Source organism: Silene latifolia, chromosome 10, assembly GCF_048544455.1.
Source record: "Silene latifolia isolate original U9 population chromosome 10, ASM4854445v1, whole genome shotgun sequence".
NCBI classification, from domain to species: Eukaryota; Viridiplantae; Streptophyta; class Magnoliopsida; order Caryophyllales; family Caryophyllaceae; genus Silene; species Silene latifolia.
Window position 1 is genome coordinate 9,101,457 of NC_133535.1, and position 70,798 is coordinate 9,172,254.

Consider the following 70,798-nt stretch of genomic DNA (forward strand, 5'->3'; position numbering starts at 1 on the left):
GAATTAGGTATGCAATGTTTTGCTCAAGTGAGAAGTTGAGAATATGGGACATATCGTGGTTGACTTTTAAGTTAAGTGACTGACCGCAAAACTTTTATTTAATTCCATGAAATTGAAGCTGTATGTGCTCTTACGTCACCAGATCAAGTCAAATTTTCTGTCTCAGTGGATTGACATCACCAGAGACTTACACATCATCTAGAAATATAGGGTAACTAGTACAGAGTAATATAAAAAAAATCACTTGTACACCGTCTACATTTATTGCATCGTTTATTATTATAATAACTGTGTGCCTGTATGTTTGTTAATGTTCCAAATTATGCTGGCTAATGCTGATGAACGATCAATTACATCTAATTAACTTAAGTGCTGCCCAGCTGACAATCTTCAATCTGTTTTCTCTATTGGGATTTATGGAAGTCTAACTCCATTCTAATGTCAAAACTGTGTAGGAATTCGGCTGGCTACGATTTAGCAAAAAAGTTCAGTTCCAAGTTTACACATCTGTCTCCTGTGTGGTACGATCTGAAAAGGTACACCAGCCTGGTTAATAGTTTTATCAACTTTTGAGTTTTGTTCTTTTATTATTTGACACACTTAACGTCTGTAAATCATCTCTCCAAGTCTTCACTGAAAGATTAAGGAATACAGTTAACCGCCCACTTGCTTGAATAGGGGCGTTTCTGTTCTAAACTAGAATGCCATAAAGATCTCCAATAGATATTAGATAATACCTCTTTGTTTTTAGGTAGGTTGGTAGAGGGAAGGATAATTTTTCAGTGATCTCACTATCTCAGTGCGGTTTTTTGTGAACATTATATTATATTTGTGTCAGCCAGGGAACAAAATTGAGGCTTGAGGGAAGGCATAACGCTGACGCAGGATGGCTATCCGAGATTAGACGAAGTGGAAATACTAAGGTAGGTAGACGCCGTAGACACACGCTTAGCAAGTTAGCATTTTGTATAATATGGGAAATGATCAGCTCTAATTTGTTTTTCTTCAGTAATTGTGGGGTTTGGTGTACAGGTCTTACCGCGAGTTGTCCTTGAAGTGCTACCAAAAGACCTGTTTGGAAAAAAGAAACAGAGAGACAAAGCTATTGACGTGATTGTAACAGAGTGCAAGTAAGCATGCAGTTTTAATTTATACTCGCTTGTCACATATTGTCTCCATTTGAGATGATTGTTCGTGATGTAAAAAAATGTAGAATGTGAAGAATGTATTTGACGCGGTATTGTGTATGACAGTTAGCTGTACAGCAGAAAGTAAACTGAATAAATATATTATATAGATGGCTAGTTCTGATTGCTTATTCATCATATTTTAAGTGCTGAAAATATTTTCTACTGTGTTTGGAACCTGCATTTTCGATTTTTCATAGCTGGTGTAAATTTTGAAACACTTATTATTTCTCCATTGACTGTTGTGGTGTCCTATGTTGTGTGATTTCCTTTCTATATTCGTTAAAATTAAGGACTTTAGACAGCGCTCCATTCTTCAGCTGTTGAGTTTCAGCCGTCTTTTTTTCGGTGTGATTGCCCGTAAATAATTCTGTTGGCGTCGTTTAAATTTTCAACACATCGCACCTTATATCATGAATTGCTGCGAGTCTTGAACTAATGTCTAGGTTTAGTATGCTATTAGCTTGATGTGGACATGAGGATTCTGGATTTCTGTCCCATCTTTTCTTCTTCATGATTGTTGGCTTTGTCTCAAAGTTTACTGTTTCACAGGGATATGGACTATGATGGTGTGGTCCTGGAGTCATGGTCGAGATGGGCTGCTTATGGTATTCTCCATGATGCTTCCATACGTAAAATGGTATATTTGAAAATGTCAATTAATATACAAGTGACTTTATTTTGCCTTGATTAGTTTATATTGTTTTACTTCATACTTAAAACTTTCAAATACAGAGTAATTGATAAGAGAATCTCTATTTAAGAGTATCTTCGGTTATTTGTAAATGATTTGTTGCTTTTCTGGTTCTGAAAGAAAATAAGTAATGACCAGAATCCGGAGTGCGATGTGCTACGTGGATCTGAAAGTCTTCTAGATCTTGGGCTTTTGATTTTAACTTTTGGATCCACAAAAGGGCATGATGTTTTCTAAATTAGGAATCAGGATTACTTGTCTCTTGGCTGTGATCTGGAGGATTTGACATATGGTAGCCATCTGCTGAATTAAAAGGGCAAAGAAAATTAAGAGGGTTGGGAATTTCCACACTTCTTATACATATGCCTCGTCCCCTCTTGAATAGTCTTATAAATTTTAGCTGCTATTGGTTTGTCCATTTCCTTGATATCTTATATTTTCCAAGTTCAAACCAATGTATTTAATTTTTTAAGAAAAAAGGAGAAAACAATTTACTCCCAGTTATTTGTAGTACTTGAATTAAAATCAAGTGTGGTTTATATGCTGAAGACCTGTTGTGATTTTCTTGTTTGATTTGCCCTCCACTGTCAGGCACTAGAATTTGTAAACCAACTTGGAGATGCTCTGCATAAAGTGAGATCACAGAGAAATGGTCAGCAGTTGCAGCTAGTTTTTGTTATAGGTCCTCGACAGTCAGAGAATCTTCAAGCTCACGATTTTGGGCCGGAAGATCTCCGTGCTCTTAGTGATTCTGTAGATGGGTTTTCACTCATGACCTATGACTTCTCAAGTTCTTATCGTCCAGGTCCTAATGCACCTCTTCTTTGGGTGCGCTCAACTATAGAATTCCTGCTTAGTTCAAGCAGTAATAATCTTGCCAGTAAGGTGCTCGTTGGGATCAACTTTTATGGGAACGATTTTGATTTAACAGAAGGTATGCTAATTTCTTCTTCTTCTTCTCTTATATTGATTACTCAGTGAGCAAAGTCTACTGTATGTTATACATTTGATTGATCCAAGGATAATACGATTGCAGGAAAATAGACTTGTCACTAATTTTTAAATGTGGCTCTGTACGTTGCCATTTATCGAGTATCAAGCATCGAACATTGAGCATCTGTCGTATTCACTAGTCTTTAAGTTTGCTTTTGTTTTCTAATTAGCCGCATTTTACCTAGACTTCTTTAGGCCCTTTTAAGTGTCAGTTTTCTCCACCTTGAGCATTATGTAAACTGCACCTTAGTTGAGACCTTGAGTTATGAATAAGAGATTAAGCAATTATGTGAAATTTGTCCTTCTAAACTATTTTTGGGCACTCAATTTTTTTGCTTTAACGTTGGAACCCTTGTTCACCTACCCTAGGCACGTAGAGATAAACCTATGGTATACGTACAAACCATTCCCACCCAGTTAATCACCCTTTTTACCATGGTAATAAACTCCAACTCAGAAAGAGGTCCATTGTTCCAGCAAGGGTTTGAACTCGTGATCCATGAGTAATTTATATGAGAAGAACTAGGCAAACTGACCTCGTTAATTTGGATTAAGGGGTGCTCTCTTTTAATCATGTTTTAACCACCTGAGCTTTCGAGCAATCATGTATATAGCCAACTCAATCTCAGATTCTCATGCCAATGTCTCGTTTTTAGTCTCTTGCTGAGCATAACAAGCATTTGACACAAGTCTGGTCTCAATCTGCAGGTGGTGGTGGTGCTCAAGCAATAACTGGCAGGGATTATCTCTCCTTATTGGATCGATACAAGCCTAAGATAGAATGGCAGGATGAAATTGCAGAACATTTCTTCTTGTACTCTGATGATCAAAATCGCCAACATGCAGTCTTCTACCCGACCCCAATGTCAATATCTAAGAGACTCGAGGAAGCTCATTCATGGGGCACTGGTATATCGATCTGGGAAATTGGCCAAGGACTAGATTTCTTCTTTGATCTTCTCTAGACAAACATATGTTAAGAGTTAAGACTCTTAGAGCTATGAAACACTCGAATTTGTGCCATATTTCTGTATACGTCCAAGGACTGGATAGTAGATATTTGAATCTCTTGATCTGGGTTAAAGTACACAATTTTTGTTTTCGTAAATATTTCAATATAAAACCACACTTTACCTCAATACTCTATTGTTTCCATTTCCAATGGGGCCAAAGACTCCCTATCCTTTGGCTCTGGATTATGATGGAATAAATTAAAATTACTCCATAAATTAGGTGCGCTATCTACTCTAGAGTAGTAGTTATTTGGTATAATTGAACAAAATCTTCATTTAGTTGGTCAGCATGTTGTTCATGTAGGGATAAGCTTACATAGTCCGACGTAAATGTGACACCCTTTATTATTGGCGGGATCTTTTGAGGCATTGTGATAATGTTGTTGTACTCTACTTGGTATCACTGAGACTTGAGACCTACAACACTTGGCGTAGTTGGCGATAGTCGTAAGGTAAGAGGCCGATACGTTGTACTAAAGTTTGGAGTACAATGGCAATGGCTTTTAGTGACCTGTACTTGCATAGTTGCATACCGATTAGTACTCGTATTAGTAGCGGTGCTGTAGTACTATAGTACTATGGTACTAGAAGGAATTCTAAAACCGTCTTCATGTATCAGCCACACAATTTTGCTGTCATCTGGAACCTGCATTTTTAAAGATTTTTAAGACAATAAGCAGCATCTAATCCTCTATGCCACGTGTCAAACACCTGATGGAGAGACAATCATCTTGCTTTTCCATGTCAGCATGTTATGTTCCTTTGCATTTTGTGAAGCTCAATTCTTTCAGTTTCATTTGCATCTTCTGAACAAAACTTAAATTTTCTACTTTATTCATTTATTTACATCTCTTTCATAATGAACTGAATTATCTTCAGAGTTTTGTGAAAGTTGAGAGCCTCAAAAATCATTGAAAAGTATGCTATGGAGGCCCTCAATGCTATAGGATTGAAACCCATTTGTGTTCTTCCTAATCAAACAGCAAAACCCAAGAATCCTTCTCAAACCTTCCCTTTCTTCAAATTCCCGAACCCGAAAACCAGCATCATAAACCCAGAAAACCTTAAGGAGAATCTAGCAAATAAGTTCCATGGTAGTTTAGTTCTGTTAGCTTCAGGGTTAGGATTAAGTGCAAAAGTTGCAAGTGCTTTGACATATGAAGAAGCATTAGAGCAAACTGTGGGCATCAGTTCTGGGGCTGATTTCGATGCTGGGAGCGTTGTCGAAACGATTGTGAACAATCCAATACTTGTAGCTGGTGGAGTTTCTCTTATAGCATTCCCCTTGCTTTTGTCTCAGATATTAGGAGGAAAGCCTAAGGCTTTTGGGGCAGAATCTGCTAAAAGTGCATATGCTAAGTTGGGTGATGACCCAAATGCTCAATTGCTTGATATCAGACCGGGTAAGGATGTCAGGGAGGCGGGTAGTCCGGATATTAAAGGGTTGAAGAAGAAGCCGGTTTCGGTTGTGTACAATGGTGAGGATAAGCCTGGGTTCTTGCAGAAGTTGTCTTTGAAGTTTAAAGAGCCAGAAAACACTACTTTGTACATCTTAGACAAGTAAGTTTCCTTAGAATGTAAATGTAACTGAATTATTTGTTATTACTCTGCTTGAATTGTTTCATATTTTTGCTGCCTGGATTGTAAGCAAAACAAGGATTTTATAGAACAGATTAGACAACCGTCTTCGGGAAATAGGGAAAGTTTGTGAGGATATAGAGAAACTTTCTAACCTAATAGAGATTTTGCCAACAGACAAGATTTTCTCTATTTGTTCATGAACTTTCTCTTTCTGCTCCAGTGGTATATTCTTATTACCAGGTTTTTAAGGGTTGAATTGTACGAATTTGACGCTTTTCATTCTTCCCCATTCTTCACTCTCCATAAATGAGCACACAAAATGAGTGTTAGTTCTCTTTGAAATGCTACTTTTCTAACAATCACGGGGTTAGGTTTGATGGCAACGCTGAGTTAGTGGCGGAGTTGGTGACTTCCAATGGTTTCAAATCAGCTTATGCTATCAAAGATGGAGCAGAGGGACCTCGTGGATGGCTGGTCTGTGGTGCTTCTATATAGCCATTTATATTTCGAGTTCTTTTTATCTTTTTATTTCACAATTTTTGATTTTTACAGTCACTCTTTTCGAGTTTGAGATTATCTGCTGTTTGCAGAATAGCGGTCTGCCTTGGATTCAACCTTCAAAAGGGTTCAAGCTTGATTTTGGTGGTCTGACTGATGGATTTGGTGTACGTTTCTTGACTCTTATTTTATTGGATGAATAGTTTACAAATTGGACCTTGTCTTTGGTTTGACTCGAATCCTCATATGATACGGTTTCATTATATTATCACAAGTCTGGCCCATATTAAAGCTTAAGAAAGCTGTTGTCTTTGAATCACAATTATAAACTATGATCAAAGACTATGTTACTTCAACACTTCACTTTGGTTGCATATCACATGTCGGCACAACACGCCACTTGAACACTTCAGTTTATTCCAAAACACGACTTTTCACAAAGTAGTTGTGTCCGAACCTAGCCTGAATAGCATAGCCCATAGAGAGTTTGCTGTGGTCATCAGATATAGAATCAAATGTCCATCAGTTTGTAGTCGAGTTATTCTTCTGACATTAATTCTAACATGCAGGACATCACTGAATCATTACCAGTGACAGTAGGGCTTGCTGCTGTTGCTGCTGGAGTCGGGATCTTAACTTTTACTGAGGTTAAACCTTACTAACTACTATCAACTTTATTGACCGAGGTTAAAATCTCATCATGGCTGTTGTGATCTTCGGTTTTGTTGTTTTCTTCCAGATTGAAACTGTTCTTCAACTTTTGGGTTCTGCAGCAATTATCCAAGTAGTCAGCAAGAAACTTTTATTTGCAGAGGTAAAACTGAGTTTCAAGTGGCACTGAGATTCAGATAGCTTACACATTTTGTCAATATTATCAAATTAAGCCAAATTACATCGTAATGGCATCCGTATTATATTTGATGTGCAGTCTTTTCTTGATCAATTGGTTAATCTTAACTTAGTTGAAAAGAACGGTTTACATCAGTAACTTCCAAATTTCAATCCTCTAATTTAAATGATTCTACCTATTCACAGGACAGGAAACAGACATTGCAACAGTTTGACGAGTTCCTGACCACAAAAATTGCTCCAAATGAGCTTGTTTCAGACATAAAGGTTAGTTAAGGATAAAGACACTTCTTTTGTGTGAAAAACGATGCAATACTGCAAAATGGGTTCAATAAGTTATTCACGCTCTCTATATTATTTCTGTTTGGTATAATCCGAAACCAAGTCAAGAGAACCATCTCTCAACGAATTGACCAGCTCATCTGCTATACGATGAAGCTCCCACTATAGCCGTTTTGGAACCAATCTCATTATTGTTCATTGAGATAGATATTTCTGTGTTTCCAATACAAGCGTAAAGTTGCCAACTTCCGGCCCACAACCCCCTTGCCACACCATTGGCGAAAGCCTGTGAACCAGTTGGATAACACTTTCATTATATAGGATTATAGGCCCAGTAGACACTTTTGCTCTTTATTATTGGATAGTTTTCAATCTCAATTTTCAAATTGGGTGCTTATTGCAGCAAATAGGAACTGCTCTACTACCAATAAGTACGAGTCGTGCTCTTCCAGCTCCTACTGAGGCTACTGCCATCCCTGAGACACCAGCAGAACCTACACCCGAACCAGTACCTGCTTCACCTACTGAGGCTACTGCCATCCCTGAGCCACCAGCACAACCTACACCCGAACCAGTACCTGCTGCTGGAAATGATGTTGTATTTAAATTCGAAGCTTCCACTGAGTCACCAGCACAACCTGAACCTGAGCCGGAAGCATCTGCACAACCTGCATCAGAAATCAATTCAGTACCTCAGAATGAAACTAAACCTGTTTCACATCCAAGACCACTTTCGCCATACGCTGCTGTAAATCCTCTTTCCTTCCTCTATTTTTGTTTTATTTTGCCTTATTTCACAGTTTTTGATTCATTTTGTTTAATAATTTCTGTTAATTATTTGCAGTACCCGGATTTCAAGCCTCCTTCTTCTCCTTGTCCGTCACAGCCTTAGAGACTTGGTTGCGCTAGATTGGGTTATTTTTATCATGTTCATTTGTAACATGTACATGCAGTTCATGTTGGAATCTTTTTCCAAATTTTTGATTAAGAAGTTCAAAACTTAATTCATTCCTTAATGCAGTTTTATTGCAATAATAATCATGATCTTGATGATGCTCCCGTTTTTTTACGCGGTTATTTGTTAGCCAGGAATACATACTTATTGTAGTCTTATTAGTAAGAGAGCTCTTACCATTTGAGCTAACTCGTGTTCTCATATTGATTCGGTATGTGAAAGGAAATAAATATTTAATCTAGTAATCATTTTACAAACATTTATTATTCTATACATATATCACTCCCTCCTTTGGAATTACAACATTTTTTTCTTATTTGGCATATTCAAGAAAATGCTACAAAGACCGGAGTATAATTCTACTTTGGTTATATTTCTGTGGATAAATTCACACATCTTTGTTGAGTGACATCTACTTCTCTCTCGACACTTTAATACTTGTCTCAAGAGCAATCCATCTTCTAGACTTATATTAATTCACCAAGTACATTAGCTTACATGGTATCTCGCATTTGAGGATTGATGAATGATAACATGACAATCAAAGAGAGTACGTTATTAATTAATCTTAAAAATGAAACAAAAATTCAACCTGTAACAAAAATTCCTTTTCCTATTGGATTGTTGGTGGACCTGTGTGCGAAAATGTTTGCACTGTCAAGTGTGATTCTGCTTGGAGGGCTGATAGAAGTTCTGGCATGGGGTGGTGCTTGTTGGATGGTAACGGGACCTTAAGGAATACTGCTCATGCACGATCGTTTGCCTCTTCTGCTCTGCATGCCGAAGGACATGCTGCTATCATGGCGCTAAAATGGGCCTTGGACAAAGGGTATATTCATGTTAGACTGGTTACGGATTGTCTTATCTTGGTTATGCAGGTTGCTGGAGCGGAGAAGGCGATAGCGTCTATCAAATGCATTATCCAGGATATTAAGTCTATTGCATCTTGTTTTCACTGTTGCTCTCTTAGTTTCTGTCCTAGGGGAGTGAATAGGATAACTCATAATCTTGCTCAGGAAGCTCTTATGTAAGCTATGCTATTTGTTGCTGTCAAAAAAAAAAAAAAAAAAAAAAAAAAAACTGTACAGAGTAACTCACATTTTAAGCATTGCTTATCGGACATAAAGTACATTATTAATTAATCCTAAAAAAAAATTTTAAAAAAATCTAGAAAAACTAAATATTTTTTGTCTCATCAAAACTTTTTAATTTTCCTCTCGATGTTACTATTGATACTTGTACTATCACTCGATGTTATTATTGATGTATGATACTTTTACTATTCCCGCTAATACTATTGTCACTTTTACTATTACTGTTGTGGGTTATAGTTATTTACCTTATTACTCTCATTGTTAATGTTATACTTCTATTTACTAGTACCGTTATTACTACAATTATTTTCATTACTAACACAAAATTTGTTTTGTAAATAATGTTAATGACACTATACATATTCAATATTTAATTTTAGCTAACCTAATTTATAGATTAATTGATTATCCAATTATATTGGACTTATATTATACGAGTATATGTATAAATAAAATAAATTAATTTCCTTTAGTTTAGTTGCCTTGTGGAACGGTATTTTGTATGGAAGGTAGTATTTTGTATGGAATAATATTTTTCTAGTAAGGTAGAATTTTGTGAGAGGTATGATGTAATTTTTCTGTGGTTTTTTTTTTTTTGTAAATAGCCTAACTTAATTGCTCCAGCCACGTAAATAATTGTTAATTTCGTCAAATCAATCAATCAATACATATATATCACAAATTCTTATTTCAGACCGTCATATCCGTCTGAAATTATCAGACAGATACCATTTTCTCTCACGGAAAATCCATTTAGGGTGTGAGTGGGAAAGCACATGGAGGTGTCCCACCACCCATGTGCTTCTCACTTGTAAGAGGTCTTATTGCGGTCTGAAATAAGGCGGTCTTAAGCAAGACGGACTGCATATATATAAAGCAGAAAATTTTCGTGTGATATTAGAGAGTCCAACTTTTTTAGAAATCTCAACAAGAGTAGATTTCGAAACAAATTTACTAAAATTATCCTAATAAAAGTAAATTTGTTAATATTTAAAACAAAATTTAATAAAATTATCCTAATATAAGTAGATGAAACATATTTTAATAAAAATATTCTAATATAAGATTATGACAATTATCAAACTGATAACAGACATTTATAAAAGGTCAAATTATCATTTTCATTTTTCTCACACCTATGGTCTCATACATTTGTAGTTTTTATTCCCGCATTAAAATTCAAGAAGCTGACGGATAAATAATGAATTTATTTGATTAAAGTGTTATGTTAAGATGATGTAGTACGTAGTTAAACGAATTATAAACTACAATAATTCCATCAAAATATAATCACAAAATAATCATTGGAGTGTGTATATAAATCATACATGGCTCGATACACATTCAAGTGATCAATTCATATAAAATAATTCACCGATCTATATATGTTACTCCCTTCGTCCTGGTCAATAGTTTACAATTACTTTATACATAATTATTAAGGTAATGAGAGAGGAATGAGTTTATAATTATTAAAAAAAATCAAAAGCAACTCGAAATGAGGAGGAAATAAAACGGTCCCCACCTACATGAGTTTCTTTATTTATTAGAAAAGAAAAGTGTAAACTATTGATTGATTCACCTTAAATAAGAAAGTGTAAACTATTGATCGGGTTGGAGGGAGTACTATTTTGTTTCATTAATTTACTCTATATAAGAATGTGTATATCATTAGATCGTAGAGGAACGAAACCGAGAATAACTGAAGTAAAATTTGGTGGTTTGAACAACTTAAAGCTTGCAGGAACTCATAGTATTATTCATATATGATGAACTGATGATCAATTCTAACCATTACATAATATTGATTTCTTCTCAGAATCATTTTCCAAAGATAAAATTATACTAAATGCACAATTCTTCTTAACTTAAACACGGAGAACAAAAAAACTAATTACAATGCAGAACATCAAAACTTTTTTAAACCAATTAGAGTTTAAGTGTAGGACTCATGAAAAATTGGAAAGATGAATAGAATAATAGTAGGTGGTACTATAAATACATAATGTAACTAATTATATGGTATATAATTAATAACATACAAAGTACGTATTCATATACTATATCCCAGATTTCATTATTTATACTAAAATTGAAAAGTTAACGGAAACCTAAAAAAAGTAGCGTAAAAGGTAACTGAAAATTAAGAGTTGATAAGTTAACTGATTAAATAAAAAAATATTTGAAAAATTAATCGAAAGGTAGCTGTTTTTTAGTAAAATGACATAAAATGACATAAAAGGACATAATAAGTATTCCATATTTAATATTTTAAATTGAAGGATTAAAAATAAGAAACAAGTAATTTATTTTGGTAAATAATTTATTTACCAAATACTTGTAAGAAATTAAGATAAATGAAATTTTTGGTCAAATAAGCTTAAACTTATTTCTTAGAAACAGAGCTTAAATATGAGATTTTTCATAATCTCCCAAAATATCAAATTAATTTCTTATTTATGTCTGTCCATGTTTACTTGTTTTTGAGCCTATTGTTAGGAGTTGATCCCAAGTAGCTCCTTTTAATTTTATAAACTTAATTGATAGAATTAATAACTATTGGTTTTGAATAAATATTACTCCTACCATTTATCTATTTTCATCCCATTTCTTTTTGCACAACAATTAAGAAAATGAATTAAAGAACGAAAAAGCAAATAAAAAGTAACAAAAGTAATGAAACAGTAATGAAATTAAAAGGGAATAAAGAATGAAAAAGCAATGACAAATATTGTAAATATACAAGTGGGGCAAGAATCTTTTTGTCATTTGGATGTCTAAGTAAGGAAAGAAGAGAAATAGGAAGAAAATAAAAAAATTGCCAAAAAGCGGAAATGGGAAGAAAAAAGGTAAATGGAGGGAGTAACAATTTGTCATTATAACACAAATTACAAATATACGCTATTATAATCATGAGGAACAAAATAATAAGCAATTGGTTCCAAATAAATAAATGTTAACTTCTTACATAAGAATAAAAATTGTTAGCTCTACAATAAGAAGAATTTTCACCAAAAAAAAAAAAAAAAAAAAAAAAAGCAATAAGAAGAAGCAAATTTGATAAAAAAAAAAGGGAAAATCTATCCCAGGTGTCCAGTTATGTCGCATTTGTCTTGGATGCATCGAATATATATAAAGTTTTAGGTTCAAACTGAATTTTAAATCATGCCAACCATGAGGGTTAGACATGGGTAAAAATATTATGAGAATTATTTGAGAAAGTTAGAATAAACGAGTATAAAACCATTTTAAGATCTTCACAAGTTGAGTCAGTTATAGTTTTGAAACTTTTTACCCGCGACAGGAAATACGACAACTAGGGAGCATGTAATTTTTCTATTAAATATGAGTATGAGAATACCTACAACCGTCACATCCCCTCCCCCGTATGACATCCTTGCTTTTAGCAGTCGTTTTTTCGTTTTCATTAAGCGAGACTTGACAGAGTACTTTAGTAGGGTTAGACTTAATGAGCAAAATTCATTATCTTTTAGGAATTTCACACATTAAATGTATTTTATCCTCTTCGCAATGATCTTTTGTATTGCTTTTACATAGTCGTCAAAATGGTCAAAATTATAAAAGTTTGCCCTTTTAAGAAGCAAGGTGGAAGATGTTTAAGAAGGGAATGGAGTATACATAATACATTTTTTAGTATAACTCATAATGATAAGCTGTACTGCAGTACCAAGCGTGGCATGGCAGTTATGTTGTTGAGGAACATTAACTCTGTAAGAACATTAACTCTGTAAGAGGATTATGCCAGTTATGTCAGACCATGGTAACGCAAAGTGTAGACAGTTCTCAGCGATATGATACTAATAGGTGTCCCTTGCATTTTATGTTATAGAATCACATATATTTTTGATTGATTGTTGTTTGGACTACAAATTATATTGGAATTTAGTTTGATTTGATTTTGCGAGAAGTTTATAAGGATCAAATACCTTTAGTTGTATGTGGATAGTCAAGGTAAAATTATGTTGTTAAAGATCTAGCATTTTCTCTGAATACACTAAATGTATATAATTATGATACCTATTGTTTTACGTAACATCATTCAGTATTACGTAGTTATTGTTGATGAAAATAATTTGTAAAACTCACAAAGGCATGTCTTCGTTATTAAGGGTTCATTATGGTGTGCTGCAGCATGTGTTGTAGACATAATGTTTTGTATTTAACTAAAAACCGGAGTTTTAACAAATTTTTGGCAATATACGATAATATTGCAAGTCAGAGCTTTATAGAGAAACTTAATAATCTTAAGATTTTAATTCCAAAAGCCGATTTCATTAAGATTGTATTTATTTGGTGGAATCCATGGTTCCATAGAAATGAAATTATTTTTAATGATGTTCATTTTAATATCAGCAAACATATCCTTTTATGTAATAATAGCATCAAGATTTGGAATGAAATTAGACATAAGGATCTTAACAATCCTGATAAAGACGTGTCAGTTAAAAATACTATTAGTAAAGAAGAAATTTGGTGGGAGAAACCTAAAAATGGGTTTCTAAAACTAAATTTTGACGGATCAAAAATTGATGGTAATAAAGCTGTTCTAGGATATGCTATAAGAGACCATAATAGTAAAGTCGTTTTGCTAGGAGCAAAAAAGTGTGGATCTAATAGTATTCTTGTCGCTGAAGCTCTCGCTTTAAAAGAAGACATTTTAACAGATAAATACTTAGGAATCTCGAAATTAATTGTAGAAGGTGATAATTTATGTGTTATCAACTCAATCCGTAGTAATTGGCAAATTCTTTGTGAAATTTCTAGTATTATCAAGGATGTAAAATTAGATCTTCAATTCTTTGATGAAGTGATAATTAAGCATTGCTTTCGTGAAGCCAACAAAGTTGTCGACTTTATGGTTTCTATTGGACATTCAAGTCCAAATCTTTCGAGGTGGTTTGAAAGCCGGTGACTTCAACTTACCCCTATCATTCGAAAGGATGAGATAGGTTGGTCCTACCTTAGAGAATCAATCTTGTTTTATTATCTTATCAAAAAAAATGGATGTGCCTGTGAGAATGGAAAAGTTAACTACGTACTATAGTATATCTTGATGTTATACTACTAAAGGGCAAAACGTTTATGCTAAAAGTACTAATAATTTATCGGTGATCAACTAGACAACTACATACACCAACTACAATTGTTTTTTTCATTAATGATTCAACATTGTTGGACTTTTTTTTATCAAGCTTAAGAATATATTTTTACAGATAATTCTAATGGGAGCCATGTGCATTGCACGGGCTTTCTAACTAGTAAGGATATAATTGGAAAATTTATGTCATAATTCTTTTATTATTTTACAGGTGATCTCTTCCCTTCCCTTGGAAATTTATGTCATAATTTCTCTCTTATAATTAAGTGACCAACAACTCAGTGGGTATTTTAGATTGCCCCCGATGAATGAAGAATTCTTCATTCGCGCACTAGCACAACAACGTGTTCTTGCCTCTATCTATGTAGGGGAAAAATTCAGGAATTATAAAGGGGTAAGATTTTCTACTAATTGTTCATTTTTAAATTGGTTTATGGCCAGTTTGAATAGTGGATACTCACATAAAACTTGGACTGTAATTAAAATGATGATGCTAATATCCAAACACTACCTTATATGTAATTAGGGTGTGTTCAAGGGTGAAACTCAAAACGTATTTGATGTCACCAAGTCTATGAAACTCGATGAAAAGAGGTCAATGCTGAACCATGTTGTTACTGCGGTTCCCTATACTAAAGATACATCACATTAAGGAACTCATGAGATGATATCACTGTTGAAAGAGGGCATCCAAAAGGTGTCAATGAGCTGTTTTCAAACTATTACATCCCTTTCATGTCCAATGATATGACTGATTTTAACCGCCAGTTGGTAAGTAACAATACATAGTCTAAGTAATTTAATTTAATTTGTACACGAATTCTCTACTCCAACTTATTGCTATGATATTTTATTTGATCACGTGAACATGAAACTTTATTTCTCTTATGCTCAGATGTCCAATTATCATCTGCGTGACATGAAAACGATGTTGTACGACCCTACTTATCCAGTTGAATTGAAAGGGTAAAATTCTTCTCTTTTTTTTCTTTCTGTTTTCCTTTTCTTACAAAAATGTCTCACAAATCCTAAATAACTTTTGAAATTTTACTGTTAGAATAAATTTTAGAACCAAAATCATCATTTATTTTTTCAGCGTTGATAGTTTGCACCATATTCTTTCAAAAACAAGGCTACATGTTCAATATACCTTGAATTATAGATCGCAAATAAAAATATAGAAATTTCTATTTTAAAAAACCTTTTTTTGGTTGAATAAATTTCTATTTTAATATACAAATGACCGGGATGGAGGGAGTATAAGAAACAAGAGGAAAAAAATGAAAGACGACAACAACAACAATAATAACAAATAATCGTGGCAAAACATTAATAAACATAACAATATGTCAATATTCATGCCAAATACTAATATTTTGTGGTAAAAGTTTAGTAAATTGTCGTCATATACATAACATAACTAGATTATACTTTGACGATATATTATGACAATACACATATTGATTAATAATTTTTTTTTCTTACAAGACCATTTTTTCTTTAAGGCCCAGTGCAATCGCAAACTCGGGCTTACATAACACCACCAACGTCAAAATATAGCTAACCCCATGAATTTCACAGGTAATATAACTAGTACATATATATAAAGCAGGAAATTTTCGTGCAATATTAGAGAGTCCAACTTTTTTAGAAATTCTAACAAGAGTAGATTTTGAAAAAAAATTAAATAAATAAAATTATCTTAATAAAAGTAGATTTATTAATATTTAAAACAAATTTTAATGAAATTATCCTAATATAAGTAGATCATCAAATATATTTTAATAAAATTATCATAATATAAGTAGATTAAAATTATCAAATAGATAATAGAAATTCATAATAGTTCAAGTTATCGTATTTATTTTCCCCGTCTCATACATTTTTAATTTGTATTTTCGCATCAAAATTCAAGAAGCTGACGGATAAAATATGATTTTATTTATTAAGGTATTATGTTAAGATGATGTAGTGTAATCTTACGTAATTACACGAAGTATAAATTATGATTTCATCAGAATATAATCACTAAATAATCATTGGAGTGTGTATAGAAATCATAAACATAAATGCCTCCATATACATTCAAGTTATCAATACATAAAATATTTCACTAATCTAATACTCCCTCCATTCAACTCCACTTTACATGTATTACTTTTTCGTCCATTCAACTCCACTTTACATGTTTCCTTTTTAGGCCAAGAAAATGATCATTTTATCCTTATTCACACTCCATATTTACAAAAAATGTCATCCATACCCAACACTAATCCACCATAAAACCCCACCTTTATATTTTTTTTGGGTAATTTGATAACTTATACCTTGAATAACTCGCTTTTTCAAATCTTATACCTAAGATGATTTTCTTTAAACTCTTATACCTAAAATAACATTTTCTTATAAACTTGATACCAAATCTTATAAAAATCCCTAAATTAACGATTTTGCCCTTACTAATTTGATGATTTTTAGTGGTAGTAATCGTGGATGTGTGTGTTAATAAGTGAGGCAAATGATGACAATGTTTAATTAGTAAGGGTAAAATTGTCAATTCAAGGCTTTTTTTCAAATTTGGTATCAAATTTGGAAGAAAATGTTATTTTAGGTATAAAATTTTAAAGAAACTTATCTTAGGTATAAAATTTGAAAAAGTGATTTATTCAAGGTATAAGTTATCAAATTACCCTATTTTTTTTTAACATTTTTAACCCCATCATTCTCTTTTCCTATGTACTTTTTATAGTTTTTTTAATCCGCTCCTTAATACCCGTGCAAAAAGCAAACATCTGAAGTGGAGTTGAACGGATGGAGTATATGTTACTATTTTTGTTTAACTAATTTACTTTCTATAAGAATGTGAAGATCATTAGATGGAGGAATGAAACCGAGAAAAGTGATGTAGAATTTGGGGTTTAAACAACTCAAAGCTTTTGTGTAACAAATGGAACAACTCAAAGTGTTATTCATATGATGAATTGATGATCGGTTGTAGACTCGCGCATTAGTAGTATCACCTAATTTCATCTACTACAAAATTTCATATATACAATCAGCATATATCCAACTAATCTAACCATTACGAAATAGTAGGTGCTACATACTCAAAATACACTATGTAACTAATTATATATATAATCAACATACACTATGTAACTAATTAATGTCATACACATTATTCATATATTATATTTCAGATTTCATTATAAAAATTAACTGAAACCTAAAAATCGAGCTTAAAAATAACTGAAAATTCGGAACCGATCAGTTAACCGATTAAATAAAACTGCTTTTTAAACTAACCGAAAGATAGCTTTTTTTATTATTATTATTATATGGCATAAAAGGACATAGTAAGTACTCCATATTTAATATTATAAATTAAAAAAAAAAAACAGGTAGCTTATTTCTCACATGCTTCGCTTATTTTGGTAAATAATTTATCCACCAAATACTTACAACAAAAAAGATATATGAAATTTTGGTCAGATAAATTTAAGCTTATTTTTTTTCGTAACAGGCCTAAATATGAGATTTTTAATTTCATGATCTCTTGAACTTCATAATATCAAACTAATTTCATTTTGATGTTTTTTTGGCTCATGTTTACTTACTTTTGAACCTATTGTTAGGAGTTAATCTCATGTTCCATTTTTAATTTTATAAACTTGATTAATAAAATAAATAGCAATTGGTTCAGAATAAATATTAGCAATGAGACATTGTAACACAAAGTACGTATATATCATAATCATGAGAAATCGAATAAATAAGCAATTGGTTTAAAATAACACAAAATCTCATTTGTGACCAACAATACCCGTCACTTTGGAGTGACGAATACCATTTTACCTCACAAAGTACCCACTTTTTCTCTCTCTGTAACACTGTTCATGTGGTCCCCTTTCTCCACTAACTCATTTTGTTACCATTTTATCTCACAAAATATCCGTCACAAATGGTAACCCGTCACAAGGGAGACCAATTGTTAAAATAAATAGCGTTCCATATAAGAAAATTGTTAACTCTACAATAAGAAAAAACAAATTTGATCAAAAGAAAAATCTATCACAATTGTCCAATTATATCTCTTTTTTCTTGGATGCAGCGAATATAAATAAAGTTTCAGACTCAAACTGAATTTTAAATCATGTCAACTATGGGTGTTAGCTAGACATGAGTGGATAAAATATCAGAAATATTTGAAAGCTATAGAATAAGCGAGAATATAACGTTTATAAACTATTTTATGATCTACACAAGTTGATCTATGGCTTAGAAAATTTTTACTTGTGACAACTAAGGGCATGTAATTTTTCTAATTAATATGGGTATAAGAAAGCCTACATTCGTCCTGTCCCCACGCCCGTATTACATCCTTACTTTTAAGAGTCGTTTTTTTTCCTATTATTCGAGACTTGGTAGAGTATTTTAGTCCCGTTAGACTTTGGGAACAAAATTCATTATCTTTTAGGGTAAGATCATTGATAGTCTTGAGACAAGACTTTGGTAAGTCTTAAGATAAGACTCACTCAATACTACCAATAATCTACCCTAGTCTTCACAAAGTCTTAAGTTAAGTCTTGGAAATTCAAGACTCAATTTAAGACTTTGAGTGAGTCTTGACCTCACCTAAAGGGAAACTAACCAATGAGTGAATCACATGTGTCATATTTTTTTTTCGTGAAAAAAGGTGAGTCTGACAGATAATGTATAAAGTTTGAGGTGAGTCTGAACAATAAGGAAATAATAAAAGTTAGTGGAAAGCTAATGTGACAGAGTCATAAGACTTGGGAGAGTCTTACTGATAATCTCACCCTTAAGAATTTCACACTAAATGAACGTCATCCTCTTCCCAATGATCATATGTATTGCTTTTGCAGAGTCGTCGATACATTAGTTTGACCATGATTTTTGACATATTAATGGTCAAAGTTATAAACGACGTTTTGACCCTTGAGAAGCACTGAGAAAGATGTTTATTAAGAACGGAAGGGAGTATACATGATGGATTTTTTAACATAACTCATAATGGTATGTTCTACCAAGTGTGGTATGTCCGTTATGTTGTTGAGGAACATCAATTCCGTAAGAGGACTATCCAAAGATACATTGTCTTATTATTAACCGCCTTGGGAAATTCAAAATAGAAAGGAAGATAATTACGGGTTCCAAAGTTGGCAAAAGGTACTGAACCGAGCATAAGAATGACTTCCTCGGATACAAAGATTCCTTTCGTTTTTAAGCGGAGACAATATACATTGATGCTATGCTACGCTAGACAATAAACAAGAGTTAGGGACAATCACTTGATCATGTTGGAATTTATGTGCTGAAACGAGTTTTTAGTAATGACCACCTTTACGTAGAAGCGTTAAGAACAACGTCATCCAAGGGATTAAGGTTCTCATCGTGATAAAGACCAAATCTATCAAGGCCAAACGAAGGACATTATTTACAAAAATGTTTTCGCAAATTTATTAAATTATGTGTCGCATTATATATTTTGCATGAAGCTTATAAGGACAAGTAGTCTTAATTGTAAATAGTCAAAGACTATTTCTGTTAAAAACCGATGACGCGTGAGATTATAAGAATAATAACTCTACAATCCAATTATATCTGTGAATGTTATACAACTGATAGAGTCAATACCAAATGCCAACATTTTTGTCGTTTTTGTGAGGGGAACTGATGATTAATCACTCATCATCTAAATCAACTCCCGAAATTTTGCTTTGCTCTCATTTTCAGCGTGGTTTGACTTTTTGTTAAATTTAGTAGTTTTTTATTACCAAACCATGGTAACGTAAACCAACGTTTTAGCTTTGCCATAAAATGCTAACTTGGTAACTCAACGATTTTAAATGAAGTCATAAAACTAATAAATGATGTTGCTCCGTGCATTCTATGCAATAGAATCATATATATTTTTTTTATTGTTGTTTAGAGACTAATAATTCTATTGGAATTCAGTTTGGATTTGATGTTGCGAGAAGTTTATAAGAAGTAAATACTCTTAATTGTAAATATATATAATCAAGGTAAAATTTATGTTTAAGAGATCTAACATTTTCTCTGAACATACTATATATAATTATGATAATTGTTGTTTACGTAACATCTTTCAGTTTACGTATTTATTGTAGGTTAAAATAATTTACAAGACTCTTCGTTATTAATGATTCATTTTGGTGAGGTGCACCATGTTTACAAAGAGTGTTTTTTATTGTATTAAAAACCAATCGTGCTTGTGACAATGAAAAAACAAAGTAAATATTATAACTAAATCACTTGATGTTATAAGTACTATTTAATGTCAAATTTTTACAGTAAAAACAATAATAATTCATCAATCAACTATACCAACTATAATTTTTTTTCATCAATGATTAAACATAGTTGAACTTTTTTGTTAACTTAAGAATATATTTTTTACAGATAATCCTAATAGAAGTCTCGTGCATCGCACAAGCTTTTCAACTAGTATACAATATTATAAATAAATAATAGACGCTGTTAGTTTGATGACGCTCTGGGTGCCTAGCATCTTCCCTGACCATACTTTTAGCATCTGTGTATTTTTTATGAGTTTATTACCTCAAACTTTATTTGTTTTTTTTTAACATATTTGTATTTTTCTAAGCTTATTAAACTTTATAACTTAGATTTTAATTTTTTTTTCATTAAAACACAAATTTAACTATAGTTATCTATAATATTTTTAAGTTTTATTATAATTTTTTGACCTTAAATTTAAGTAAATAAACTTAAAATTTTTATAGTAAAACTCATAATTTTTAAAAATTCAAAATTTTTATTATAAAGCTCAGAAATTATACTGAATTTATTCGAATACATTTAAGATAATTCTATTTAATTTTGATTTATTGCGGTTTAAAAAAATAAATATAAAATCAACTTTTGTTTTCCTTTCTCTCTCTTGTCCTGTAGAATTTCTGGGGGTTTTCTTTTCATCGATCTTCTTCCCGAACTCCATCTTCGCCATTACAAGGTCAGCTCTTCATCTAATCTAATCTAATTTTATCCTCGCTTATTTTCGCCAATTTCGTTGATGTTCTTGATATAATCTTCGAATTTTATGAAAATGATCTATGTTAATACATAGGTTTTGGTTCAATATGTTTCTTAATCATGTTGAGTTTAAGCTTCGGAAATCGTGTAATATAGCTTTTATTGATGTTAAGATTCGAAGAAATTTACGGTTTTTGGAGCTGGTGATTGTGCGGATGAACTACCGAAGTAGTGGCAAATTGTGTTTATGATTGAATTTTGTGATCTAGCTGAGGAATGATGTAGTAACTGTGTGTTTTGAGGATGTCTAGGTTTGGTTATGATCAATATATGTTAGAAATTTACGATTTCGAGGATGTCAATTGTGTATGTATATGCGAAGTAGTGGCAAATTGTGTTTATGATTGATTGTTTGATCGTTTTTTGCGATCTAGCTGATGATTAGTTTAGCAACTTTGTCGTTTGGCGATGTCTAGGTTTAGTTATGATCAATATGTGTAGAAGCTTACGGTTTCGAGGCTGTTAATTGTGTGCTGACTAATAATGTAGCAACTTCGTCAGCTTGGGGATGTCTAGGTTTTTTTTATGATCAATATATGTAGAAATTTTTGGTTTCTAGGGTGTTAATTTTGTATTTGTGTACTTGTGAAGTAGTGTCAAATTGTGTTTGCGATCAAGCTGAAGAATAATGCGACAACTTTGTTGTTTGGGAATGTCTAGGTTTTGTTATGATCAATATATGTGGAAATTTATGGTTATGAGGGTGTTAATTGTGTGTGAGTACTTGCGAAGAAGTGCCAAATTGTGTTTGTAATCTAGCTCAAAAATGATGCAGCAGCTTTGTCGTTTTGGGAATGTCTAGGTTTTGTTATGATCAATATATGTAGAAATTTATGGTTTCATGGGTGTTAATTGTCTGCGAGTACTTGAGAAGTAGTGGGAAATTGTGTTTTGCTATCTAGCTTAAGAATGATGCAGCAACTTTGTCGTTTGGGAATGTCTAGGTTTGTATGATCAAAATAAGCTTTTATTGATGTTACTATGTGTAGACATTTGGGGTTTTGAAGCTGTTAATTCGCGTGTTAACTTGCGAAGTAGTGGTAAATTGTGTTTATGATTGATTGTTTTTTTGTGATCTAGCTGAGGAAGGATGTAGTAACTCTGTGTTTTGGGGATGTCTAGGTTTTGTTATGATCAATTTATGTAGAAGTTTACTGTTTTGAGGCTGTTAATTGTGTGCTGACGAATAATGTAGCAGCTTCGTCGTTTGGGGACAGAGGACGTCTAGGTTTTGTTATGATGAATATATGTTATTATGAGGATGGCTGTTAATTGTGTGTGATTACTTGAGAAGTAGTGGCAAATTGTGTTTATCATTGATTTTTTTTTTTTTTTCGTGATATAGCTGAGGAATGATGTAGCAACTTTGTGTTTTGGAGATGTCCAGGTTTTGTTATGATGAATATATGTTGAAATTTATGGTTTCGAGGATGTTAATTGCTTGTGAGTACTTGAGAAGTAGTGCCAAATTCTGTTTGTGATCTAGCTGAAGAATAAAGCAGCAGCTTTGTCGTTTGGGAATGCCTAGGTTTTGTTATGATCAATATATGTAGAAATTTATGGTTTCGAAGCTGTTAATACTTAATTGTGTGTGAGTACTTGAGAAGTAGTGGCAAATTGTTCTTATCATTGATTGTTATTTGCAATCTAGCTGACAATTAATTTAGCAACTTCGCCAGCTGGGGATGGCTAGGTTTTTGTTATGATCAATATATCTAGTATTTTGCGGTTTAGGTTTAGGCTTTGTTATGATTATGATTAATATGTGTAGAAGTTGACGGTTTCGAGGGTGTTAATTGTGTGTGTACTTGAGAAGTAGTGGCAAGCTATATTGATGATTGGTTGTTTTTGGAGATCTAGCTGACAAATATTGTAGGAACTTCATATATTCGAGGTGTCTAGGTTTCGTTATGATCAATATATCTAAAATTTCATGGTTTTGAAGTAGTTAATTGCGTGTTAGTGCTTGCGAAGTAGTGACAAATTGTGTTTATGCTTGATTGTTTTTGCTATCTTGCTGACAAATTATATAGCTACTTCCGTCTTTTGGGGGTGTATAGGTTTTGTTATGATCATTATATGTTATGCAAATGTTTATTTGTAGAGTTTGGGATGTTCTATTGTCCATTTGTCATTTTTTTTTATTGTGGTGTCAGTTAAATGTAAGGCTAACCTAGGTGTCTATCTTGATGTGGAACATCCGAGTAAACAAGACTATGTTTGATATAGGGGTTCCAAGCATCCCACCATATACGGTATAGCATTGCTGAAATATAGGGGTGTTTATGGCGAATTTATCAGTTTTTAATTTGGTCGAACTTAGATGTAAGGTTTGTTTTGTGGTTTAACAGTTGTTGGGTTTATTAGAATAGAAAATGAATGATCGCAAGATCATAGAGCTTGAGCAAGGATGGGAGTTCATGGAGAAGGGGATCACAAAGTTGAAGAGGATCCTAGAAGGATTACCCGAGCCACCATTCAACTCCGAGGACTACATGATGCTTTACACGTACGTACCTTGTGCTATTTTAACTGCCATGTTCTGCTGATTTTGTTGCTTCTATCTCACGTTATCGAGTCTCATGTACCCCTCCAGGACGATCTATAACATGTGTACTCAAAAACCTCCGCATGATTATTCTCAGCAGCTGTATGACAATTACAAACAGGCATTTGTGGATTACTTGAAAGATGCGGTGAGTATGTTTTGCCTTTTTGGCGCTCTTCTAATTTTATATTATGATCTTGCTTTGGTAGTTTGATATATGTGGCATTATGTTTTCTCTGTGTGGTATTATTTTAGAAGCCGCATTTGATTATCTTGATGACTGGACTGAGCACTCCATTAACCAGAATCTAGTCGCAACTCCCACTCATTCCAAATAAGAACACACATCGATTGATATGTTGGTTCTAGTTGGTAGGATTTTTGTCCGAGATATTTTATGAGTCGATGCAGAATTTTTGCTATCCTCTTTACTCATATTTTAATCCGTACATTTATGGGAAATGTGGGTTTTTTCTTATGTATGCTCTCTGTACCTGAAGCTTGAACTTCTTTCTGTCGTGGCCTCTTAGGTATTGCCTTCATTGAGGGAGAAGCATGATGAGTTTATGTTGAGGGAACTTGTGAACAGATGGTCAAATCATAAAGTGATGGTTAGATGGTTGTCTCGCTTCTTTCATTATCTTGACCGCTATTTTATTGCTCGAAGATCTTTTCCTTCATTGAGTGAAGTTGGTTACACTTGCTTCCGTGAACTGGTATGTGGAAAAATATTTTGTTCAACTATATATAACTTCTCAATTTCTATCAACTATATCAACTGTTTCTCCGCCTGGTTTGTTTTTTATCTTCACGTTTCCAAGTTAAAGGTGGTTATATTTTTTTGAATTAATCAGGTTTATCAAGAAATATCTGGCAAAGCTAAGGATGCTGTTATAGCGTTGGTACGCTTGTGGCTTGAATATTTGTATTGCTTTGTTGCTTTTCAGTGATATAGATTTTCTTTGATGCCTTGACTTTGATTCCTTGTATAGATTGATGTAGAAAGAGAGGGCGGGCAAATTGACAGAGCATTGTTGAAGAATGTACTGGATATATTTGTTGATATTGGGATGGGACCAATGGATTACTATGAAAACGATTTTGAAACACCTATGCTTGAAGATACTGCTGCGTACTATTCAAGAAAGGCCTCAAGCTGGATTCTGGAGGACTCCTGTCCAGAATACATGCTGAAGGCAAGTTCTGGAACAGTTTCTAAGCTTCTTTCGTATTTTTGTATGGTTTAAAATTTGCTTTATATCCTACTTTTGTTCATGTAGTCCGAAGAACGCCTGAAGAAAGAAAAGGATAGGGTGGACCATTATTTACATTCTAACAGTGAGCAGAAGCTTTTGGAGGTGAGTTTTACTTGATCAGTTGCTCGTTAATGTATGGTGCTTAGATTCCATTCAGAAACTTTTATGGTCTCTATAGTATCATTTCTGATGTGATTCTATGTCTCTGATACTTATGAGATCTATGTGGTTTTGCTGCTTCACTGACTCCGTTTTCTTGGTTTGCAGAAAGTTCAAAACGAGCTGTTACTGGTTTATGAGAACCAGTTGTTGGAGAAGGAGAATTCGGGATGTCGTGCTTTGCTCAAAGATGACAAGGTAATTTGACTTAGTTTATTAAGTAGTAGTGGTATTTTTTCCACACACTCATAAAATTGTTGGCGATAGAAATTGATCTGTGGCTTCCTGCATGTGGTCAGATAGAGGACCTTTCCAGGATGTACAGACTATACAGTAAAGTTCCCAAGGGACTGGAGCCTATTGGTAGTATCTTTAAGCAGGTACATTGATTTTTTATTTATTCGAATTAGCATGTGTTGATTGTCTTCACATGGCTTTCTGATAAGTGTTTACTTGCAGCATATTACCGATGAGGGAACAGCCTTGGTACAACAGGCTGAAGATGCTGCATTGAGCAAGGTGGGATGCCACAATTATAACATAACTACTCATTGAAGAATATACATATAGCAATTTGAACTTATTCTGGTACAACTGTTTTTGCAGGCTGAAAATGCTGGAAGTTCACATGAGCAGGCATGTCTAGTCTACGATGTCACGTATGAGTTTGTATGAATTTTATATTGACATTTTTGCTATCAGCAGGTTTTCATCAGAAAAGTGATTGAGTTGCATGACAAGTTCATGGCGTACGTGACTGATTCTTTTCAAAGCCATACTATCTTTCACAAGGTCTATTTTCTTAAACAAATTTGTGTGGAAGGTTTTGCTACTAGGCTTGTAGGAATGTTTTAGGATGACATTTGTTGCTCTGTGATAAATTTGCAGGCTCTGAAGGAAGCTTTTGAGGTGTTTTTGAACAAGGGTGTGTCTGGTAGTTCTAGTGCTGAGCTACTGGCCACATTTTGCGATAATATTCTCAAGAAAGGGGGTAGCGAGAGACTAAGTGATGAAGCCATTGAGGATTCTCTTGAAAAGGTAGCACTGCTGTTCTGTTTTAACCTGTTGATGTCTAAATAGTTAGATCACTAAAAACGATCTAATCTGATCTCTGCAGGTTGTTAAGCTCTTGGCTTACGTTAGTGATAAAGATCTATTTGCCGAGTTTTACAGGTTTGCTGTTGTGGTTTATTTTGTTGCCGTATATCTATGTTGTTTTTGTACTGAAAGGTTTGATATTCTTTTATGATTGTTATTTATAATAGAAAGAAGCTCTCTCGCCGGCTACTCTTTGACAAGAGTGCTAATGATGATCATGAGAGAAGTATTCTGACTAAGTTGAAGCAACAATGTGGTGGGCAGTTTACGTCAAAGATGGAGGGAATGGTGAGTTTGCCCAGTTTCCTCCGTCATGATTGACTTGTAGGCAAACATAGTCTGGAGTTTAATGTCATTTTTTTTGGGTCTTTTGTCCAGGTTACAGATTTGACGTTGGCCAGGGAGAATCAAACTAGTTTTGAGGAATATTTAGGGCAAAATTCAGATGCCAGTCCTGGTCTTGATTTAACTGTGACAGTTCTTACTACCGGGTTCTGGCCAAGTTACAAGTCCTCTGATCTTAACCTTCCTGATGAGATGGTAGTTTCTAATTCTTAGCTATTTAGAATTCTGATTTTACAGTGAAATTTGATAGCTATAAGCCTATAAGGCAATATGACTTAAGTAGTTAACTTATAGGTTATCTGTGTTTTATGTTTCAGGTGAAGTGTGTTGAAGTTTTCAAGCAATTTTATCAAACGAAAACCAAACACAGGAAGCTTACTTGGGTTTACTCATTGGGTAGCTGTAACATTAGTGGAAAGTTTGGTCAGAAAACGATTGAGCTAGTTGTTGGAACTTATCAGGTAAATCTTTTTGAGGGACTAATTTTTATCCGGATTTTCTGAATTTTCTCAATTGATGAAGCATCATATTGTTGCACTTTCTCTCAGGCTGCTGCTTTGATGCTTTTCAACTTGGCGGATCGACTGAGTTACTCCGAAATTGCAGCTCAACTGAACCTGGCAGATGAAGACTTAGTTAGAGTGCTCCAATCCTTATCTTGTGCTAAGTACAAGATTCTTATTAAGGAACCAAGCTCAAGAACTGTATCCACGACTGACTACTTTTCCTTCAACTCTAGTTTTACCGACAGAATGAGGAGGATAAGGGTACGAGTATTGACTTATCTGTTGTTTTGTTGGCCTGCAATTAGGTTATCTGTAATAAGGTTTATTTATTTGTAATAAACGTTTTCATACAGATTCCTCTTCCACCGGTGGATGAGAGGAAAAAGGTGGTTGAGGATGTTGATAAAGATCGACGATATGCTATTGATGCGTCAATTGTGCGCATAATGAAAAGTCGGAAGGTGCTGGGATATCAGCAGTTGATCACCGAGTGTGTCGAGCAGCTAAGTCGCATGTTCAAGGTTTGACGCCATCTTGCCTCTTTTTCTCTATTAAGTGTTGTAGTTTTGTATAACAACTTAGAAGTTGGATGCATGTCGATCTATGTCCCATTAAAAGGTGGGCTTTATTACAAGAATTGAGGAGTTGTGTCCCGGAGAACTAAGATGAGAGAGAATGGTGTTGGTTTGGCCTAGTGAGATGAAGAGTGAGGAAATCACAAGTTTCTGTAGGGGGCACAAGGAGACTTAAAAAAATGGATGGTGGTAATTGAAAGCTACTGTATTTAAGTGTAGTTATGACTTATGATTGAAGAAAATATGGCGTTACAGAGAGGTAAATAGAGTTAATTCAAGAGGATAATAAGTTTGAGTTTATATTGTTTGAGTTGATACTTCTTTTTTGGTTTATTCTTCAAAGAATTTTCTTTTCATTGCGTCTCTGTTTTGATATCTTTCGTAAGTCTTCACATTAGTCTTTCCTGTTGATTGTTCTTTTCACTTATTTCCCCCATTTAAATAAAAGATTTTTGTCATTTTATACTTTTTTCTTCTTTTCGTCATATTATATTTTTCCGCATATCTTGCTTGGTTTTTCTACTGGGGTTTCCCTTCAATCTACATTTTCATTGTTCAGCACAACAATTCATGTTAGTCGACCTCATATTTTTTTGAAAGTAAGGCTTTGTTGTTGTCTTGTACTACTATAACTATAATTAGGGTTTGGAGAAGTTGTTTGTGTGATCATGGGGGAGAATGAAGATAGAGGTTTTATAATATATGTTACGACGTTTAAGCTGTTTTTCCGGAAATAAACCAGAAAAAAGGGGTTCTGTGATAACTGTTAGAGGTTTACGCTGGTTTTTGGAAATAAACCAAAAATCTCAGAAAATTATATGGAAAAGCTGAAGCCCAATAGGATGATTGTGGCCCTTAGCAGTTCTGATCTCTAACTCTATTGATTCCCTTAGTGTTCAGATTTTGATTTGTTTCTCATCTTATCTGGGACTTGCTCAGATTTGATTATGTTCTACCTGATAGATCTTATGACATTTCTGAAAACTGTTCTGCCATGAGTTATACTTTATTTTATTTTTATTTTTTTTATTGGTCATGCAATGATACTTTCTAGGAAAGAAGTGACAGGAGTTATCAATGTTAATGTTGATGGTGGTGAGGCAACAATTAATGACGAGTTCTAAGAGTGGTATTGTGGCTTGGGTTACGGTAACCAACATTATGGTCTATTAATATTCATGTAAGGCTTCTGAGATGGGTTGCTGGTGGAAAAGGACTTTTGGAGATGACACTATATGATTGGGCACTTAGGTCTTAATTACTTGTTTATCGGTCAATAGTTAAATGTAGATTGTGTTGGGTTAGGGTCTTTTCTTTTTGTCCTCGTAAGTTGTCTGTTGAAACATTTGTTGTCCACAAAAGTTTACTTTCGCTTTCTGTTTGATAAGAGGTGGAAAATTAAGAGAATGCTATTGGCCTGTGTGTTTGATTGATTTAGAAGTAGGATGTGAGTCATGTGATCCAGTATGAATTGATAGAGAACTTGACAATTTGACACAAGTTCTCGTCACCTTTTTTTTTTCAAATACAGTTCCAATTATATCACATGCCCACCCATACGGCCATACCACCTACTAATATGATAAAAAAAGGGCAGCCCGGTGCACGATGGCATCCCCGCAGGGCGATGGTCCGGGGAAGGGTCCCACCATAAGGTTTTAATAGGGGCAAGCCTTACCTTGCCATTTTGGCAAGAGGCCGCTCCAAGGACTTGAACCCGTGACCTCTCTGTCGCACGGCAACACCTTAACCGGTGCGCCAAAGCTCCCCTTCCACCTACTAATATGATATCAGAAACAAAATCACACAACTTTGTTACCACCTTTATTCATTGCTGATAGGATCTTACATGCGAACAATTCCCATGACCATTCACATAAATGATTATTAGTAGTGGAGTAGTTGATAGAATTGATACCGAACAGGTAGTATAAACACTTCCGGTCTCATCTATGTTATTGCCTTTGGAATATGCATTTATTCATAAATAAAGTCAAGAAGTTATAGCTACTTCCTGATTTTGTTCTTTTTTGGGGCGTATAACTGTATAAGTGATAGTTTGAGATTTTTGGAGGTACACCTGATATATACTCCCTCCGTCTCGGTCAATTGTTGTCCTTTGGTTTTGGCACAAAGACCAAGGAAAAAGGAAGGGGCCAATTACTAAATGCCAAGTGGAACAAATTGAGTGTGAATGATCAAATTGTTCATCAAGTTCATTCTTAAAATAGAAAGGACAACAACTCACTACTGAGACACCCCAATATGGAAAATGACAACAAATGACCGGGACAGAGGGAGTATATAATAATGACGATCTTTGACGGAGTTAGAACTTGGAAGCACCTTAATAAAAAAAAGTTTTTCTTGTTTTCGCAACATTACAATAATACTCTTTTTGTTTGTCATTGGCAGCCTGACTTCAAGGCAATAAAAAAGAGAATTGAAGATTTGATCACAAGGGATTACATTGAAAGAGACAAGGAGAACCCGCAGCTATTCCGATACTTGGCCTGATCGTGCTCTGTTGTGATCACTCATGGTCTCCTGCATTATGTTTAAACCACAACAATGGCGGTAGAGTTGCAGAGTCGTTTTCATGTACAGTGATTTGATTTTCAGTGAGTTAGTTTTAAGTTATCCGGCATAATGATTGCATTTAACTTGTGAATCAAAATAGATTTGTTGATCGGAAACATGTCGAGCTCAGCTCTAAAGGATCCACATTTATTCAGATTTCAGAAGATATGTTTCTATATGTATGTCATTTCCCAGGAAAACTCTCTTTGCCGCCTTACCACATGTTCCGCTGTCAAATTTCCTATGGAATATTGTATAATTAATCGATTTTATCCAAATTTGCCTTTTGTTAACTTTTAAAGGAGCAACTCTTATGTCTCTGTCCTCTGATATTCCTCTCTATTCTGTACATCTCTGTCTTTGTCGTACTCTGTTTTGATGCTTTGTATTCGTTAGATACCAAAGCTAAATACTGCTAGGCATGATTGTCTGGATCGAGCGTGTAAACTTGAGAGGGTAAGTCGGACTGAGTGTGTATTGTGATTTGGTCTTGGTCTATCTTTACGGACGATTCAGTTTGGGAGGTTAAGTAATTGGTGCAGTTGCCAAATCACTCAGCAAATTTGTTTTTATATGTACAAGAACCGCAATACCGTGGCTTCATCAATAAGTCCGTAGATTTTGATGCTGAAAAACTCTGCCTTCCATTCTCAATAAGTGATTACAATGGCGTGTTTTATCCTGAACCCCAAAATTGGTGATGGTATCTGGCAACCTTTTAGACTTGCCATTGTCAATGGAGACTGAAAAAGAGCAGGCAAGGACAATTCATTGTAAAAATTCGCATAGATTCGATCAAAACACGTGGTGTCGATCCACATTTGACGACCTATAGTAAGCAATATAGTTGGGTTTGCCGTGAAGGCAAAGGGCACGGTTTAGGACGAAAATCAAATAGGAAGCAAATGAGTGAAAATAATCTCTTAGAGGATATGACGGTATCTTCGCAATATACCGGTATTGCTTAAATCAATTACTATCTACTTCGTATGTCTTTTTTTTTGTAACCGTTACTGACAATGAATGAACGATCAACTACAATATCAGAGCCTGAGTCCCGAAATGATTTGGGATCGTCTACAACGAATGAACGATCATTAATACAATTATCTTTCGGAGTTTTCTCATCTCAACTTCTCATATTGTATCAGAATCTCGCAGTTTTTGGCTGCTCTACGGATCTATCGTTACAAAAAGGAAGTTTTTGCGATATCGTGTGTATTTCTTACAGTCCCGAGTTTGTAAACATGTTATATATTAGTCTTGGCACATAAACATCAACAAATCAGAGTGGCGCAGCGGAAGCGTGGTGGGCCCATAACCCACAGGTCCCAGGATCGAAACCTGGCTCTGATATTTAGAGAATGCTTCCATCCACCATTTTTTTCATTTAAGGGATAAAATCCCTTTTCCATCCACCATTTTTTTCATTTAAGGGATAAAATACCTTAGTTTTTTGGGTTGCAGCTGAACGAAACTACTCCGTACTTCATTATTTGCTTGCTGGAGATAACAAATCAATTAAACAAATGCATTTCTGTTTTATTTAACATTCATTTCTGTTTTATTTAACATTTATTTCGGTACAACGGAATAGAAAATGATAGAGAAACACGGCATTCTGACATCTAAATTGCTTCCAGCCTCTGAGCACATTCAACAGAATCATCCAATATCATCTTCAAGTCATACTTATTTGTTGTTAAGACGGATGTATAAGTGTATATTTGTGTTTAATTTAAAATGGATAAAGTAGGATAGATAAGATAAAAGCAGATTGTTTAAAAATTATTAAAAAATTTGTCTTATCTATTGAAAAGGTTGTTATTTGCCTCGTTTTAATCTTTTAATGAATATCTTATCTTAATAAATAAAGAAACATTTCATGCATCCACATTGATCCACGTCAGCATATGCAATTTTCTTTTTCTTTTTTATTTTTTCCCATAAAATAAATCATGGGCCACATTTGCCAGTTAGTTGAATTAATTTCTTTTTCATTACAGATTTATCGTGTTTATAATCTGCTAAGTTATACGCACTCAAAAAAAATAATCTGATAAGTTAATATGTTTATATAATGATTCTTATTTCTTTAATTTTACAATTTTATAACTTTAAGAATATTAAGTAAATAATATAATATAAAATATCAATACAATGTTCCCAAAAATTGAACAAATTAAAATTGGCAGAATAAGGGCTTAAAAATTAACAGCTATAAAAATTTACGGAGTAGTTACTCCAATCTTAAATATTTTTGTAAGCATACAATTACCAGATTTACATATTTTCTAATTCTAAAAAAAATTACCATTTGATTCTCATGAAGTATAACTATTACCAAAAAAATAACACAATATTTTTTTTATGAATAATGAAAAATAATAATAAAATCTCAAAAAAATTACTTTAAACGCTAGAAGGAAAAATTAAGAATTTCATCACTACCGCTAAAAAAAATAAAACTAAAAGAAATAGAGTATAAAATATTCATGTATTTTGGTTAATATTTTTTAAATGTTAATCATATATCAATATTCTTAAAAATATATCCGTGCAATTTTGCACGGGTTGAAAACTAGTACTAGTTTAAATCCCGTGCAGTTTTTTAGATCGGGATGAATATACTTATTTGTTGTTAACTTTCTTTTATATTTCTTCAAGTAATGATTTTAATTAGAACAGATAAATTCTTGTTTAAGACGGATGTATAAATGTATATTCGTGTTTAATTTATAACGGATAAAGTAGGGTAGATAAGATAAAAACACAATGTTTAAAAATTATTAAAACATTTGTCTGATCTATTGAAAAGGTTGTTATTTGACTTATTTTGATCTTTTAATGAACGGTTTTTCTAACGTGTGCCCTAAGGGCACACGTTAATAATCCCTTAATCCACTTGATAACAACATAATATAGAATCTATCAAATTAATTAAAGAAACTCTTCAGATTTAACCAAATTTTCTCTCTCCTATAATTAATTTCCTTATCCGTATATTATTTGCCTCCATTAAATTTTCCTCCATAAATATTTCATCCACTAACTTTGTACTGCACCCATTTTTTATCTTTTCGCTGTGAGTTCCATTTCCATGGCCATTCCAAAGGCGTCCCTTATTCTTAGTCGTTATAGCTTGCCAAAGAAGGGCTTATGGTTCGATTTTCGGCGCCGGAAATTGAACCCTAAGCCCTTTTCCGATAGAATCGCCCTTTGCCATTATAAATTTCCTTAAAACGACGATTAAGGTAATGTCAGATTAACCATGGTGGGAAGGAGATAAATAAAGAGTAAAAGTGATGGATAAATTGATTCCCTTGATATCTGAAGTGACAATTAACCATATGGGAACCAATGGTCTCATTGGTCTGTCGGCATGTTACTGGCAATACTATCTTAGTTGCAGGTTAGTAATGGATAAAAGATTATTGAAAAGGGAGGAGGTAATTGATAGAAGATTTTGTAAATAATTCAAAATATATGTGTGAATTTAAATGGAAGGAAATAATTAATTGGAGAGAAGTGAAAGATAATAAACAAGTAAATTAGGAAAAATATCTAGAGTTTCCTTTAATTAATTTGATAGATTCTATATTATGTTGTTATCAAGTGGATTAAGAGATTATTAATGTGTGCCCTTAGGGCACACGTTAGAAAATAGAGAGAGCTCTTACCACTTAAGCTAACTCTTGTTCTCAAGATTTTTCATTTGTTCTTCCCTTTAAACACGAAACAAAATGATACTTCGTACGAATGTATTTCAAATACTACCCTAGTGTTCGAAAGTTCAAGTCCAGAGCATATATATCAAGTGGAATGTAGATAATGGATTCTTGGGCATTAAGATAATCCGATAAGACAATGCAACAATCCTATGATATTGGCATTAGTACACATGATGTTCTAAAAATCCTTTCCTGTATTTTTTTGCGAAACCGTTGGAAGAAACATATCTCACTTCGCTAATAATTACATGTAATCTCTTACTCTATTGTACTTAGATAGGAAACCGAGTGGCACATATGAATATGATGGCTTAACTAACAAATGTCGCTCAAGTTCTCTCTACTAGAATTTAAATTGATAATTAATTGAATGAGAAAGCTAATATTATAACTTTATCTTCGCATTCCCATAATAACAAGCATCCGAATTCTATCTCAATAAACTGTATAATCTGAAAATGGATTAAAATTATCAGCCCCTTCAATTGACTCAACAAGTGGACAAAATCACGTCCCGAAAGCTGGAATGCCAATATAGCCTTATATATTATTTGCGCAAACAAAATCAATAAATCAGAGTGGCGCAGCGGAAGCGTGGTGGGCCCATAACCCACAGGTCCCAGGATCGAAACCTGGCTCTGATATTTAGAGAATGCTTCCAACCACTTTTTTTTTTTTTTTTGGGAATAAATTTTTTTTTTTTTTTTTGGGAATAAAATCCTTTTTTTTTAATGGATAAAATCCTTAGTTTTTCAATTAAACAAATGGATTTCTGTTTTATTTAACATTTAGTTCGGTACAATGGATGCGAAAATAATAGACAAACACGGTATTCCGACATCTAAATTGATTCCAGCCTCCGAGCACATTCAACAGAATCATCCAATATCATCTTCAAGTCATACTTATACTCGAAACCTTCTTCTACTAGCTTCGTCGATCCCCACTCCACTTTCCTCGGCTCACCTACGTATCTGCACGTTTCCAAACACTCAGTCTCGTAGCATACGGTCACATATAAGTTTCTGAATGACACAAAACCAGTGACTATAAAAGTTTTGCTTACCCTTGTTTAACTGACAGTTCAGGGAATTTCTGTGTATAATACGCGGCAATATCAGCAGAAGAAACGAAATCACTGGCGCATAAGAATCGTCCATTAATCGAATCTTTCTCAATGCAAAATATATGAGCATCACAAGTATCTTCAATGTGTATAACTGGAATTTTCCCACAGATTTCCTCTGTGAATCTCAACTGACCGAATGCTATCGACTCCTCGTTTTTAAGCTGAGATACACAGACTGCCAAAGAAACCGGAACATAAGGCAGTAACGTCTCTCCTCCAACCACCCCACACACAAGACTGACAACCTCCAAATTTCCGCTTTCTCCAAATTTCAATACTTCTCTTTCTGATGCTGTTTTCGACAGTGCGTATGCCTTTTCAAATTCGTGGGCGAAACTTAGTGGCATATCAGGAGAAGTCCAGCAACTCTCATCCATGAATTCTGCAAAGCTGGTACCGTCATTGTTGGAAGTTGAAGCAGATACGCAACTGGCTGTATAGATTAGTCGCCTCACGGTGCCTGATTTAATACAGGACATGGCAATGCTCTTCACCCCTGCAACTGCTGCTTCAGTTGTGTCCTTAAACTGTATAATAACATAAACAGCTAGAGCATTCAGGTACAAGGTTGCATTGATAATTTAATGGCCTAGTATTCGTAAAATGGGGATAGAAACATAATGGCTATTGCGACATCAAGTGACAGAAGATCCACACTAGCCACCAGGGCTGCACATAAAGTAGACTGGACCGGTAAACCGGACCGACCCGGACCGTCCGGTCTGGATCGAATACAATCCGGTCCGGTCTCCGGGTCCATATAAATAATGTGACCGGTCCGAAAAAATCACCTCAAATTACCTTTTAAAATAAAACCGGTCCGGTCCAAACCCGGAAAAAACCGGATCTAAAGGGTTCCGGTCCGGTCCGGGTTCCCACCTAAACGGTCCGGTTTCCGGGTTTGGGATATGGGGTTGTCCGGTCCGCGGGTCATTGCGGTCCGATCCGGTCCGGTCCGGTTCTGGACCGGTGAACACCTTTCACTAGCACAACCACATTACCACACAAGTGAACATTTTACTAAAAACCATTATTTTCAGAACAATTCAGTGTTAATAATGTTGATGCTTTCGTTCGAAAGTTCAACAAATGTCCAAAGAAGTTATACCATCAGCTAAAATCACCAAAATCTGTCTAATAAAGTCATAAAAACAACAAAATGGCAATTCACAAAATAAAGAAAAGTCGAAAAAACAAACAAACTTTGGAGTTGTGTGTATGCATCATAGGAGTTGCAACAAGAAACACAAATTTGCAATCTTGTAAAGCAGGTTCAAACATCTCAGGATTATATATATCAGCTTCAAACAGTTTCAATCTTGTTTCTGCTCCTCGTAACCTCTTCAGTAGTCCTACTTTCGCGCTATCGCCTGCATAATTAATTAATCAATCAATCAATTACATCACCAATATACTACAATTACATTTTGCCCGCAAGGGTAGAGTCTAGCGGTTAAAACTTAGGTTCAAGCCTCCCCAAGAGCAATCTCGTGGACCTTATGCTTATTTATAGCCTGATACGTGGTTTATAGGTTATCATGCATGTATATTCAGGATTTACTCAGTGCGCACCAAAGATAACATTTGCGGATAATTTACTTACCTAAGTTCCTGAGAGTGGCATGCACAATGTAAGTACCATTGTCTAAGAGTTTCTTAATAAGGTAAGAACCAATGTAACCTGAACCACCTGTAACACAAACTCTGCAATATTTGCTATCTTCCATTATTTCTTAAATCTTTTACTATCAAGATCAAGGTTATTCTGAAAGATGAATGTTAGATCTATTTGTTATTGAAAGTCAATGCTTTGATTTAAACAAATGGGATATTGCTATTAAAATGCTTTTTATGTGATTCTCCATTATACAGTATGGCCACAGTTTACTTCTCATTAAAATATTTTGCATTCAGTAGTGGAGCATATCTTATTGTAATGTCTGAAAAATGCATGCACATGGTAGGATTGAGGGAAAAAAAATCCGATTATCTGAATTGATCTATTCTCATCCGAAATTTTAGATATTTGATCTAAAAGTTAAGTTTGCATCGGATATTCAATCTGATTTTTTTGTTATTTGGATCGGATATGAATGTTAATTTTAAAACATTTGTATATTCGATCTGATCCAAAATTGTTAGAATTTTCCTAGGTTTCACTTTTATTTTGAAATTGCTCCATTTTTTCGTGCTTTCTAAACTTTTACCGCTATATTAAGTATAAGAACAACATGTATGTGGTACTTGGATTTTATGTCGAGATTATTCTAGTAGGGAAACAAAAGAAATCATCAAGCAAAATGATGAATGTGATATCATTTCAAACTTTATTGTTCAAGTAAATTCCAAAAAATGTATATCGGATGGATCCCATCCGGTCCGATTATTTTTAGATATTTGAATATTAGATATAAGAAACATTAAAATTTGAAATGGATATCTGAATTTAGAAATATCTAATATGAATATCCGATCTGAACGAGCACTTTAGATCGGATATTCGATTCTTGCTCTGGCCTACATCATGCATATATATATGCTAAATTTATCCTTCCTGCAAGTCTACTTAGTAGTAACGCATCCTGTACTAGTCTTGGGCCTAAATATATCAAATCAGAGTGACGCAACGGAAGCGTGGTAGACCCATAACGCACCATCTTTTGGGGACAGCGTAACTAGATTATTTTGCTTGATTGAGATAACAAATCAATAAAGCAAATGCAATAATTCCGATTTCATTGAAATCAGTTCGATACAACAGATGCGAAAATAAACAATAGAGAAACACACGGCATTTCGACATCTAAATTGCATTCAGCCTCCGAGCACATTCAACAGAATCATCCAGTATCGTCTTCAAGTCATACTTATACTTGAAACCTTCGTCTACTAGCTTCGTCGATCCCCACTTCACTTTCCTCGGCTCACCCAAGTATCTGCACATTTTCGCAAACATGAGTCTTCTAGGATACGGTCTCATATTATTAGGATATTAAAATATTGATTGAACCTCAACCATCGCCTTTAAGGTTCTGGTTCAGAGGGTCTACTCAACATGGTATCGAGCTTGTGCATAGACCTTGCAAAAGCAACCCGACCTGAAAAGACTGACCCGAGACCCGAATGTGGCCCGGAAACCCGAGTTGACCCGACCCGAACATAACCAGAGTTTCTTGACCCGTAACTGACCCGACCCGAAAATGACCCGATCCGAAACCATCAAACCCGAAAATGACCTGACAAAATATAACTCTAATTGAACCGAAAATACTTGAAATGGTTATTTCTCTATTATTTATTGACCCGACCCAAAATGACCCGACCAACAGACCCGAAACCCGAAATGACCCGTCCCGAATTAACCTGAAATCAATGAGAGGCCCGAACTGATCTGACCTGAATTGGCCCGACCCGAACTCGACCTGTTGACCCGTTTTGGCGGGTCTACTTGTGCACGGAAGTGCTAGTATAAGTTTTGCTTACCCTTGTTTAATTGCGAGTTCAGGGAATTTCTGCTGATAGTACTCCGCAATATCAGCAGAAGAAACGAAATCACTGGCACATAAGAATCGTCCATTAATCGAATCTTTTTCAATGCAAAATATATGAGCATCACAAGTATCTTCAATGTGTATACTTGGAATCTTCCCACAAATCTCTTCTATGAATCTCAACTGACGAAATACTATGGACTCCTCGTCTTTCAGTTGAGATAAAAAGACTGCCACAGAACCTGGAATGTAAGGGAGTAATGTCTCCCCTCCGACCAGTCCTAATGTAAGACTCACAACCTCCAAATTTCCGCTTTCTCCGAATCTTAAGATCTCTTTCTCTGCTTCTGTTTTCGACGTTGCATAATTCTGAAAATGCGAGACATACAGAGGCACATTAGTCGCTACTAGGGGTGGTGAGGAGACATACAGAGGCACATTAGTAGCTATTAGAATTTTTTCAAAGTTGAGGAGGCAGCCGTTCCTACCAGCAGTGGCGGAGCCAGGATTTCAACTCAGCGGGGACGAATGCATAACATAAAATCGAAAAAAGTTCTAGTGTCTTAGACTAAAACTTCGAGTTTTTCATTTTTCAGTGGGGGCGAGTGTCCCTGCTAGCCCTCCCTAGCTCCACCACTGCCTGCCAGCTCACTCGTTCAACTGGTTGGGTTGATACAGGGATGAGTATGTGCAGTGGCGGAGCCAGGATTTTAAGTCAGCGGGGGAGAAAGGGTAATATTAGAAGGGGACCTCGAAAAAATTTGAAATTTTTAACTAAAAATTTCAAAATTGCTAGCCCCCCCCTCGCTTCACCAATGAGTATGTGTACATCAGACATCCCTTATTCGTGACAGCTTTTTCGAGGGATTTTTATGGGTTTATTACCACAAAAGAAAGTTTTACTATGCCTGTTCATGTTCTTGAGCGAAACTTAATGGCATATCAACAGGAGTCCAGCAACTCTCATCTATGTATTCAGCAAAGCTAGTGCCCTCTTTGCTGAGAGCGGAAGCAGATACGACACTGGCAGTATAGATTAGTCGCCTCACGGTTCCGGATCTTATGCAGGACATAGCAATGCTCCTCACCCCTGCTACTGCTGCTTCAGTGGTGTCCTTAAACTGTGTAATGCACAAACAGCCAGATCATCTCAGGTACAACATTGTATCGATCTATTATTTAAAGGCAATAGTATTCAAAATTTAGTACGATATACTCACTCCGTCCTGGTCAACTGTTGTCCTTTGGTTTTGGCACAATGACCAAGGAAAGAGGAGGGGGCCAATTACTAAATAACAAGTGGAGCAAATTGTGCGTAAATGATCAAATTGCTCATCAAGTTCATTCTTAAAATAAAAAAGGTCAATAATGGACTGACATCCCGAAATGGAATAGGACAACAAATGACGGGAAAAAGGGAGTAACATTCTTCGACATAATATTAACCCTTCCGTACCAGTACTGTCCTTGTGAATCTCGCTGAGCCCGGACACAATTGACATACACCTAATTTCCTAGTAAAATTACATCAACAACATTACCCCATATGCCTCAATGACTCCCGCAATTTGCAGGTAAGGGTGGTCCAATGTACGCAGGCTTACCTTATGTTAGCAACACAAACAGACTATTTCCGAATGATCCAAGATGAAAATTACGTTGGGAATTGAATCATAAGTCTGATACGGAGTACTTCACAAGAGAAAAGCAGCACAACCACTTTAGTGAGCCAACCCACGCATAGATAATTTGTTCCGTTTTATATCCCATCCCATCTAGTGTCTCACTTGGTTAATATTTGTAAACTCATGCATCTTACCAAAACGCAGTGAGACACGAAATGAGACATGGAAGAAAATAAAATGGCAATTAATTAACATAATAAAGAAATAAAAGGCGAAAAACAAACAAACTTTGGAGTTGTGTGTATGCATCAAAGGAGTTGCAACATGAAACACAAATGTGCAATCTTGTAAAGCAGGCTCAAACATCTCAGGATTATATATATCAGCTTCAAACAGTTTCAATCTTGTTTCTGCTCCTCGTAAACTCTTCAGCAGTCCAACTTTCGCGCTATCGCCTGCATACATCAATCAATCAGTTACATAACCAGTACACTACAACAATAACTATAGATTTTGCCCATAAGGGTGAAGTCTAGTGGTTAAAACTTGGACGAAACTCTCAAGGGTGTAAGGAGACTAGTCTTTTTAGACTTCGACCTGTCACCGCAGTAGTGGCTATCATGTATACTCGGAGCTTTACCTAAGTTCCTGAGAGTGGCATGCACAAAGTAAGTACCCTTGTCTAAGAGCTTCTTAATAAGGTAAGAACCAATGTAACCCGAACCACCTGTTACACAAACTTTGCAATATTTACCATCTTCCATTTCTTTATCTTCTTATTAAGAATAAGATTATACTTGTGAAGAAGTGAAGGTGAAGCTTTCAAGCTCCATTAATGGCGGCTGATTGAGTTGTAAAGGTAAGAAGATATTTATGATGAGTTGTAGAATATTCTGAGTTGAGCAAAGACTAAATAAAAGTGGGAGTTGTATTGATAATTAATGAGTATGTACATGTATCTATTTATAATATGTACAGCTAAGTTTTATTACATTAACCAAGTGGTGTTAGTTCAGTGGTAGCTGGGTTAAACCTTGAAACTTGCAAAATGCAGGAGTTTGCAAAATGCAGGAGTTGAGAGGTCCCAGGTTCGACTATCAGCTGGGGCGATGATCACTTGGCCACTGCAGCCCCCGAAGGGGTGGCTTACATGGTCCATGTGGTGGTGCGGGAATGCATGGGCCCGGGGGACTCAACCCCCTCGTCATCAAAAAAAAAAAAAGTTCTATTGCATTTACAGCTGTAAGTATAAGTCTTCCTATTTACAACAAAGTTACTACCAGCCTATATTCAACCAGGCTCCTTCTCACAATACTAAAAGATGAATTTTAGACATTAATTTTGTGAAAATCTATAAATATTATTAAAAGGGTACCCTAAAATAACCAATTAAGTCCACTTAGACAATGCCACGTAGGATAAAAAAAGCCACGTAGACATCGCATAACCCAAATGTCACACACACATTCATACCTAATTACCCCATCTCTTATCATCATTGTTCCTACCGACAACAACAATCCCCCTTTTTCCTCTCACGTCATCAACCGACATTAATTTATTATTACATGACATTAATTTAATTCATTTATCTATAAATTAATTTAGTTCACTTATCTATAATATTAAAAGATATTATCTATATTCTTAAATGATTTTTGTATATTAAATATATTGTTTTCCAAACTTTATGTAACCCTTAGAAATTTACATTTTAATTGAAATTTTTGTGATAAAACATGTTAATAAAATTTATAATTTATAATTAAAATTAAAATTTTAATTGAAATTTTTATAATAAAACATGTTAATAAATTAATTAAAACTTACTGATTAAAACTCTTCATATTACTTACCACACACCATTTTTATTAACATTTTTTCCTATTTAATTCATTTTTTTAATTGAACGTGGTAATAAATTGATTAAAACTCTTCATAATACTTAACACCCACCAAATTAATTAAAAGTTTTTCTTATTTAATTAATTTTTATAATATAATATGTTAATAAAGTGATTAAAACTCTTTATATTACTTAACAGTTAACATTGATAATTTTCATTAACATTTTTTTCCTATTTAATTCACCTTTTGAGTTTCTCGGCAATCAGTTATCTAATTAAATAATACCACAAAATAAATTAAAAATAAAATTTGAATATTGGAATTTATGGTTGTATAATGGCTATAAAACCTATAATAGTTTCTATCTATCTATAAAATCTTATTAAAAGGCTAACCTAAAAACTGTGACATTGCAAGTTTAATTGTGATGTGGCAACTTTTAATGTGACATGGTAAAAAAAAAGTAATATGAATTACAAATTTAAGAAAAATTAAAAATATAAGGTAAAAAAAATTAAAAAATAAGGTATAAATACAAAAAAGAAAGAATTTTTTTTTGTAAGCCATTGATCTCCTCTAATAATTTTTGTTATTTATTTACTTTATTTATTTAACCATTATTTCCTTTATTTAATGAAAGGACCTTTGAACTTTCCTTTCATCATTACTATATATACTCCGTATTTATGTACCATATTTTTTATTTTTCTTTCATTCATAAAATTTTGAGAGAATTTGTAATAGAATTTTTCATATATATAACTATTATATTCACCCTAATTTTGAATTTTATTAAAAAAAAATAGCACCTAAAGTATACATAGAAAAGTAAACTAATTGTTTCGTTTTTTTATTTTTCTTATGTTTTGTATTAATTTGTTATTATTTTTTGTGTTTCTATTAATATTGTAGGAGAATAAATTTCAAACTTTATTCTAAAAATTGGTAGGTAAGGTATAGCTAAAACACTAAATTAATTATTTCGCCTTTTATTTTTATTATGTTTTGAACTAATTAGAATCTTATTAGTTGTTTTTTTTTGTTTATATTAATATTGCAGGAGAATGAATTTTCAACTTTATTCAAAAAATTGGTAGGTAAACTATACAATGAGAACTAAATTAGTTGTTTCACTTTTTATTTTTATTATGTTTTGAATGAATTAGAATTTTATTAGTTATTTTTCTGTGTGTGTTTGTATTAATATTATAGGAGGATGACATACTCACATATCAATAACAATGCACGAGATTCGAAATAATGGCTGTAGATCTTCTTTACAAATTTTTTTCTTGGTTTGAATGACTCTTTCATTTTTATCGGTTTTTCTTTTTTTCTACACTGGTGTATTTGAAATATCGAATGGTAGCAAAAATATTTAATAAGTTGTTGACATGTTATTACATTATCGTCTTTCACTCTTTCCTACACTTTAGTCTCCTTTGTAACACTTATGTTTTATTTTTATTTTGTCAAACAGGTTACAAATCAAATTGCTTAGCCAAATTGTTAAAGTACGATGCACATATGTCAATTTGATCTTATCATAGTGTTATTATATGCATAAATAGTAATTAATTAGAAACCGATTATTATTCTCCAATTCATTGTTCCAATTCCAATGCTTTCAAGCTTTTAAATCATTTTTTTTTGTTTTCCATCAAATATACTATTTTGTAACTCACAATATTTTTTGGATAAATATTTTTTTTGAATGATTTGTTTATATTTTATTTTCTCCCGAATTAAGAAAAGTTAATATTTCGTATGAAGTATAATAGTATTGTTTTGATTATTATTTTTGATGAATGATCGAATATGAAGAAGCTATGTTTAGAATCGTATATGCATAAATTTCTATTTATTGCGTGATTCCGAGAAATGTGTAATTAGTTTTGCTCATCTTATACTACTAATAATAATTATAAGAGTTCACCTATAAAATTTTGATACGTACTTTACTCTCTTATTTTTTGTCCCAAATCTAATCTTATATATACTACGGAGTATATTATTATCACACATAATGTGATATTTTAAATATATGTTACCTTTCCTTGAAATTATTTGGAGTAGTTGTTAAAGTTGCTCACATAAAAGTTCACGACCGTTTCTTTGTAAGATAAACATATGGCCAAGTATTTTAAAATGCACAAAAACGACAATAAAAACAATATCTTCATTCAAGCAATAAAGAGGCAAGTTGCAACGTTTGTTGGTGAAGAAAACTATTCATATTCTATAATCTTTAAGCCGGTCAAAACAATGGTTAAATAATAAGGAGACAATTGAAGAATCACTAATTAAAGAGGCAATTGAAGAACCATTAATTAAACAGACAATTGAAGAATCATTAGCAACTCAAACGAGAAAATTGAGAGTCATTGATTTTCTTTCTATAAAATCTCATCAACATACCAATTCATATTGTCTTATTTGATACCAGGTTGTCCAAACCAACATTACCCATCCTTATAAAAGTCGTTTTTTTTTGTGTTCTCTCTGTAATTTAGAGTATTTTATTGCAATTTTGTGTCTCCTTTTTTCTTTTCTTTTTGTTCATGAATTTATATTTAATAGTCTTAATTGGAGGTGTCAATTCAATTAATTAACTTGACAATTTAATTAACGATGTTATTGTTGGAGGTATGTATATGTTAATGCGATCCTAAAATGGATGTGCTTTATACTTCGCGTAATTCTTTTCATACCCAATAAAAAATATTTTTACGAGACTAGCATAATTATCCATATTGTAAGAGTTTTAGGATTTTGACGGGAATATTTATTTAAATTCTATATCTATATGTGTACTTACTATAAGTGAAGTAATAAGAAGGTTATATTTTTGTAGAGAAAGAAAGGATAATGAATGAAAAGTAATCACGCTATATATTTCGAAGTTATGAGGTTTTTAACTGCATATGTAGTAGAAAATAAATTTCAATGCAATTTGTTCATATATGGAAGGATGATTTATTTAAATGTTTTGTTTTATTGGTAGAAACTTGTACTCATATTTTTAAATCCTTTGAAAACAGGGGACGACAATGGGGCGCAAATTCATGTTCTAATACTTCTATGGCGTCAAGATTGTCCATAAGACCAGAAGTACCCGGAAATTCAATTTGACGGATTGTGTCCTCGCTTCAAAACAACCAAGCTATTCACATTTTGGTTTGCGTATCATCCCAAATCAAAAATTTGGAGTGTATTAAACTTTTGTTTTAAAATACCGCTCCCTCAATCGTGTTCATTTATTTACCTTTTTTTTAAAAAAAAAATATTTGTGAGTGAGTTTTTTATTAAAATTAAACAAATGATTGAGAGAGGGGGACTACTCCATATAAGTTATTCACAAATTAAACACTTAAACATAGTCAATTACTAGTTTGAATGCCCGTGCGTTGCAACGGGGTAATTAACTTATTTATAATGCAAAAAAAAAAAACGTTATAAGGGTTTAATGTTTACATTCTATGTCTAATGATTTGTTTACATATTATTAAAATATCTCTTTCAAAAAAATAAAAGATTAATATATACGTGGGTTAACTTTTATTTATAATCATATAATCACCCCACCTTATACTAATCTTTCGATGTGTGACAATTCTACTATTTATAAGTAATATATTCACCAAACTTGGATTTTTTTCTGATGTGGGACAATTCTACTATTTATACGTAATATATATTCATCATACCTGCATTGTTTTTCAATGTGGGACAAATAACATACTCAGAATTACATCCTCTTTTTTGCACTTAGTTCGACATCCTACCAGATCTCGAATACCGAATACAGATAATTGCTACTCATTATATCTAATAATTATATTTAAATTTTATAATATGATTAAGTACTCTCCATTAATATTTGTACGTTGTTTTTCTTCAAAAAAAAATTTAACATAATTTAGATACGGAAATTTCCCGTGTTACCCCTTAATTTTGTCAGATTTTCTATGTTACCCCTACTTTTAAGAATCTGCCTATGGTACCCTTGAGGTTCCATTTTTTTTGCCCATGGTACCCCCTAATGTAAAGGCTGTTAAATGGACGTTAAGTTTGATGGCATGACAATTAAATAACAATTAAAAAATAATACCCCTTTATTGTTTTATTGGTACGGATATCTCTCTCTTTTAAATGAAAATTCAATTAACTATATCATTATAATATTGGAAAATTTCTCATGGTAACCTCTTTGATAGATTACACATGCTACCATGGACGTTTCTTTTCTATTTTTTTTTATCATGATTAAAATATGTGCAAATGATAGGAACCTATACTCTAATGATAGAATATTTTTTAACACAATTCTAAATATATTATTTAAACGTAGTATATTTACCACACCTACATTATTTTTCAATATGGGACATATAAAATCTATAGGTAGAAAATATAATGATATGAACTTTTAAGAGTTCTCCAAGACAATATTTAAGAGACTCAAAAGATTTTGGGTTGATGCCTAAGTTCCAAGGATGCCTCATATTTATAATCATAGAATCACCCACCTTATGCTATATTTCGATGTGGGAAAATTCTATTTTTATATGTAGTATATTTATCACACCTATATTATTTTTCAATGTGGGACATATAACATACTATGAAATACACCATCTTTAATACGTGCAAATTATATGAAATCTATAATTATATGAAATCATTATATACTCTAATGATAGTATTTCTTACCATAAATCTAATAATATTATTTTCATAATTTTTTTACCGACATTATTTTGCCAAATGAAATGTAAAAGTTTTTATATAAAAATTAGAAACATCACTTGAATATAAAATAAGAAATACAGAGTATATATTATAATAACTAAAAGATTTTCCAAAGATTAACTTAGATTAGAAATCATTATTGTAGAGACAGTAATACAAACTCTTTTAAGAGCTCTCTCTGACAATACTTAAGAGAATCAAAAGATTTTGGGTTATGACTTCTATTTATAATCATAAGATCACCCTACCTTATGGTAATCTTCCGATGTGAGACAATTCTAATATTTATACATAGTATATTCACCAGACTTACATTACTTTTCAATGTAGGGCAAATAACATACTAAGTACACCATTTTTTTTTTGCACCTACTTTGACATCAACCCGATTTAATAATGAGAAAATACAATACAATACAATCTACACTCTAATGATAGCATTTTTTTTGTCACAATCTAATTATATAATTTTCATACAATACTTTTTTGTCAAATGAAATATAAAGTTTTTATATCAAAATTATAAACATCACTTTAATATAATATAGAAAATGTATATATATGAGACATTTTTATTATTTATACATAATATATTCATCACACCTATATTATTTTTCAATGTGGGACATATAACATACTAAAAAGTACATATCTTTTATATCAAAAAATTTTGGGTTAATACCTAAGTTTCAAGGATGCCTCCTATTTATATTTATAGAATCACCCTACCGTATACTATTATTTCAATGTGAGATACATTTAATTATTTAGACGTAGTATGTTCATCATGCCTACATTATTTTTCAATGTGAAAGATATAACATACCAGGAAATACATGTCTCTTCTTAAAAAAGCTACTATTGTATACATATTATTTTTCTTTGAAGGTAAAACCACTTAGTCTCGATCATTAGAAAGGGATCTCTACATCGTACATATAACGACTCATTAACGCTCTATTACTGCATTCAGAAGACAACCATTAGTAAAATCTTTAGTTTTGTACTATGTCAGGAGACTACCATTAGTAAAACCTTTAATTTTGTATTTTTTGATTTTCTTGTTCATGTTCTTAACTCTTTCCCGGGTAGTTCCCTGCAACGATTTCCACTTTATTTTCTATATCATATCGTAGATAATGATAGAAAATTTTAAGAGCTCTTTAAAACAATATGTATGAGACTCAAAAATTTTTGGGTGGATACATAAGTTCCAAATATGCCTCTTATTTATAATCATAGGATCACATCACCTTATACTAATCTTTCGATGTGGGACAATTCTACTATTTATATCTAGTATATTCACCACTCCTATTTATTTTCCAATGTGGGACAAAACATACTAAAAAGTACACAATTTTACGTATTAAGAAGTACACCATCTTTAATATGTGCAAATAATATGAAATCTATACTCTAATGATAACATTTTTTTCCACAAAGCTAATTATATTATTTTCATAATTTTTTTAATGATATTTTTTGGCCAAATGAAATGTAAAAGTTTGATATAAAAATTGGAAATATCACTTGAATATAATTTAGGAAATATACATATTATAATATTTAAAAGATTTTCCACTTTATTTTTTACATCAAAAATTATACTTTCCTAAATTGTTTTTTGATGATGTGGACGCTCTCAGATCGCTCGAAAAAACTCTCTTTTATATATATATATAGATTAACGATCCCGTGATTTTCACGGGCTCCAACACTAGTTTCATCTTAATCCATGAAAGTATATACAACTGTACACTGTGGTCCATCATATTTTCCTTCTCATTTAATGGCTTCATGTTAAAGATAATGTCTGAACAAGCTGATATGTCCAAATGTAGTAATACTCCGTCCCGGTTATTTATTTACCTGTGCTTCCGGCACAAAGATAGAGGAAAGAGGAGGGAGCCAGTTAATAGATGACAAGTGGATCAAATTGAATGTGGAAGATCAAATTGCCCGTCAAAGACTTTTCTAATATAGCAAGGTAAACAATTAAATGAAACATCCGAAATTGAAATAGATAAACAGATGACCGGGATTGCGGGAGTAGTCATTTAAGTGTCTCAAATGCTTCACTTGTCATGAGTGACACCAAAATTTTACATATTTTAGTATTATTTTGTTATATGGTATCTATAATATTTACAGATAATTATCAATAAATATTACTCCCTCCTATTCTACATAACTCTCCCCTTTCATGGAAGGCACGAGAATTAAGGGAGGGGAGTATTATATGATAAAGTATTTGGGTGGGGTAGGAGATTGGAGAGAGAGAATGTATTGTGTGATTAAAATAAGTATTGTTGTGGGGGTAAGGTGATTAAAATAAGGATTGTAGTGGGGTAAAGTGATTAAAATAAGATAAAGTATGAGTATTGTGGGGTATTGTTGTGGGGGGTAAGGTGATTAAAATAAATATAAATGTTTGCCAAATAAGGAAATAGGGAGAGTATTGTGAATAGACGAAAAAGGAAATAGGGAGAGTTATTTAGAATAGGAGGGAGTATGATAATATCTTAGATATTTTAGAAATCCTTATCTTGCCTTTAAGCCACCCTACTATAAATACAACTCTGTCTTTAGGTTAGAAGGAGAGCAGAGGTGGATTAAGTCAAACGACCCCATCATCCTACTACCAAATTGTAGGTAGGATGAAATAAGTCACAAAATGATCTCATCATCTCCCTACGAGAATAAGTCGATAAGACCCTCGTAGACACTATCAAAACCCCAAACCCCAACACTATCAAAACCCTACCTAAACCTAGAGATGAAATCAAGAGATTTACGGAAATTGTAACCCTCAACTTTCGAATATAAATAAATTCTTGTTTTCCATATTATTTCGTTCCTCTTTATTTAATCCACATCTACAAGACACCTCTGCTAAATGCCTAAATCCACCAAGTTGTAGGTATCTATTTATTTTATTGTATCTTAATTATTTAGAGATAATTATCAAAAAATATTGTGATAATATCTTACGAATTTAGGATATTCTAGGAAATTAGGATATTCTAGAATATTCTACCTTGCCCTCCAAGCTACTTCACTATAAATATAAATATTGCCTTTAGGGTCAAGAGGAGAGCAGATGGATTAAGTCAAATGACCCCGTCTGCCTACTACCAAATTGTAGGTAGGATGGAATAAGTCACAAAACGACCTCATCATCTCCCTACGAGATTAAGTCGATAAGACCCTCGTAGAAACTATCAAGCTCTAACCTTAGAATGGAATCAAGAGATCTCCGAAAGTTTTAACCCTTAATCTTTCGATAATAAAATAAAATCTTGTTTTCCATATTATTTGTTCCTTCTTACTTATTATTCCAGGTATGAATTTTTATGGTTTACAAATTGACACGCTCGGTGGGACAATTTTCGCTCTTTATCTCTATTCTCCAAAGGTCAAATTCAATAGCAGATTCGAGACCAAGTTGCAAGCGACATCAAAGTCTCTACAACCAGTCTCGAGGGGGCCTTTGTAGACACAAAATTTTTATATTTTGGTATCTATTATTTATTTGATAACTTTTGTATTTAGGGATAATTATCAATAAATATTGTGATAATATCTTAGATATTTTAGAAATCTTTATCTTGTCCTTTAAGCCAGCTATAACTATAAATACGAGGAGAGCAGATGAATTAAGTTAAATGACCCCATCTGCCTACTACCAAATTGTAGGTATGATGGAATAAGTCACAAAACGACCTCATCATCTCCCTACGAGATTAAGTCGATAAGACCCTCGTAGAAACTATCAAACCCTAGCCTTAGAATGGAATCAAAAGATCTACGAAAGTTGTAACCCTCAATCTCTCGATAATAAAATAAAATCTTGTTTTCCATATTATTTGTTCCTTCTTATTTATTATTGCAGGTATGAATTTTTATGGTTTACACTTTGCATTAACGCATCCTGTACTAGATTATTTGCTTGCTGGAGCAGACGGCAAATTCCATCTGAAATAAATAAGACGAGGTGGTTTTGTGACAAATTTATGGTAAAATGTAACCACAATGGTCCAGGTAGTGTTACAGCTTGCGGTAACTTGTTTTTCAAAAGTTGTCACATAATGGCCAATCTGAAGCAGGGAGACAAACTCTCGATCAATAAAGCAAATGCAATTCTGATTTATTTGACATTAGTTCAATACAACGGATGCGAAAATAATAAGGAAACATCTAAATTGCATTCAGCCTCCGAGCACATTCAACAGAATCATCCAGTATCGTCTTCAAATCGTACTTATACTTGAAACCTTCGTCTACTAGCTTCGTCGATCCCCACTTCACTTTCCTCGGCTCACACAAGTATCTGCACACGTTTGCAAACAGTCAGTCTTCAAGAATACGGTCACATATAAGTTTCTGACTTACGATGCTAGTATTAAGTTTTGCTTACTCTTGTTTAATTGCGAGTTCAGGGAATTTCTGCTGATAGTACGCAGCAATATCAGCAGAAGAAACGAAATCACTGGCGCACAAGAATCGGCCATTAATCGAATTTTTCTCAATGCAAAATATATGAGCATCACAAGTATCTTCTATGTGTATACTTGGAATCTTCCCACAAATCTCCTCCATGAATCTCAACTGACGAAATGCAATCGAGTCCTCGTCTTTCAGTTGAGATACGAAGACTGCCACAGAACCTGGAATGTAAGGGAGTAATGTCTCCCCTCCGACCAGTCCTAATGTAAGACTCACAACCTCCAAATTTCCGCTTTCTCCGAATTTTAAGACCGCTCTCTCTGCTTCTGTTTTCGACATCACATATTGCTGAAATGCAAGACATACAGAGGCACATTAAGAATTTTTTCGTAAATGGGTTTAAATCCAAAATATTTACAAAAATAGGGTTATTTTCAAACTATTTACAGGAAATGGGTCCACGTCATCAAGAGCAAATGCAGTGAGCACTACTCGTTGTCTCACACAGCGAGAAGCGCTTCAATTTCATTAAAAAAAATAAAAAATTCCTCCATTAATGACATGGACCCATTTCTTGTAAATAGTTTGAAAGGAACCGTATTTTTGTAAATATTTTGGATTTAAACTCCATTTAAGAAAAAAAATCGCACATTAATCACTATTAGGGGTTGGCGAAGAGACGGCCGTGGCAAACCCCATTTGATTTTTTAAGTAGGACACGTGTTTTTTCATAATTAAGGAGGAAGCCGTTCCTGCTAGCCCACTCCCTCAGCTATTTGCCAAGATAAGTATGTGACATCAGTGGCGGAGCCAGAATTTGAAGTCAGCAGAGACGAACAGGTAACCATATAAGAAAAACTTGAAAAAAACTCAAGATTTTTTAACTAAAACTTCGAAATTTTCATCCACTGTGGGGGACTAGCAAGTCTCCCTCGCTATGGTTTAAAAGTAAAGATCAAGTAGTATGCCTGTTCAAATTCTTGAGCGAAACTTAATGGCTTTTCAAGAGGAGTCCAGCAACTCTCATCTATGAATTCCGCGAAGCTAGTACCACCATTGCTGAGAGGGGAAGCAGATGTAACACTGGCTGTATAGATCAGTCGCCTCACCGTGCCTGATCTAATACAGGACATAGCAATGCTCCTCACCCCTTCTACCGCTGCTTCAGTTGTGTCCTTAAACTGTATAAAAACACAAACAGATAGAGCATATAATTAAAAGGCCCAGGCCAGTGCATCAATGGCTCCCGCAAATTGCAGGGCAAGGTGGTCCAATGTACGCAGCCTTACCCTTATGTTAGCAACACAAGAGGCTGTTTCCGAATGACCGAAGAAGAAAATTACATTGAAAATTGTATCAAAGGACTGATACTTCACAGGAGAAAGAAACACAACCACGCACTTTAGTGAGCCAACCCGCCCGTGTAGGTTGGCCCTTGTAGATAATTTGTTCCATTTTATATCCGATCCTATCTAGCGCCTCACTTCGTTAAGATTTGTATACTCATGCATCTTATCAAAACGCAGTGAGACACAGAATGAGACATGCAAGACAACAAAATGCATGGCAATTAACATAATAATACAGAAAAGCTGAAAAAAAACAAACTTTGGTGTTCTGTGTATGCATCATAGGAGTTGCAACATGAAACACAAATTTGCAATCTTGTAAAGCAGCCTCAAACATCTCAGGATTATATATATCAGCCTCAAACAGTTTCAATCTTGTTTCTGCTCCTGGTAAGCTTTTTAGTAGCCCAACTTTCGCGCTATCGCCTGCATAATTAGTCAATCAATTACATCACCAATATACTATATACAATTTTTCACCCGCATGCAAGGGTGTAAGGTTCAAGCCTCTCCGAGAGTAATCTTGAGGAGTTTATTTATAGTCTGGTGGTTAACCTAATATACGTGGTTTACAAGCTATCATGTATACTCAGTGCGCACCAAAGATAGCGTTACCTAAGTTCCTGAGAGTGGCATGCACGATGTAAGTACCCTTGTCTAAGAGCTTCTTAATAAGGTAAGAACCAATGTAACCTGAACCACCTGTAACACAAACATTGCAATATTTGCCATCTTCCATTTTTTAATCTTCAGATTATTTTTTGTTAGGTATTGATGGTCAATGTTTTGATTTTAAACAAAAGAGACGTGCATTGTCATGAAGATTTGTTTATGTGGTTGTAATTACTCCCTCCGTCCCGGTCAATTGTTGTCCTTTTATTTTGGCACAAAGACCAAGGAAAGAGAAATGAGCCAATTACTAAATGACAAGTGGAACAATTGAGTGTGAATGATCAAATTGTTCATAAAATTCATTCTTAAAATAGAAAGGACAATAACTCACTGAGACACCCCAATATGGAAAAGGACAACAAATGACTGGGACAGAGGGAGTATTAGTTTTCTGAGAATTTAAACTTAATCCATGCAAATATACACTGTATGTACGTGGTCCTGTATGTAGTAGTCATTGAAGCGTGTCTCAAATGCTTTCACTTGTCATGAGAATGAGATAAGAAGGTTAGATGTCCGTAGAACTATACGGAGTACCTTCTAGTATGGGGTTGTGTTGGTAGTTGCGTTTTCAGAATGGGACCCCTTAGATTTTGGAGGTTTCAATCTTGACGAGTTTTAGGGAATGTCGGCCGGTTAGAGCTTTTGAAATGGATTCAATCTATTCCCGTGTTTGGTTATTTTTTTTTTGGAATGAAGTTAGATTGATAGATGAACCATCTAAATCAAAATCTTAAGATGGTGGTTAAGGTCAAAACTATTATATTTATATCCTATTACGTCCCCTCACTCGAATGCTCATTGGACTTGAAGCTAAGAGTGGTTAGTGCACATGCTCCCTTGTACCATGTGCTGAAATTCCACTTCGCGAGTTATTGGAGGCTGTCAGGATTCGAACCCATGACCTATGGTCCCCTGGCTCTGAAACCATGATAGATGAATCATTTCAACCAAAACCTTAAGGTGGTGGTTAAGGCCCGACCAGTTTGCATGTTCTAATATGGTATCAGAGCCCAAGGCTTCGTCCTGTGTTTCGAATTTAAACTGGGCTTAAAAAGATGCCACCTACCATGCCCATGTCTTTTAACCGTGGGCTATGATACCATGACATATATTGAGGGAAGGGAGAGTTTCATATAATATTTTTCTTAATTAGTTGTGTTATTCATTTTAATAGAATGATGAATATTTATAATACCCTTATGAGAAACATCCCCTATCTAGTAAAAGAATAGGTGAACTCATGATTTTTCTCTTAAATTAGGAAGTTAATCACAATTAAATTCATTACTAAATAAGGAATCTACTTATATATTATAATTTATTTCATTAATTTAATTTATAGTTTTTCATTAAAATATATCTTTTCATCAAATTATATTGTTTTCACTAAAATTTAAACTATAATCTTTTAATTAAATATTAATAAAATTTATACAAAACTATAAATTGTTAAATATTTTATTGATGCTATTACATAAGAAGGATTTGACTCATACTATGTATCAAACAAAGCTGTAAATCACTAATTTTGTTTTCACGAAAAAAAAATTAAGATAAATTGAAATCATTTGTTTTAGGGTATAAAATATATTTTTTTAGATTAACTTTCAACCCATAACACTATTATACAGGTAATTTATTTATAAATAAAAAACTCTATATACCGTGCATTTAGTGTACGAGGTCTAAACGCATGATTAAGCAATACAAAATAAAAACTCTATAAATATGTTTTGGTAAAAATTTACCGATTACGAATTAATTATGTGAGTGATAGTGATTAATCTACGGCCGGGAAATATTCGATTTGTGACAATGATAACGAACGAAATGAAAACGAGTAAAAGAATGACACGGAGGATTTTTGGTGACGCGGAAAACCCGGTGTGGGAACAACCGCGGGGGGAGTCGGAATCCCGCCAATTTGCACTATAATCGAGGTCAAATAAGCAAGTAAGGAAATACAAGGATAAAATTTCTAATGGAGTATTGTTGTATGGCAGAGGGAATTGGGCGAGTAAGAGTGTGAAGTTGACGTTGAATGAGATGCCCTTGGTTTGCTCTTCCTTGGCTTTATATAGTCATTTTAGGTTTAGGTCTAAAAGTCCACCAACTTCCCTCCTACTTTTCTTTGTCTGTGTGTACTTGGTCAACCCCACAAGAATAGGAAATGGTTGTTGATTTCTTCACGTGGGCTTTGACAAAGTAAATACCCTACTTAGGTTTATTTGCCATCTTGATCCTATGGCTCTCAATATGCCACGTCACCGGTCCTCTTTAATTGCTCTCCTCCAATTAATGTCGGCCACGTCATAGGTAATAAAAAATGTAGTTTTTTATCCCTAACAATTGCCCCCAATTTTCCTTCTCAGTCTCAAGATGAGGAGGGAAATTAGTCTTTCTGGTTCCGGATGCTATGTCGTCTGATATGTTGCTCTGCTTCTGCTTTATTTGCAGTACTGCTGCTGCTGCTGTTTCTTGACTTCTCACCTTCTTCCAGGATCTGCTAAGCCTAAGGCTACACTTGCTGCGGTTCGCTCGAGGGAGAAGAAACGTCTTTGAAGATGCCTCCAAGCCGCCCGAGAAGAGAAAAGGCCGGCCCGCCTCTGCTTTCTACGCACCCGCTTCGAATCCTACCCCGCTTCGAGTCCAACCAACCGCTCTGGGGTCCCTCCGAAGTAGCACTCGATTCCCGAGATTTCGGTGGTCGAGATCTACACGAGACCCGAGTCTACTTGGTCGGATCTTTGTTTCCTGCTCCTAGGTCTCATTGAGAAGAGAAAGGCGGTTCTGGTTCTGCATATGGATCCGGCGCGAAAAGAGGGTTGCTCTTTGCTTCGGCGAGTCTACTTCTATTGAGATTACTTCACTTGCAACCATGCCCCCAATCTGTGGGCCTGCTCCACCATTTGGGTGTGTTTCTGAGTCTGGAAATGCTTCTGTTTCTGGATATACTCTGGCATCTTGTTCTCCTGCTACTGAGTTTCCCTGGAGCTTTTGGCAAGTTCAGATTCTCGAGAGATTTAAGTTTCTATGATGTTGAGGGTCGCACTTTTGATGCTGAGATTCGCCTCTCACGGGCTCTGGATACTGAAGCTTCTCTAGCCTTCAAGGTGCAGGTGCTGGAATTTGGAAGTAGAAGAGAGAAAGATGGCTGCAGAATTTCCTGAGGGTCTGAACCAGGACGTGCTATCTGGTCTGGAGGGGGAAGGTGCTCCTGTTGACGCGCCAGATGCCGAGGAAGAAGTGACTTCTGCTGCTCCTGGTATTCGAACTACGCCTCGAGACTGCTTCTCATTTGGGGTCTAACTCTGCATCTGGATCCCACGCTGCTGGTGAATGATGGATCCAGCTCATGGATGCTAGGTCCAACCTCCTCCTTACTCTAGTGATCTGCGTCTGGTCGGCATAGGTGCTTCTGGTGCTGAGAACCTCTGTCAAAACTTGCTTACGCAGTTTATATGCAGCTGGTACCTGAGAAATGTTAGTAATACAACCTAGGTGTATGCGATGACCTTCTAATGCATGATCTAGCGATCTAACCAATGTAGACACGTTATGAACTTATATGTCGGGAATGCAATGTTTATCAATGTGTCGTGAGAATGATCACGTTTGAGCGTGTGTTGCGAGTGTCGCAGGTGTTTAATCGTTTGCTTTGTATCTTGCCGTTTCTGGCGTACTTTTGATTTGTGCATGCACGTCGGTTGTTTGGCCATCGCTGTTTGGATGCTGGCTAAGGGGTCTAGTATGCCCACTCGTTCAGAGGAGCCAGGCTTGCGTGGGTGCTAATGCATCGCGGGAGGTCAAGGTTGTCCGGTTGTACGTGCTTAGCCACGGACACACGCCTTCGTAGTGAATACGACTCGCGATTAGTTTGCATTTTATTTACTTGGCCATTTATTTGAAATGAATTTCTCTATTCGAAACATTTAAAGTGGTTTTATAACTTGAAAAACTTTCAGAATCAGGAAATATCAGGGTCAGAATACATGTAGGGTTTTTTCAGAACCAGAAAATGTTGAGATTGAAATACGAGCAGGAAATTTTCAGAACCAGAAAATGTTGAATTTGAAATATATGTAGAAAATTTTCAGAACTAGAAAATGTTGAACTCAGGATATATGCAGACAATTTTCAGAACCAGAAAATGTTAAATTCAGAATAGATGCAAAAAGTTTTCAGAACTATAAAAATATTCAGAGCCAGAGAATTTTCAAAGCAAAATCTAGAACCTGGCTGAGCTGTATCAGGTAGGCTGAGTACCCAGTTGTTGACCATGCTGGTGGCTGACATGTGCGTGCCTCTGACAGGCGTCACACTTTTTTGCAAATTCTACAGCATCTTTGCGCACTGTGGGCTAAAAGTATCTCTACCTCAGTACTTTATTGGACAAGCTCCTGCCCCCTGCATGGTTTCCACATTCTCCACTGTGGAGAGCATGCAAAACAGCCTGAGACTCTTCCCGATCCAGGCATCTGAGGTAGGGTCCAACGAGGGATTTCCTCCTTTTTATCTGTTGGAAGGGTGTCATTCTGCGGCCCGGTCCGAGTACGGTTTCCTCCGATGTCTGAGTATCTTCTTCACTTCTGGTGCTGCACAACACTCCTGCTTCCTGCTTAGGTTTTAGTATCGTTGGCTCCAGCACGTGGACAATTGGTATTGTGGAGATGGCTCCTGCTTTGAAGGTTGCCCCCAAGGTGGCTAGCACATCTGCTTCTGCGTTCTGGTCTCTGGGGATTTGTTCGATGTTGAACTTGGCAAATCTGAGGGTCAATTCCTTTGCTATATCTAGATATGCCATCATCCTGGAGGTGTCTGATTTTCAGATCCAGAGGTAGCTTCAGACCCAGGATCAAGGCCTCATATTCTGCTTCGTTGTTTTTGGCCTTGAATTCACATCGTATAGCTTTGACTATGAGATCTCCCTGGGGTGATTTGAGGACCAATCCTACTCCTGCACCTCTTGCGTTTGGAGGCTTCGTCCACATGTAGCTCCCACACTTGTTCTCCTTTGTCTTCCTCCGTTCGAATGTCCTGCTCTGCCTGGGTCTGGTCCCTGCAGGAAGCAGAGACTTAATGACGTAGTGTACTGGATGTTGTGACCCCTCCTGCTCTCGTACTAGCACTGCACTTGTTGCTGCTTCTGTGACTGGCAGATGCAGGAATAACGGTTCCCCTGGCTCTGGCTTTGTTAGGAGTGACGGGGTGCTGAGATAATGTTTCAGTTCCTTAAATGCTTTTCTCATGTTCCTTTGCCCACTCAAATATTTGAATCTTCTCTTGGGGGTAGGTATGTGTCGTCCTTCCCTTCCGTGCTTCCAGACACCTTATTCTCGCTTCTGTTGTAGGGTCCTGGTCTTTCGCTCCTCTTTTCCACTTGGGCTTTTCTGGATACTGGTTCTGAATCGTAAATGCCTCTTATGGGTGCAGAGTCTTCCTTTAGCCTCATGACAGCAATCGCCTTTGATTGTACCTCCTCAAAGGAAGTGCATGGATGCGTGGTCAGGTCCTTGTATAGCTCTGAATCCTGGTGCAGTCCTTGGCGGAAGGCTTGTATAGCGGTTGCTATATCGCACATCGGAATTGCCACTTTCTCTTTGTTGAACCTGTTCAAGTAATCACGGGTAGACTCCTCAAACCCTTGCACTATCCGGTAAAGGTCACCGTGCGCTTCTCGGCTTTACTGCTGGACGAACTGCTGGTTGAATGCATTAACTAGGTCGGCGAAGTTAGCTATACTCTTGTTGGGCAGGCCGACGAACCACTGCAGGGCTGCTCCAGACAAAGTTGACCCAAATCCTTTGCACATACAAGCTTCCTTCACAGATCCAGTTGCGGTTATCACCATCATTTTTTGCTTGTAGTGGTTGATATGATCGAGTGGATCTGTGGTTCCGTCGTAGAGCGTCATAGCTGGCGGTACACATCCTTTAGGAACACCGACGAGGGCTATGTCGTCCACGAAAGGTGAGTCTGCGTGGGTCTCTCGGCCGCTTTCTCCAACGGACGGGCTACGCCGGTATCCTGTACATCGCTCCCTCGGCTCCCGCATGCTGTTGCTCCAACAGTTACCTGCTCCTGCAAGAGGGTTAGAAACAGGCAGGAAGGAACCATCAGGTGTACCTCCTAGCCAGGGCACTCCAGAAAATTGTCCTGGTGCTGGATGACTGGTTACTGGTGTTGCACTGATTATGGATCCAGGCTGCCATCCTGGTGTCTGCTGCAGTCCTCCGATCCAGGCTCCACTGGTGAACTGGCTGCAGGATGGACCTGCTGCGTTGATGACAGGTCCAGACTGCCATCCTGACGTCTGGTGTGCGGGGGTACCTGTAAAAGGCGGAAGGCCAGATCCTGACGGGGTGGTAAACAAAGCATTACCTGATGTCTGCTGCAGGCTGGACGAGTTATCAAATAATAGGCATACCAATCCTCTGGGCTCAATTGGTTCACTGGATGCTACTCCTGCAAGGTCTAGTCTGGTGACTAACTCTGATGGAATTGGTCGACGTGATCCTCCACCGCTGGTCAGGTTCAGAGCCTCAGGTGCTGGTGCTGGTTTGGGCTGGACTGCTGTCACGATCTGAGCAATCAGGTTCTGGTTATCTTTCCTCAGATCCTCAACGGCCTGACGCAGAGTGTCCATCCCCTGAATCATCACCTGCATCGGGTCAAGCACTGGAGGTCCTCTGCTTCTGAGAACTTCTGCACCTGATCCCTCCTGGGTCGGGGCTCCGGACGCAGCTTCACCTCTGCTGGGGCTGCTTTCCCTGCTGGATCTGGGCTGGCTGGGCGCGCCTGCTTCCTTTGGTACCTGCGGCGGTTTCAGAGGCAGAGGCGGAAGCATGGTTCTGGGTGACATGCTGACGGAAACCATCTGGCTGGATGCTGGAGGAGCGCTCACTGATCCTGCAGACGCAGGAGAAGGTCCTGCTCCAGAGGAAATGGCTGATATGCTCTGGCTGCTGGAAGAATTCTGGCTGGTTCCAGACATTGTGACGGCTGGTTCGGTCTTGTGAGGTTTGGCTATAGAAAATGATCACTATGCCCCTCGGTGGGCGCCAAATTGTTTTGGTAAAAATTTACCGATTACGAATTAATTATGTGAGTGATAGTGATTAATCTACGGCCGGGAAATATTCGATTTGTGACAATGATAACGAACGAAATGAAAACGAGTAAAAGAATGACACGGAGGATTTTTGGTGACGCGGAAAACCCGGTGTGGGAACAACCGCGGGGGGAGTCGGAATCCCGCCAATTTGCACTATAATCGAGGTCAAATAAGCAAGTAAGGAAATACAAGGATAAAATTTCTAATGGAGTATTGTTGTATGGCAGAGGGAATTGGGCGAGTAAGAGTGTGAAGTTGACGTTGAATGAGATGCCCTTGGTTTGCTCTTCCTTGGCTTTATATAGCTGCTAGGTTTAGGTCTAAAAGTCCACCAACTTCCCTCCTACTTTTGCTGCTGTGTACTTGGTCAACCCCACAAGAATAGGAAATGGTTGTTGATTTCTTCACGTGGGCTTTGACAAAGTAAATACCCTACTTAGGTTTATTTGCCATCTTGATCCTATGGCTCTCAATATGCCACGTCACCGGTCCTCTTTAATTGCTCTCCTCCAATTAATGTCGGCCACGTCATAGGTAATAAAAAATGTAGTTTTTTATCCCTAACAAAATACCTCGCAACTCTATAAATACCGCACATTCATTGCGCGATATCTAAACTTAAATAAGTAATACAAAAATAAAAACTTTATAAATAACGCGCATTCATTGCGCGGGATCTAAACTAGTTAAATGTCAAAACCATAGTTTATCACCTTGATAAATATCACATGTGAGATCTCATGTTTTAAATTAAACCCTAAATTCCCTAACATCACCTTGATAAATATTACATGTGAGATCTCGCATTAGAAAATGAAAAAAGGAGAGTGTTGCCTAATGCCTACCATATAGTTTAAGAAGTTACATAGAGCTGACAAGTCTAAACCAATCCGATTTCGAGCAAACCCAACCCGACATGACTTGGAAATGATGCAAACGGATGACTCGTGTCAATTTGCAAACATAATCCTTCTTCCAGTAAGGTTCAAACATTTCCAGTGCACCTCAACCATACCTCTCTTCACTCTCAATATTCATCATCTTGTCCTTTGGTTTATATTTGTTGTGAGCATAACAAAGACACTCAATGACACTCAGATCAGGCTATCAATGCAAGGTTTCCCCCCAAATAGGATCTCATAAGGGGTTCATTAAGAATGCAGGTCGGCGTTCTACATACTAAATATGCATCGGCTAAAACACATTCCCTCAAGCTCGAGTGGAAGACTAGCCTGAACACGTAGCGCTCTAACCTTTTTCAATATGCGCCTAAGATTTTTCTCTACCTTCTTATTTTGTTGAGGTGTATCCGTGTTGCTAGTCTGCCAAATCATTATGTGTTCTTCTTTAAAGCCTTTCATAGGCCCTAAAACAAACTTAATTAGTACAATTGTCACTTAGTACCACCTTAACTTGTTTTTCAAATTGAGTTTTTGTTATTCTACAAAATTCGGCATTAATTCACCGGCTTAATTCCTATCTTTCATAAGGTATACCCACACTTCTCTACATACTTGATAATATCATATTTTACCGTTTTTTAAACCCATAGTTTATCTCTTATTTGAAGGAAATAATAACCTGGGTTGGTATTATTTACTCATTTTAGTATTAAATAGAGTGTTTGTCAATTAGTTTTAAATAGTGAAATTCTACGTTATTTTTTGATGTTGGTACTGCTTTTGTATTTTTATTTTATTTTATAGGTACCAAGTCCGAGTATGAAAAGCGGGCAAGACGGATCAAACAAAGACGAAAACAAATGAGCCATACAAAGACACCAATCTACTACCATGCTCCTATTTCATTTCGATCTCTCGGAAAAATTAATGTATTGGGCTACTTTGTTGGACCAAGTTGCATGACATTTGGGAGACAAGCCGATTGGCAATTTGGAGATAAAAAGGGAAGAACCCACATCTCAGAAAAGAAGAAGGCTTGTTTTGGTTTTTTGCTGGGGTCGAAAATTAGAAGGCCAAGACTAGGAGATTAGGAAGATATTTTTTTTTTTGAGGGGAGTCTTCATTTTGGGAGTCAGTTGGGCAGAAGCAGAGAGCACAAGACGAGCGGTAAGGATCCTCTGTCCCAATTTTGTGTCCCATTGTGTGTGCCACTTCACTCACCTTTTGACATATCACTTGTTGTAAAATAAAATATTGCAATAATTATATTAATTTGTTGATGTGTTAGAAGGTGATTGGAGTGACACATAGATTGGGACACCAAATGGGACAGAGGATCCCCACTCCAAGACGAGAGGCGAAAAGGAGTAGTTTTAGGGGTTTTCAATTTTGTTCTTTCAAACAATCCAAAATCCCTCATTTATTTACCTTTCTTAGTTTAATTTAGTTAGTAATTATAATTTACAACAATTGTATAAAGATCTACCATTTTACTTCCATTTAAATTCAAGCATTGGTATTAATTTCTTCTCTCTCTTTTTAATTATTGTTATTTAATTTAATGTTATGTTTTTAGTTAGTTTAGTCTTCTTAAATTAATTAAAGTTTTAGTCTTTAATCCTCTTATCATGTTTAGTGTTAGTTTAATCATATTTAGTCATTAGATTTGTTTAAAGTTGAAATCTTTATTATTGAATTATTCTTAATCTTATGTCTAGAGTAATTATAAATATATATGTCTTGTGTTGGATTGAATATGATTAGTGGGTAATTTGTTCACTAGGGTTCGATTAGACCCCAACATGAGTAATTAACCTAATTAGTTCCACTTAAATTAGTTGTTGAGGAGAAATTAGTGGGGGTTTGCCAAAGGGGTTAGCTTGTTATTGTTCTAATTAGGAGCTTGGTTGATTGTTTACCCTTGTCCACCAATGAGAATTGGTTAGGTTTATAGTCATCCACCTTTTTAGAGTACTTGTTTATTTGGGTTGAACCAGGGAGGGGGAACTTATTGAGGGTGCCTTTGGAAATCGGTTTGACCTTCACCTTTGGGAAAAAGGTTGGAAAGGCCGGGAATTTATCGTATGCTTAATGACTTCTAGCAATAATCGACTACCTTGGGGATGACGTGCATTCTCGGGTCTTGGAGTATTGTATAGGAGAGTCCGAGTCACGAACCCGGGAGGGAGGTGAGTCGGGGCTACTAGTGTCCTATTATGAGCCGGGGAGGGAGTTAATAGGCGAATTAGAGGCGTTTCCCCTTACTTAATTGCCCCAAAATGACTAATTGGTGGAACTAATATGGTGATTATAAATGTTGGTGGTGTAATCAAACCCTAGACCTTTATTTATTGCTTAAACCAATTTACATTAGTTGTATACTTAGTTTAGTAGTCTTCATTTAATTTTGATGGGGCATATTCTGCACCGCTGACCAAGTCAACATATTGAGCAAGGTCAAGGGTATCCACAGCAAAGTCAACGACTTAGACAGTCTAGCCGATGCAATCCATCGGCCTGTCACCTGGGTCTCGGCCAGACAACTAGCCAGCCGGGACACATATTCGCGTACTCATATCCAAGACCCCTCGGCCAGCCTGCCATAGGTCCATCGGCCGAGGGCAGAACGGTCTTTCCACCTGCTAGCCACTTGGCCACTACGTGACAAAAGGTGAAAGTCTATAAATACTCCTCAACCTTCATTGAGGAAAGGATCCATAAATTGACCTAATAATCACTATTCATCTGGTAATATCTTCCTTATCTCTCTACAATATACTCTTAGCCAAGTTACAACAACTTCTCTCTAAGTTTACTGACTTGAGCGTCGGAGTGAGTACGCTCGGCCAAAGCCGAGCCCTCAGTTTGTTCATCGTTTCAGGAGACCGCGAGGAGGATTCAAGCAAGGACATCATTCTACAAGCTACGAGTGGTAACAAGTATCTGCTCTGGAATTACACTCGGAACAATTGGCGCCGTCTGTGGGGAGACGACACTAGAAGCTAGTCACATTCATTCCCAAAACAACAAAAACAAAAACACAAAAAACCCACCCAAGAAGCTAAGAAGATGTCGAAACAACAAGAGGTAGTCGCGACCGACGAAACCGCATTCTACCAAGATGATACTTTTCACAATTCTGGAGTCGTGCAGCCCTCCACCGGCGGAGTAATCCAAACGGAATTCGGGATGCCGATAATACCAGACACGCCGCTGCCCGCCAACCAGGTCACCATCATGGGACAGGTGGTTGACGTAGCAAAACTGAAGATGCTCCTGGACCTAATTGGGAGTACGCCAGCTCAAACTGTCACGCCGACAAAAGCGGCAGAAACCGTCCAAGAGACCAGGGCCCAAAACGTGACTCCGAGAAATTTGAACGAAGCACTAGGAGAAGCCGGCCCTCCAGCAGAGGAGCCCAAAGTGGTTGTGGTAAACATAAGTCCTTCTCGCACTCGGGAGAGGACAGCGTCGCCGCAGCACCGACGAGGCACACCCCGGAGGAACCAGAGAAGTCCGACTCAGGAGAGTCGGAGAAGAAGCCCGAGTCGAAGGAGGAGTCCCTCCCGCTACGAGGAGAGGAGCCGGACTAGGAATGCGAGGAGCCGATCGCCGCGTGTCATTCGACACGTGGTCAGACAGCCCCTCAGTACTTACGTCCTTGACACCGCCGTGCCAACTAAGCTGAAGTTGCCGGCAATCACATACAAAGGGGATAGTGACCCTACCGACCACGCCGAGGCTTTTGAGTCTTACATGTCGGTATGGGAGCAGCCCGATGAGGTCCGGTGCCGAGTCTTCCCAACAACTCTGCATGGGATGGCTCAAAACTGGTACAAGGGGCTTCCCGACGGTTCGTTAGACTGTTTCGCCGACCTAAGAGACGCCTTCGTAGCCCAGTACTCTTGCAACAAAAGGACGGCCGTGGAGACGCCGGACCTCCTAACAATCAAACAGGAGGAGGGCGAGTCTCTACGAAGCTATGTGAAGAGGTTCGACGGCAAGGTTCAGCAGATTCGGGAGATCAACCCCGAACTGGCGGCTTTCGCACTGATGAAAGGCCTCCCAAAGGGAAACTTAAAGGACGAGTCAAGTACGGGGGTTTGGGCCTAGATGCCGCTAGGAAGATGGCCGACCAGGCCATCAAAGTAGAAGACTATCACAAGACCTGGGTAGGCCACAGCAAGGCTGGGTACTCAGAGAAGAAGAGCCACCGGGAGGACAACCCAAATGAAAGACGCCGTGACGACAATAACGGGTCACGGTCCGACAAGTCCGCCAGGAAACAGAACTCGGCGGGCGCCGGGGGGAGTTCGGCACCATACTACCGAAAGCAGTACAATGATCACACCCCCCTGGTCGTATCCGCCGCAGAGGTTTTCGCCCTGAGCAAAAGCGAAGGTCAGAAGTGGGAAAGGCCCCCTAAGCCGAGGGGCGACGGTGACACAAGCCAGTACTGCGAGTACCACGGCTACACCGGCCACTTAACGAACGATTGCCGACATCTGAAAAATGCCATTGAGGAACTGATCCGGAAGGGGAGCCTAGGCAAATACATTGCCAGGGGCCAAAGAGCAGACGCCGGCGGATCAAATAAGAAATCCGTCTCAGAACGGGTAGGAGTAATCAATGTTGTCATCGGGGGCAACGAGAACGGCGAGTCCACTCATGGGCACAAACGGCACCTGAATGAGCTATATCAGGCCATCAACTTTGTGCCCAACACAGCAACCCCCGCTTCCAATATCCCCGATATGACCATCGGGAAGAAGGACTACGATGGAGTCGCCGCTCCTCACAGCGACCCACTTACGGTCCACCTGGACATAGCCAACCACTTGGTGAAGAGGTGCCTAATTGACACAGGCGCTTACACAAATATTATGTACGGAGAATGCTTTCTTAGCCTCGGTCTGAAGGTTGAAGACTTGACCCCCTGCACCAGCCCATTGTACAGCTTCTCTGGGGCCGGCATGGTACCCCTGGGGTCAATCAAGCTGCCAGTAATGTTCGGAGAACGAGGTGCAGCCAAGAACATTATGTCGGAGTTTGTGGTCATTGACGGTTCATCCGCCTACAACGTCCTCATAGGCCGAGTCACCCTGAGTGAGGCTGACGCAGTGATGTCCATCCGGGCTCTGACACTTATGTATGTCTCGGACCGGGGGGAAGCGCATAAGCTCGTCTCGAAGAACGAGAACGATGAGGTAGTGAATATCCAAGTATCCGCCAGAGGGTGCAACATGCAATCCTTCAAAGTGGCGAAGAAATCAGAAAAGGGGAAGAGCCCATCCTTGCAACAGGAGGGCGAACGCACGGATACCACCGTCGGCATGGTAGAAGGAGCGGAGACCGAGGAGGTAGAGATTGACCCAGGCCGCACCGTAACTATCGGTGTCAACCTGGAACCAAAATTCAGAGCCGCTCTCCTAGACCTGCTGAGGAAGAACAAAGACGTCTTCGCCTACTCAGCGGCCGAGATGCCAGGCGTGAGCCGGGAGGTAATTATTCACAAGCTAAACGTACTCCCCACCGCTCGCCCTGTCAAGCAAAGGATGAGGAACTCCTCAGCCGAGAAAGATGACGCCATCAAAGCCGAGGTAGATAAATTACTAACGGCGGGCTTTATCATGCCTTGTACTTATCCTGAGTGGTTAGCCAACGTTGTGATGGTGAAGAAATCATCGGGGGCACGGAGAATGTGCGTAGATTTTACCAACCTTAATAAAGCATGCCCCAAAGATTGTTACCCTTTGCCTCGGATAGATAGCCTAATCGACGCCACGGCAGGCTACACCATGCTGAGCCTGCTAGACGCCTTCTCGGGGTATCACCAGGTATTCATGGATGAGGAAGACATGCCTAAATGCGCATTCATCACCGCGAACGGCACCTACATGTACAAAATGATGCCGTTTGGTTTGAAGAACGCCGGTGCAACGTACACCAGACTGGTGGACAAAGTGTTCCAAAGTCAGAAAGGGCGAAACATTGAGGCTTACGTCGACGATGCTATTGTGAAAAGCAAGTCTGACAGCGAGCACCTGGCCGATTTACGGGAAACATTCTGTTCACTAAGGAAGTACAAGATGAAGCTCAACCCGATGAAATGCAACTTCAGTGTCCGGGCAGGTAAATTCCTCGGTGTACTTGTCAGTGCCAGAGGCATCGATGCCAATCCAGACAAAGTCCGAGCAATCCTAGACTTGCCGGAACCAAGGAATCGAAAAGAGGTTATGATGCTAACCGGGAGAATGGCGGCTCTCGCCCGTTTCATCTCTCGGTCAGCAGACAAGAGCACCCCATTCTTCAAGGTATTGAAGGGGAATAAAGACTTCAGCTGGGGGGAGGAACAGAGCACAGCTTTCAAGCAACTAAAAGCTCATCTTCAGACTCTCCCAACTCTGTCCAGGCCGATACTGGGGGAGACGCTATACCTGTACATAGCAGTTACCTCGGCCACGGTCAGTGCCGTGATCATCAGGGTAGAAGACAAACAGCAACACCCTATCTACTTTATCAGCCATACGCTGTTGCCCGCCGAGAGAAATTACCCACTAATTGAAAAAGCGGCTTTCGCCGTCGTCGTTGCCGCAAGGAAGTTAAAACCCTACTTCGACGCACATCCCGTGACGGTCCTAACTGACCAGCCATTGGAGAAAGCCTTGGAAAAATTCGAGCAATCCGGTAGGCTTATGAAATGGGCAGTGGAACTCTCTGGCTTCGGCATTCAGTACAAACCAAGGCCTTCGATAAAGGGGCAGGCACTTGCAGATTTCCTGGCCGAGTGCACATATCAAGAAGAACCAAACCCAGGTGTATGGGAGGTGTACACCGACGGCTCCTCCACGACGAACAGCTCGGGAGCCGGCATCCTTATCATCAGCCCAAACGAGTCCGAGTACGAGGCGGTGATAACCGGAGTCGAGATGGCCAGAGCCGCCGGAGCAGAACACATTGTGTTAAAGACAGACTCACTGTTGGTTACTAACCAAATCAGAGGAGAGTTTGAGGCTCGGGACGACGGGATGGTGAGATACCTGGAAAGGGTAAAAGCTGACATAGCAAGATTGAAATCTTTCCAAATCCAGTGCGTTCCCAGATCTGAGAACAACCGGGCCGACGCTCTCTCAAAACTTGTCAGCTCGACCATTAAGAATGTCAGCCGAACCGTGCTGGTAGATATCAGGAATACGAAGAGTATCGCTGAGGATGTCGGCATGGTGGGGAACGTAGAGACCGAGACAACGTGGATGACTCCGATAATGAAATACAAAGTTACAAGTGAGTTGCCGGAGGACCGCAATCTCTCGGCCAAGATAAAAAGGATCGCCGCCAGATACTTGGTGTTCGAAGGGGAACTGTACAGAAGGTCCGTAATAAGACCACTCTTGAAATGTGTCGGTCCGACCGACGCAGAGCTAATACTGACAGAGATTCACGAGGGCATATGCGGACACCACATGGGGGCAAGAACACTAGCCCACAAAGCTCTTCGAGCCGGCTACTTCGCCCACCATGCTTCAAGACTCGAACGAAGACCAAGAAGTGCACGAATCGCGATGCATGCCCCGTGATACATGCTCCTTCCCGAGACCTACAACCGGTGCTTAGCCCCCTTCCTTTCGCACAGTGGGGGATGGATATGCTAGGGCCGTTTCCAACGGCCTCCGGAGGAAGGAAGTTCTTGATCGTCGCCGTTGATTACTTCACCAAATGGGTTGAAGCCGTAGCAGTACCGGCGAAGACCACAAATGGCCGTCGAAAGGTAATCTGGGAAAATGTTATAACCCATTTTGGATTGCCCCAAGTCATGGTATTTGACCACGGCCGAGAATTTTGGAGTGACCTGATAATGAACTGGTTAGAAGAGTTTGGCATCAAGTATGCATACTCCTCCGTCTGCCACCCACAGAGCAACGGACAGGCGGAGGCAGCCAATAAGACGATCCTCAACGGTTTGAAGAAGACAGTGGAAGACCTTAAAGGAAGATGGGCCGATGAACTACCCGGCGTCCTGTGGTCCCTACGGACCACGGAGAAAGAAGCAACGGGGTACACTCCTTTCCACTTAGTCTACGGATCCGAAGCAGTCCTACCAATTGAAGCGACGGTGCCAACATTCAGAACGGCTACCTTTAACCCAGTCGAAAATGAGGAAGGCCTTAAAGCCTCCCTAGATCTGGTCGAAGAAAGCCGAGACACAGCACGCCTCAACTTGGCAGTATACCAAAACCGGATGAGAAGAGCCTACAACCGAAGAGTCCACAAGAGGGACTTAAAAGTAGGAGATCTATTCCTAAGAAAGTCGGCCGCCACCAACAAAGGAAATATTCATGGTAAACTAACGGCCAACTGGGAGGGTCCCTACAAGGTGGTTGAAGAAATGAGGCCGGGTACATACCGGCTGACAGATATGAAGGGTGTGCCTTTGATGAGCCATTGGAACACCGACAACTTAAGAAAGTACTTTGTATAGCGGCGGAGGTGTCCAAACCCAATGTGGACACCCCAACGCGTGATCATAAATGAAGAAACAGCCAAGTTTTCCATCCAAGTGCTTGTCCCCTCCATAATTGCCACCCAAAGAGAAGAATTGCTATCGATCCATAACCCCGGTTACCTCGGCAATTTGCCGAGAGCGACGGGGACACAATGACCGGTACGCTAGAAGAATTGCTATCGAGCCATAACCCCGGTTACCTCGGCAATTTGCCGAGAGCGACGGGGACACAATGACCGGTACGCTAGAAGAATTGCTATCGAGCCATAACCCCGGTTACCTCGGCTACTTGCCGAGAGCGACGGGGACACAATGACCGGTACGCTAGAAGAATTGCTATCGAGCCATAACCCCGGTTACCTCGGCAATTTGCCGAGAGCGACGGGGACACAATGACCGGTACGCTAGAAGAATTGCTATCGAGCCATAACCCCGGTTACCTCGGTAATTTGCCGAGAGCGACGGGGACACAATGACCGGTACGCTAGAAGAATTGCTATCGAGCCGTAACACCGATTACCTCGGCTACTTGCCGAGAGCGACGGGGACACATCGGTCGATACGTCAGAGACGTTACACAGTTGAGATATGCCTTCAAACTGCCTCGGCCATACCAAAGGTAAAAACGAAGGCACTCAATTAATAACGCAAGAGGACAAACAAAGGATTGTGATCAAAGCCTCGGCCAAGCCAAAGGCCAATGGGACAAACTTTGCTAAAAATAATTGAAAGAAGAATACAGACGACGGCCGTCCCCATAGAGGTAAGCCTAAACACAACCTACCACGAAAGTTTTTTAC

At 36.7% G+C, this 70,798-nt stretch overlaps 6 protein-coding genes and 2 non-coding genes across 11 annotated transcripts in view; 5 read left to right on the top strand and 3 right to left on the bottom strand.

Annotated features, from left to right (window-relative positions):
• LOC141604981 (uncharacterized) overlaps window positions 1-3,982 on the top strand; it is a 5,444-nt gene extending 1,462 nt beyond the window's left edge. Inside the window, exons 3-8 of the mRNA XM_074423583.1 lie at window positions 456-536; window positions 839-923; window positions 1,033-1,130; window positions 1,740-1,827; window positions 2,473-2,815; window positions 3,583-3,982. Of these exons, the coding sequence (XP_074279684.1) occupies window positions 456-536; window positions 839-923; window positions 1,033-1,130; window positions 1,740-1,827; window positions 2,473-2,815; window positions 3,583-3,839 (952 nt within the window). The 3' untranslated portion in view covers window positions 3,840-3,982. The remainder of the gene's footprint in view (window positions 1-455; window positions 537-838; window positions 924-1,032; window positions 1,131-1,739; window positions 1,828-2,472; window positions 2,816-3,582) is intronic.
• A 526-nt stretch (window positions 3,983-4,508) lies between these two features.
• On the top strand, window positions 4,509-8,150 carry LOC141604980 (rhodanese-like domain-containing protein 4, chloroplastic). The gene is made up of 8 exons (XM_074423582.1): window positions 4,509-5,447; window positions 5,840-5,942; window positions 6,059-6,133; window positions 6,536-6,613; window positions 6,706-6,780; window positions 7,002-7,082; window positions 7,501-7,845; window positions 7,942-8,150. Exons 1-8 carry the CDS (start codon window positions 4,813-4,815, stop codon window positions 7,987-7,989), a joined length of 1,440 nt encoding a protein of 479 aa, XP_074279683.1. The 5' UTR covers window positions 4,509-4,812; the 3' UTR covers window positions 7,990-8,150.
• Window positions 8,151-21,142: 12,992 nt separating this feature from the next.
• On the top strand, window positions 21,143-30,731 carry LOC141604982 (cullin-1-like). 3 transcript variants are annotated; one of them, XM_074423585.1, is made up of 20 exons: window positions 21,143-21,283; window positions 23,731-23,872; window positions 23,960-24,059; window positions 24,442-24,627; window positions 24,766-24,813; window positions 24,904-25,107; window positions 25,192-25,269; window positions 25,435-25,524; window positions 25,626-25,706; window positions 25,786-25,845; window positions 25,933-25,962; window positions 26,032-26,118; window positions 26,215-26,364; window positions 26,444-26,499; window positions 26,592-26,712; window positions 26,803-26,964; window positions 27,087-27,230; window positions 27,318-27,536; window positions 27,629-27,796; window positions 30,266-30,731. In XM_074423585.1, exons 2-20 carry the CDS (start codon window positions 23,739-23,741, stop codon window positions 30,365-30,367), a joined length of 2,220 nt encoding a protein of 739 aa, XP_074279686.1. In that variant the 5' UTR covers window positions 21,143-21,283; window positions 23,731-23,738; the 3' UTR covers window positions 30,368-30,731. The 3 variants fall into 3 exon arrangements, with proteins under 3 accessions (XP_074279686.1, XP_074279688.1, XP_074279687.1); XM_074423587.1 differs by having other exon boundaries at window positions 21,147-21,283; window positions 23,736-23,872; XM_074423586.1 differs by having other exon boundaries at window positions 21,176-21,283; window positions 23,715-23,872.
• A 983-nt stretch (window positions 30,732-31,714) lies between these two features.
• TRNAM-CAU (transfer RNA methionine (anticodon CAU)) lies at window positions 31,715-31,786 on the top strand. Its single transcript has one exon. It is a non-coding gene; the product is annotated as a tRNA-Met (tRNA).
• A 2,947-nt stretch (window positions 31,787-34,733) lies between these two features.
• TRNAM-CAU (transfer RNA methionine (anticodon CAU)) lies at window positions 34,734-34,805 on the top strand. The gene has a single exon. It is a non-coding gene; the product is annotated as a tRNA-Met (tRNA).
• Window positions 34,806-34,934: 129 nt separating this feature from the next.
• LOC141604983 (NADPH HC-toxin reductase 1-like) lies at window positions 34,935-37,161 on the bottom strand. Its single transcript, XM_074423588.1, has 4 exons — window positions 36,894-37,161; window positions 36,494-36,660; window positions 35,228-35,817; window positions 34,935-35,135 (listed from the first exon to the last, which is right to left on the bottom strand). The coding sequence occupies exons 1-4, from the start codon at window positions 37,015-37,017 to the stop codon at window positions 35,003-35,005; spliced, it is 1,014 nt and encodes a 337-aa protein (XP_074279689.1). The 5' UTR covers window positions 37,018-37,161; the 3' UTR covers window positions 34,935-35,002.
• Window positions 37,162-37,930: 769 nt separating this feature from the next.
• On the bottom strand, window positions 37,931-41,751 carry LOC141604984 (NADPH HC-toxin reductase 1-like). Of its 2 annotated transcripts, XM_074423590.1 has the most exons (6): window positions 41,722-41,751; window positions 41,047-41,202; window positions 40,695-40,861; window positions 39,690-39,902; window positions 38,774-39,150; window positions 37,931-38,226 (listed from the first exon to the last, which is right to left on the bottom strand). In XM_074423590.1, the coding sequence occupies exons 2-6, from the start codon at window positions 41,168-41,170 to the stop codon at window positions 38,094-38,096; spliced, it is 1,014 nt and encodes a 337-aa protein (XP_074279691.1). In that variant the 5' UTR covers window positions 41,171-41,202; window positions 41,722-41,751; the 3' UTR covers window positions 37,931-38,093. The 2 variants fall into 2 exon arrangements, with proteins under 2 accessions (XP_074279691.1, XP_074279690.1); XM_074423589.1 differs by lacking the exon at window positions 41,722-41,751 and having other exon boundaries at window positions 41,047-41,280.
• A 9,376-nt stretch (window positions 41,752-51,127) lies between these two features.
• On the bottom strand, window positions 51,128-53,633 carry LOC141604985 (NADPH HC-toxin reductase 1-like). The gene is made up of 5 exons (XM_074423591.1): window positions 53,420-53,633; window positions 53,064-53,230; window positions 52,424-52,636; window positions 51,427-51,803; window positions 51,128-51,339 (listed from the first exon to the last, which is right to left on the bottom strand). The coding sequence occupies exons 1-5, from the start codon at window positions 53,541-53,543 to the stop codon at window positions 51,207-51,209; spliced, it is 1,014 nt and encodes a 337-aa protein (XP_074279692.1). The 5' UTR covers window positions 53,544-53,633; the 3' UTR covers window positions 51,128-51,206.
• Between the last annotated feature and the right edge of the window lie 17,165 nt (window positions 53,634-70,798).

Bases quoted from the DNA above. Each gene is read 5' to 3' on its own strand.
- LOC141604980 (XM_074423582.1), top strand. From the start codon at position 4,813: ATGGAGGCCCTCAATGCTATAGGATTGAAACCCATTTGTGTTCTTCCT. The intron at 5,448-5,839 runs GTAAGTTTCCTT...TCACGGGGTTAG, and splicing joins ACTTTGTACATCTTAGACAA to GTTTGATGGCAACGCTGAGT. The intron at 7,083-7,500 runs GTTAGTTAAGGA...TGCTTATTGCAG, and splicing joins AGCTTGTTTCAGACATAAAG to CAAATAGGAACTGCTCTACT.
- LOC141604982 (XM_074423585.1), top strand. From the start codon at position 23,739: ATGAATGATCGCAAGATCATAGAGCTTGAGCAAGGATGGGAGTTCATG. The intron at 25,707-25,785 runs GTACATTGATTT...GTTTACTTGCAG, and splicing joins TTGGTAGTATCTTTAAGCAG to CATATTACCGATGAGGGAAC. The intron at 27,231-27,317 runs GTAAATCTTTTT...ACTTTCTCTCAG, and splicing joins TAGTTGTTGGAACTTATCAG to GCTGCTGCTTTGATGCTTTT.
- LOC141604983 (XM_074423588.1), bottom strand. From the start codon at position 37,017: ATGGAAGATAGCAAATATTGCAGAGTTTGTGTTACAGGTGGTTCAGGT. The intron at 36,661-36,893 runs GTAAGTAAATTA...TTAATTATGCAG, and splicing joins TGCCACTCTCAGGAACTTAG to GCGATAGCGCGAAAGTAGGA. The intron at 35,136-35,227 runs GTAAGCAAAACT...GGAAACGTGCAG, and splicing joins GAACTGTCAGTTAAACAAGG to ATACGTAGGTGAGCCGAGGA.
- LOC141604984 (XM_074423590.1), bottom strand. From the start codon at position 41,170: ATGGAAGATGGTAAATATTGCAAAGTTTGTGTAACAGGTGGTTCGGGT. The intron at 39,903-40,694 runs GTTTGTTTGTTT...TGCATTACACAG, and splicing joins TGCATACACACAACTCCAAA to TTTAAGGACACCACTGAAGC. The intron at 39,151-39,689 runs GCATAGTAAAAC...TCGCATTTTCAG, and splicing joins TCGCTCAAGAACATGAACAG to AATTATGCAACGTCGAAAAC.
- LOC141604985 (XM_074423591.1), bottom strand. From the start codon at position 53,543: ATGGAAGATGGCAAATATTGCAATGTTTGTGTTACAGGTGGTTCAGGT. The intron at 52,637-53,063 runs GTTTGTTTTTTT...GTTTTTATACAG, and splicing joins TGCATACACAGAACACCAAA to TTTAAGGACACAACTGAAGC. The intron at 51,340-51,426 runs GTAAGCAAAACT...AAACGTGTGCAG, and splicing joins GAACTCGCAATTAAACAAGA to ATACTTGTGTGAGCCGAGGA.